This window comes from Salvelinus sp. IW2-2015, linkage group LG14 (assembly GCF_002910315.2).
Source record: "Salvelinus sp. IW2-2015 linkage group LG14, ASM291031v2, whole genome shotgun sequence".
In the NCBI taxonomy this organism is placed as follows: Eukaryota; Metazoa; Chordata; class Actinopteri; order Salmoniformes; family Salmonidae; genus Salvelinus; species Salvelinus sp. IW2-2015.
This window is the reverse complement of record NC_036854.1, coordinates 30,230,279-30,287,067: the sequence shown is the minus strand read 5'-3', so window position 1 is coordinate 30,287,067 and position 56,789 is coordinate 30,230,279. Positions and strand designations below refer to the sequence as shown.

The window sequence follows — 56,789 nt, the reverse complement described above, 5'->3', positions numbered from 1 at the left end:
GTGTTTCATGCCCTCAGCTAGAACCCAGTGTTTCATGCCCTCAGCTAGAACCCAGTGTTTCATGCCCTCAGCTAGAACCCAGTGTTTTTATGACTGACAACATGAGGAAGTCAGGGTTTATCAATGGGGCTAAAACAGGGAAGTGTGTGTGGATGAGCTTTGACCAGTCTCTGCTGAACACCACTGTAAAGACCTGGAGCCACTGGACTTGGCATAAATTATAATTCACAGGGTTAGCTCTGTAGAGTTCTGGTTGGGAATTAGAGGTCGACCGATTAGGATTTTTCAACGCCGATACCGATTATTGGAGGACCAAAAAAAGCAGATACCGATTAATCAGCCTATTTATTTATATTGATGACAATTAAAACAATACTGAATTAACACTTATTTTAACTTCATTTAATACATCAATAAAATCAATTTAGTCTGAAATAAATAATGAAACATGTTCAATTTGGTTTAAATAATGAAAAAACAAAGTGTTGAAGAAAAAGTGCAATATGTGCCATGTAGAAAAGCTAACGTTTAAATTCCTTGCTCAGAACATATTTACATTTGACATTTTAGTCATTTAGCAGACGCTCTTATCCAGAGCGACTTACAGTAGAGTGCATACATTTTATTACATTTTTACATACTGAGACAAGGATATCCCTACCGGCCAAGAGCAGACGCTCTTATCCAGAGCGACTTACAGTAGAGTGCATACATTTTATTACATTTTTTTAACATACTGAGACAAGGATATCCCTACCGGCCAAACCCTCCCTACCGGCCAAACCCTCCCTAACCCGGACGACGCTATGCCAATTGTGCGTCGCCCCACGGATCTCCCGGTTGCGGCCGGCTGCGACAGAGCCTGGGCGCGAACCCAGCCCAGCCTGGGCGCGAACCCAGAGACTCTGGTGGCGCAGCTAGCACTGCGATGCAGTGCTCTAGACCACTGCGCCACCCGGGAGACCCGGGTGGCGCAGATACAAGTGTTTTACATGGAACTTTAGATTAACTTCTCCTTAATGCAACCACTGTGTCAGATTTAAAAAAAAAACTTTACGGAAAAAGCACACCATGCAATAGACACAAAAACAAGCCATACAGGTACCCGCCATGTTGTGGAGTCAACAGAAGTCAGAAATAGCATTATAAATATTCACTTACGTTTGATCTTCATCAGAATGCACTCCCAGGAATCCTAGTTCCACTAAATGTTTGTTTTGCTCGATAAAGTCCATAATTTGTCAATACCTCCTTTTTGTTCGCATTTAGTTCAAAAATCCAAATTCATGATGCGCAGGCCAGACAAAGTTAAAAAAAATCCATTACAATTCGTAGAAACATGTCAAACGATGTATAGAATCAATCTTTAGGATGTTTTTTTAACAAATCTTCAATAATGTTTCTACCGGAGAATTCATTAGTCTTTAGAAACGAAAAGGAACGCAGCTACCTCTCACGGGGGCGCGTCTGAGTGAGCTCATGGCACTCTGCCAGACACCTGGTTGAAACAGCTCTCATTCCCTCATCCTTCACAGTAGAAGACTGAAACAAGGTTCTAAAGACTGTTGATATCTAGTGGAAGCCTTAGGAAGTGCAATATGACCCCATAGACACTGTATATTGGATAGGCCAACCTCAGATTTCCCACTTCCTGTTTGGATTTTTTCTCAGGTTTTTGCCTGCCATATGAGTTGTGTTATACTCACAGACATCATTCAAACCGTTTTAGAAACTTCAGAGTGTTTTCTATCCAAATCTACTAATAATATGCATATCTTAGCTTCTGGGCCTGAGTAGCAGGCAGTTTACTCTGGGCACCTTATTCATCCAAGCTACTCAATACTGCCCCCAGCCATAAGAAGTTAATGAGTTTGAGCCAATCAGTTGTGACGTGACAAGGTAGGGGAGATATACAGAAGATAGCCCTATTTGGTAAAAGACTAAGTCCATATTATGGCAAGAACAGCTCAAATAAGCAAAGAGAAACGACAGTCCATTTACTTTTTAAGACATGAAGGTCAGGCAATATGGAACATTTCAAGAACTTTGAAAGTTTCTTCAAGTGCAGTCGTAAAAACCATCGCATGCTATGATGAAACTGGCTCTCATGAGGACCGCCACAGGAATGGAAGACCCAGAGTTACCTCTGATGCAGAGGATAAGTTCATTAGAGTTACCAGCCTTGGAAATTGCAGCCCAAATAAATGCTTCAGAGTTCATTAACAGACATCTCAACATCAACTGTTCAGAGGAGACTATGTGAATCAGGCCTTCATGGTCGAAGTTGCTTCAAAGAAACCACTACTAAAGGACACCAATAATAAGAAGAGACTTTCTTGGGCCAAGAAACACGAGCAATGGACATTAGACCATCGAGTCCAAATTTGAGCTTTTTGGTTCTAACTGCTGTGTCTTTGTGAGACACAGAGTAGGTGAACAGATCTCTGCATGTATGTTTCCCACCGTGAAGCATGGAGCAGGTGTGGGGGTGCTTTGCTGATGACACTGTCTGTGATTTATTTAGAATTCAAGGCACACTTAACCAGCGTGGCTACCACAGCATTCTGTAGCCATATACCATCCCATCTGGTTTGGGCTTATTGGGACTATCATTTATTTTTCAACAGGACAATGACCCAACACACCTCCAGGCTGTGTAAGGACTATTTGACCAAGAAGGAGAGTGATGGAGTGCTGCATCAGATTACCTGGCCTCCACAATCGCCCGACCTCAACTCAATTAAGATGGTTTGGGAAGAGTTGGACTGCAGATTGAAGGAAAAGCAGCCAACAAGTGCTCAGCATATGTGCTAACTCCTTCAAGACTGTTGGAAAAGCATTCAAGGTGAAGCTGGTTGAGAAAATGTCAAGTGTGTCCAAAGCTGTCATCAAGGCAAAGGGTGGCTACTTTGAAGAATCTCCAAGTAAAACATATTTTTGATTTAACACTTTTCTTTGGTTACCAGATTTCATATGTGCTATTTCATAGTGTGGATGTCTTCACTATTATTCTACAATGTAGAAAATAGTAAAAAATAAACAAATACTTGAATGAGTAGGTGTGTCCAAACTTTTGACCGGTACTGTATGTGTGTATACACCCCTCCCGTCCTTTTTGACATCTGTGTGCTGGGGTTGTGACCTCTAGAGTGGAGGGTAATCCTGCCCGTTGGCTGCTAACTAACGTGATGAGTGACCATACAGGCCAGCTTAGACACCGGCAACAGATGTCAGCCAAAGCTCTGTGTATGTTTTGTGAATGTGTGAGTAAGAAGGTTATATCCACTAGTTTGGGGTCTTTGTGTATGGTTATGCCTGTCTGTGTTTTATCTTTGTGTGTGTTCCTCTGCACATTTAGCTGTGACATTGGTATAGTGACCATACTAGCACACAAAGCCCAAACATCTGCCCAAGCCAATGCCAGCGTTGTGTACAGTATGTTTGTGTTTACAGTGAGGTGGGTTATCGGGGCATGTTACTTTGCCCTAATCCAAAGGTAGTATCAGGCTGCCAGCCTTGTGTTGTGAGTGTGATGCCGTTCTGTATATGCCTGAGTGCCTCGCCCACACACACGGTTGTTATTACTCACACGCTAAGTGGCGGTGCTGTGTGTAAACACAGTGACGTGTTGACAGTAAAATACTGCACCACATTACCTACCGTGACTCAAGCCTGTTTGCCAGGTGGTAAAATATTAGCCTTGGATTGGCTGCCACCGTCATGTTAGCTTAGACTTATAGGGACAGAGGGAGACGGACACACCCAGAGAAAGTGTATGAAAATGTGTGCACTCAATACTAAATTACTAAAATGTAAGTGTGTGTAGGCTTGTAGGAGAACAAACCTGGGAGAATCTCAATTGCATACTCCTTGCAGCCTCGCTCCTTGCTTCCTTCTCAAAACCCATTGGATGAGAGCCAGAGGTCCCTCTCTCTGACCTTCTCCAATAGGTTTGGAGAGGAGTGAGGACACGGAGTATGCAATTGAGATTCTCCCCTCTGATCCTTATCTGTGTTTGTAAGTGGTTAGAGTTATATCTATCATGGTCCAAACACCCCAACACCGTTGTGAAGAGGGCATGACATTGCCTCTTCCCCCTCAGGAGGCTGAAAAGATTTGGCATGGTCCCTCAGATCTTCACATTTCTACAGCTGCACTATCGGGAGCATCTTGATTGTCCGTCACCGCTTGCTATGGAAACTGCTTGGCCTCTGACCGCAAGGCGCTACAGAGGGCCAAGCTCTCTGCCATCCAGGACTTCTATACCAGGCGGTGTCAGAGGAAGGACCAAATAATTGTCTGACTCCAAGACTGTTCTCTCTGCTACTGCACAGCAAGCTGTACCAATGCATTAAGTCTGGAACCAACCACACCCTGAACAGCTTCTACCCCCCCCCCAAGCCATAAGAAGACTGCTAAATAGCTAATCAAATGGCTACCCGGAGTACCTGCATTGACAGTTTATTAAAAAATATATATTTTTAGCACTGATTCTATGCACACACTAGACTCTACCCTTACACTGACACCCCAATACATACACACACTACTGTACATACGCCCACACACATACATACACAATGACGTGATATACACTCCCCACACGCTGCTGCTGTCTATCTATCCTGTTGCCTAGTCACTTTACCCCTACCTATAGCTACCTCGTACCCCTGAACCTCGACTCATTACTGGCACTCCCTGTATATAGCCATGTTATTTTCTACTCCGTGTGTGTGTGTCTCATTCACTGCGTGTTTATTCCTTGTCTATTTTATTTGTTAACTCTGCATTCTATGAAAAAGTACATTTACATTTAAGTCATTTAGCTGACGCTCTTATCCAGAGCGACTTACAATTTGGAAAGTTCATACATATTCATCCTGGTCCCCCCGTGGGGAATGAACCCACAACCCTGGCGTTGCAAACGCCATGCTCTACCAACTGAGCCACACGTAAGTACCTGTAAGCATTTCACTGTTAGTCTACACCTGTTGTCTATGACGCATGTGACAAATAAGATGGTGTGTCACAGTGGTTGGTAAACTGGTCACTATAGCTTTACTACACGACTGTGTTTTCAGATGGGACAATTGACAATAGGACCAGGCCATAACCTGCTTAGACATTTTGTTAATTGTAATGTGTGATTTTTAAGCCTCAATAAATGGATGTTTACACAGCCTCTACACATACTGCATTGTGGGAGAAAAGGGCTTCAAAGTGTTACATTTTTCCTTTTGAGAGAAGAGCCCAGAGGGGATGGGAGAGGAATGGTAAAAATCATGGATACAAATGAGGCTGAGCCGATTGACGTCACCTGTGTGGTCACCTGTGTGGTCACCTGTGTGGGCAGCCTGGTCTCATAGACTAGACGGACATGGTAAATGTAATTCTGGGACCATTTGTATGATCCAATTTTATCTGTCACGTGCGCTGACTACAGCAGGTATAGACCTTACTGTGAAATGTTTACTTATGAGCCCTTAACAACAATGCAGTTCAAGAAATAGTTAAAATAACAATAACGAGGCTATGAGTTGGGTACCTAGTCAATGTGTGGGGGTACAGGTTAGTGAAGGTAATTTGTACATGTAGGTAAAGTGACTGCACAGATAATAAAGAGCGAGTAGCAGCACTGTAAAAACAAAACGGGGGGGGGGATCAATGTAAATAGTCCGGTGGCCATTTGATTAATTGTTCAGCAGTCTTATGGATTAGGGGTAGAAGCAGTAAAGGAGCCTTTTGGACCTAGACTTGGCGCTCCGGTACCGTTTGCTGTACGGTAGCAGAGAGAACAGTTTTGGAGTCTGACAATTATTTGGGCCTTCTACTGCCATGCCTAGTATATAGGTCCTGGATGGCAGGAAGCTTGGCCCCAGTGAGGTACTGGGCCGTACGCACTACCCTCTGTAGTGCCATACCAGGCGGTGATGCAACTGGTCAGGATGCTCTCTATGGTGCAGCTGTAGAACTTATTGAGGATCTGTTGGGGTGGTATGCAAATTAGAGTGGGTCTAGGGTTTCCGGGATGATTGTGTTGATGTGAGACATGACCAGCCTTTCAAAGCACTTCATGGCTACTGATGTGAGTACTACGGGGCAGTAGTCATTTAGGCAGGTTACCTTCACTTTCTTGGGCACAGGGACTATGGTGGTCTACTTGAAACATGTAGGTATTACAGACTCAGTCAAGGAGAGGTTGAAAATGTCAGTGAAGACACTTGCCAGTTGGTCCACGCATGCTTTGAGTACACGTCCTGGTAATCCATCTGGTCCCTCGGCCTTGTGAATGTTGACCCTTTTTTTTAAAGGTCTTGCTCACATCGGCTATGAAAAGCGTGATCACACCGGTGTCCGGAACAGCTGGTGCTCTCATGCATGCTTCAGTGTTGCTTGCCTCGAAGCGAGCATAAAAGGCATTTAGCTCGTATGGTAGGCTTGCGTCACTGGGAAGCTCGAGGCTGGGTTTCCCTTTTGTCGTCCGTAATAGTTAACAAGCCCTGCCACATCCGACGAGCGTCAGAGCCGGTGTAGTGGGATTCAATCTTAGTCCTCTATTGACGCTTTGCCTGTCGGAGGGCATTGCGGGATTTCTTATAAGCGTTCGGATTAGTGTCTCACTCCTTGAAAGCGGCAGCTCCAGCCTTTAGCGCGGTGTGGATGTTGCCTGTAATCCATTGTTTCTGGTTGGGATATGTACGTACGGCCACTGTGGGGACTACGTTGTCGATACACTTATTGATGAAGCCGGTGACTGAGGTGGTATACTCCTCAATGCCATTGGATGAATCCCGGAACATATTCCTTACCAGACGTAGCTGTTCTGTCCTGCCGATGCATGGAAAACCCAGCAAAATGTATATCCGTGTTGTCGTTCAGCCACGACTCTGTGAAATAGAAGATATTACAGTTTTAATGTCCCGTTGGTAGGATAGTCTCGAACGGAGATCACCCAGTTTATTTTCCAGTGATTGCATATTGCCCAATAGAACGGATGGTAGAGCTGGCTTACCCACTCGCTGACAAATTCTTACAGGGTACCCAGATATGTTACATTTGGTATGGTTACTTAAGGGGGGGGGTTGTCTTGTGAGGCTGGTGGGCATCCATGTACGTGTTTGTGAGAGACTCACCTTTCTATAGAGGGGTCATAATAGTTTGTAGGCCAAACCATTCGTACGCTACATACATTTTTGTGAGAAGACTGATTTTCAGGATGCCTCATGGTCCGATAAACACCGCTCTTGCTCTGCCACCTTTCACTGTAAATGCAGAAGGGTGGGGGGGGAGCAGAGAGTGGGGGGAGAGAGAGGGGGGAGCCCCTCTCTGGAGACTAGGTTTGGAGGGGGTTGTGTCGTGCAAGGGGAGGTGAGCCAAGGCCGTGCCCAGGCCTGAGTGTCTGTCTGTGGGTGATAGCTAGGCTGGGGTGACAGGAGGTTGAGGATATCCCTTGGTTAGGTCCTCATGTTACTGCAACCTGCTGAGTAGGGCCAGGCACCAACATACACATACTAGGCCTATACAGTTGAAGTCGGAAGTTTACATACACTCAGGTTGGAGTCATTAAAAATCGTTTTTCAACCACTCCACAAATGTCTTGTTAACAAACTATAGTTTTGGCAAGTCGGTTAGGACATCTACTTTGTGCATGAGACAAGTAATTTTTCCAACAGTTATTTACAGACAGATGATTTCACTTATAATTCACTGTATCACAATTCCAGTGGGTCAGAAGTTTACTTACACTAAGTTGACTGTGCCTTTTAAAAGGCTTGGAAAATTGCAGAAAATGATGTCATGGCTTTAGAAGCTTCTAATAGGCTAATTGACATAATTTGAGTCAATTGGAGGTGTACCTGTGGATGTATTTCAAGGCCTACCTTCAAACTCAGTGCCTCTTTGCTTCACATCCTGGGAAAATCTAAAGAAATCAGCCAAGACCTCAGAAAAAAAATTGTAGACCTCCACAAGTCTGGTTCATCCTTGGGAGCAATTTCCAAATAAACCCAGTTTTCATGCCCTCAGCTAGAACCCAGTGTTCATGCCCTCAGCTAGAACCCAGTGGTTCATGCCCTCAGCTAGAACCCAGTGGTTCATGCCCTCAGCTAGAACCCAGTGGTTTCATCGCCCCAGCAGAACCCAGTGCGTTCATGCCTCAGCTAGAACCCAGTGGTTCATGCCCTCAGCTAGACCCCAGTGGTTCATGCCCTCAGCTAGAACCCAGTGGTTCATGCCCTCAGCTAGAACCCAGGTTTCATGCCCTCAGCTAGAAACCAGTTGTTTCATGCCCTCAGCTAGGAACCCAAGTGTTTCATGCCCTCCTCAGCCTAGAACCAGTGTTTCATGCCCCTCAGCTAAACCCAGTGCTTTCATTGCCTTCAGCTAGAAACCATATTGTATTCATGCAGCTGTCTGACAATCACTTGCTGTGATTCTAAAAGGTCTTGTAGCAGTCAGTCACTCTGTCTCACAAAGTTATTATTTTTCTACATCTGTGCCACATTTCTCCTGAAAAGCATCCCATTAAAATGATTCCCTCTGACCTCCATAGACATTGGTTGTTACATGACGTTTGTTTGTGCATGGTTACAGATCAATGTATAACCTGTGTCGATGAAGAAAAGGATCTTTGCTTACAAACCAAAATCCAACAGCATTACAGTATTTCCAGTTATATGGATGAAACTTTTTATAAGAGTCAACATGCTGAAGGGTTGTTGTCAGTGATGTAATATGCAGTCCAGTTTCTCCATTGAGGCATCAGGTTATATGTTACTCTACAAAGCCAATGACTCCAAATGGTGGGTCCTCGCTTCAAGGCAACAACTAAATCTTTAAATGGGTTGCACATGCACAAACACACAAGGAGCAAGGATTTTGTGTGTGTGTGATGTTTTTTTTGTGTGTGTGTGTACCTGTAGGACTTCTTGATGTCATCTGGTGTACAGGTCTTGTCGAGGCCCAGGACCAGATAGAGGGCCTCTCCTGAGGTGGACAGGGAACGTTGCCTTTGCTCTGACATCTTTTCTCACCATTACCTGCACAACACATCAACCACAATGATTTTCATATGATACCTGATGTTGACTGTGCGGTTGTTCAGCTGATCCCCTGATCTGCCAGTAATTGTATACTGTTCACACAGCATCTCTATTCATTATTGATAGAACTGTTGTAAATATTAATTTAAAAAAATTCCCACAGGGAACCTACAGTTCAATTGTTTCCCAAACTCTCCCTCACTATGTTTTATCTTCAACACTCTATTTGTTCCAAGAGTCACTAAATACATTGTCCAAATTCATCAGAGAACACCAAAATGAGAGAACCTGTCGCCTTACTGTTGAAACATGGACTAAGACCTCAAAAACCAAACAACAGAACTCAAAAGACTTAAGATACATTTTTGCCAAACACATCCTCTGCATTTGTCCACAGTTATTCCTATCTCTGTCTCTGACTTTCCCGTTCCTCTCCTCCTACCTGTTCCTCTGTCCAGGCCGTCAGCTCCAGTGCTTCAGTCGTCCCTGTGAGAGACAGACAGGTCAGTGGAGTCAGGTGTCTGCTCTGTGGAGGACTAGATCAGCAGATGAGATGAATAAAACATACAGGCAGATAGTCATGAGCTCACATTTCAGCAGGCCTCGCCGCCAGTGGCCCTAACATTGTTACCTGGATGTTGGGTTGGGGTTTAAAGGGGACTCGGATGTAGGTCTACTATACTGCAGGATACTGACGTGCTTGGGTGGAATAGTAATGGTGTCAACCGGTTGATGACTGTCTGAGAGGATGGTGAAAGATAAGGTAAAATATTTAACGTAATGTTGTGCTTTTTAGTATACTATCTGTTCAGTAGGCTCGATAGGGTTCCACCATGGTTTTCACAAGACCTCTGTATTCAGTGACACAAGAGCACCACCTACTGGAATATAGAAGAAAGGTAAGATACTTTCCCCCCCCCCTGCATGAATACTCTTCTTCCACAAGATGGCAATACATACATGCAGATTTTACAGATGAACATGACCAGAGGTAAACACGTAACTCCATAAAGGGTTTGCAGGTGGACTCAAAGTTTACCGTAACAATATAAATAGTTTTCACCTCAGCTCAGTGTATATAAAGACTAATGATAGCAATAGTAAAAGGCAAGATGGCGCTGACAGACATGGCAGCTCTGGTTCTAGTTTACTAAGTAACTTTGCAGTATTTTGTTTTTTTGTGTGTTATTTTTTACATTATTAGCCCAGAACGCTTATTGTTTTACAAGCATTTCGCTACATCCGCAATATCATCACCTAATTATGTGTATGTGACCAATGCAATTTGATTTGATATCTAATAATTTAGATCGGGTAAAGTTATCAGACAGTTATTCTTTCAAGGAGTGGTATATCACAGTTGTAATTTATTGTTTATGGTGTTGAAAGTCCATAGAAAACCACAGATTGGCATGAAGGATTGGATTCAAATTTTATTGACGGTTCATTTCCTGATAAAAAACAGTCATGTTTATTGTTCAAGTCTAGACAAATTAAACGTGTGGGCTTATTACATCTGAACATGTTATATAAGGAATGCCACTTTTTGCCAATAGTCAGTCGCTCTTATCTGTATCATCAATTAGCGCTAGCGACTCCTCTGGTTCCCTAAAGGCTGTCACAGACAAAGGAGGGGGTGGGAGGTGTGGGGGAATTGCAACAAGATACTTGTAGCTGCTTGGAGAATCAGCAGGTATGCAGCTAACCTGTCCCTGTACTCCATGCTCTATACTCCGCGCCCCCTGGGCTTGCCGGGTGCCTGATGCAGCTGAGCATATCTGCCTAGGGACCAATATGTGTGTGCTATAAAGGAACTGTTGGAGGAATTAATTAACAAATGTTTTCCTACCCTTTCCCACAGACAGTCACACTCATGGGAGTGTGTACACATACACACACATGCATGCACACACTTATGTAATTTTAGAGTGATCAAGTGGTTTGTTGAAAACATTTAGTAAAAAATATCAAATAAACACCAACCTCAACTACACTTTTTGAAATGTGTATGAAAAATGCAGTTTATTAATCACCACAGCTAGGCCCAGTCATTCTGACCCGTTAGAACGTCACCAGTCGATATCTAGTCTAATTTAATGGGTCTGGATTGGCTTGTCCTTTGCTAAGGTTGATATGGGGTTCTACTATCATGTGCCTAGTCTTCGCTGAGGGTGAGTGACTGGCTGGTGGAGTGATGTGGCACACTGTTGCTTCAGTTGCCTGGAAAAGACGCAGAACCTCCCAAGGAGTGTGATTGTGTGGAATTGCATTGAGAGTGCCGTAGAAGAGAGGGAGGGAGGGATGTAGTGGAGGAGAGGCCAGAGGGGTACTCATTATGCCCCTCAACTGGCATTCAGCCTGACTGTTGCCATGGTACACCTCAGCCACCAGTTCTCCTGCATAAGACAGAAAAAAAGTTGAGTAAGAATGTATGTAGAGGTGGTTCTTAGAACAGTGTTTTCAGGGGAGAATTCTGGAATGGAATGGTTTGTTCCTTGACTTCATGGAAAGAAGGTATTATTTAGGTCTAGCCTACTACTCACACGACATGACAATAGAGACCTACTGGACAATAGCCACTGTCTGCAGGTAATAGGTGTTAGTAATGGATATAGGTCAGCCTGACATTGATGCAGGACAGGCGGAGTATGAGTTCTGTTCTCTCTCTCTCTTGCAGATACATCTGTGGGAAGTTCTCCTTCCTACTGCGTCAGTTGAAATGGCGTGGAAACCATGTCGATTCAACCAGTGTGTGCCCAGCGGGTGGTTGCCAGTCTGTTTAGCTAATATTCCACTCCATTCCTTGTATTCCATGTTATGTCAGTGCTAGAGGCGTAACTAAAGACACGCTGATTCGAATGCAGGCTGTATCACAACCGGATGTGATTGGGGCTACCATAGGGCGGCGCACAATTGGCCCAGCGTAGTCCGGGTTTGGCTGATGTAGGCCGTCATTGTAAATAAGAATGTGTTCTTAATCGACCTGACTAGTTAAATAAAGGTTACATGTGCCAAAGTGTGCATAGCTAGCCAGGCTATCAATGAAGGTAGGGTGGTCAGTAAAGATCGATACAAGTCATTTCAGATGTAAGTAGCCTCTTCTTGACTTGTATTATATTAGTCTGAGCTATCAGACACCCTTTAGCTTTTATAAACAGATCATTAAAAAACATTACTTTTGTATACTGGAAGTGTATTCCACTAAATTCCACCATAGCCTCACATTGAAAACTGGAGTCCCACTTCTCAAGTACGCTACAACTGGATGACTCACGCAAGAAAGGTAATCACATGCAATGATGTGGACTGCTCTAGGGCAAACCCCATTGTGCTGGAATACCCTTGTGGAGATCCGCGCCGTCCGTGAACGACTGCTCAAATCAGTATCGGGGATCGCCCTGGACGTCTAGCCAATAGCGTAGCTTGTTGCAAACGAAGTCTATGCCATTGTCCAATCACTATAGATGTGACATTAGTAGCCATGCTGCAATTGGATAAATTGCACAAGGGCGTTATGCGGTCGCTCGAACGGTTCCATCTCTGGCAGGTGGTGTGTTCGAGAGCAGACTAACGTTTAAAAAAAAAAGGAAGATAGCTAGCTAGGTAGTTAAAGGAGATACATTTACCTTGATTCACATTTTTGCTTTTTCGTTGCACTTAATATTGTTTGCCGGACGCCGACATTTGAGTGAGATTGACGTCGGGTTTCCCCTTGAGCCAGCCACTTTCTGTTGAAATTACACAGTGCTGCATTGAGTGAGACAGAAGTGTGGTCAATTACGGGTACTATTTATACTTGTATTGTGAAAAAAGACCGAATACATATTGATAATGTTTCTTCTGGCACGTTAAATGAATACCACCAAACCACTGTAAAGGCAACTTCTCCAATATTTACCTCGTAGGATTCCTTTCACTTCATCCACCAGTGCTGTATATCGGTAGCTGTCGTGTTTTGAGGGGTCGTTCGTTCCTTTTGTTTAGATTTTGAGACGTATCACGATGGATCACGTCTGAGAGGAGTTTTGGACAAAAAATGAGTACGCGTTTTTATAAAGATGCAGAAAATATAGAGGCCTCGTCTTTTGAGGGCCCAAATCTGTGTGGAATAAGGAGCGAATGAGCAGCATGAAAATAATCCGAATAGAATGGGACCAAATGAGACGAGAAACATAGACAATGTATCAATGACGGCGATTTTGTCAAGTTTAAAGTCGCCTAGAACAAGTAGCCTACCTTACTGCTGAAGCATTACAACTGATCCCCCCACAAAGGAGGGATACCGCTCTGCAATCAACCCTATTCGTTTCCTGCATTTCATTTTCCATTCTATCAATTCATTTCTGTTTATTACATTTTTTAAATTTGAATTTTGATCTGGATCCAGCTCTGACTTTGTTCAATGGAAGTATGTTATCAGCTGCCGGTTTTGCCTCTAGACAGGCCGGTTCCTAAGCATGTCCTCAGCCGGAGAGGAGCCATCAGTTTCAGCTCCAGCTCGTCTCTCTTCGGCGCTCCTGATCCAAGACAGCTGTCTCAGGTACTACCTAATTATTTGACCTGTTTCGGTTTCAAATACACGGTTTCTGCACGCCATATTGACACCACATAATCAAGTTGATGACAAATGTCATGTACTACCTAATAACCAGCTGTTGAATCGCTTCTTTCAGATTCATGAGTCGTATGGGAATCCTGCAGGTGGTATCAATTTGCAATGTCACCCTGAACCTGTACAACATGAACCGTTCTCATTGATCAGTTAATGCAGTCACGTTCCAATTCTGCACATACACATAACTGTACAGTATCGTGAACATTGTCTGTATTGTTATTGTCGCAAGGCTTAGTGTTCGTTGCAACAACTGTCTCCTACCAGTTGTTACAATGTGTGCGCCAAGGAATGTGTTGCCTGTTTACTTTGTAGTGTGTTCCAATCTAGACACGTTAACAGACTCGCGTTAAAATATTGAGCCGCATTGGATAACCTATTCCTTTAGTTCTTATCCTCCAATTGCACAGTAGGCCTATTAATGGCATAGTTGTGCAATGTCGCTTAGGCCTATGAGTTTCAGTATCTTTTGATGCAAAGTTTGGTGCAAGGAAGCCAATAATATATTTGTCATTATAACATTATATTAATATATTTTCAATTTGGTAAGTCCTGGAACTGATAACACATGACTAAAGTAATCAACTAATGATGATGATGATGATGCCAACTTGTATCATGTTTAGTAGTTCATAGTCATCCTACAGAATAGTTATACATTGCACTTTTGTTCAAGTCAGCCCCCTCCCCCAATTTAACTCCCATGGCATTGTAACACATTAACCAGGCAGTGAGACGTGTGTTTTGTGTTCGGGTCCCATCCGTCTTCGGTTGGCGATCCATTAGTCTTTTGTCAAGTCCACTGCTTCACATAACCACCCACGTGTGTCTGCTTTCAAATCACACTCATTGACAGATATACAGCCCCTCTCTGAGCCCACCTTTCTCTGGCTCTCAGGATAAATTATTTTCTGTCAGGTGTTGTGGAATGTGCGCAGGGATAGATCAACCAGACAAGCTACATCCATCCATCACTCCGGGCCCTTTGTGTTCCATCATCCTTGTAGAAGTGGTGTGTGTTAGGGTGCATTGTGGGATAGTAGCGGGTCCGGTTGTGTGGGCTCACATTCTAGTGCACTGGTCTCTGATGGACCGTGCTTCACAGGCCCTCCCCACTGAAGGACCACCGGAGTCCCGACCCCCTAGCATAGAATTTGTTACTAGAACGGATAAAGTCCCGCTCAATTTTCTGATGCGATCATTAGTTAGTTGAATATTCCAAATGGCTGCCATGTTACACCATGTAACGTTGCTTTGAATGGGGGATGTCCCTTCTGCTCATTCTAGTTCTATGCCCCCTGTGAGAAGACCATAGTCAGCAGGGCGCTAGATCAGATGGCCCTGTGTACAAATGCACTGTAGGGTCCATTGTGCTCCTGGGTCGTGTTTGCCCCTTGTTTCTCTGGAGTGGGCCACAGTTCATTTGTAATGGGTGGCTGTGTGCTGTTGGGCTCTTACAACGAGCTACAGGCTCATTGTAGTGTTAAGTGGGGTTACTTGAAATGATGATTTGCATCAGATTTAGGTTTCATGTGAAGAGATCAGCACTACAGAGGGAAGACTCGTCCCAGTAGGGGAGGGAAGACTCGTCCCAGTAGGGGAGGGAAGACTCGTCCCAGTAGGGGAGGGAAGACTCGTCCCAGTAGGGGAGGGAAGACTCGTCCCAGTAGGGGAGGGAAGACTCGTCCCAGTAGGGGAGGGAAGACTCGTCCCAGTAGGGGAGGGAAGACTCGTCCCAGTAGGGGAGGGAAGACTCGTCCCAGTAGGGGAGGGAAGGGAGATGTTTGCTTTTTCAGAACACACACCATCGCTTGCCATGGTGCGACTACTGTCCCTATAAACATTTGTGTTTTTCTCCCACTGTTTGGCCATAAGTTTGAGTCTTTTCCTCTGTGGTCACTGCAGTGTTTTTTCTGTGTGGTTCTGGTACCAGTGTACTTGGTCCTGGTGTTTGTGGAAGCAGGGACATAGGACGGGCTAGAGCTAGCGTTACTGAGGGAGCCGGTTCAACATGTGCCCAGTTGGTTTTAGCTCTCTGTCAAACTCAGATCTCACTCACTCACATTTCCTCTTGTAAACAGACGGGGAAAGTGTAGGGTTCAAGCACAAAAACTAAAGTTTTCTTGGAGTATGGGTGTGAAATATGCTCTAGAAGAGGCGGCGCGGCTCCCATGGCCACAGCATGGGAAGAGAAGGTCTTGTTTGTGTCCATAGGGCTTTTAGTTTGCAGCAATATCGTATCCTCTGTAGACGAGATCCATGCAATGATATTACATTTAAAGGAGAAACACCTTCTAGGGGCCTATGCATGTGTACGTTGAGGTGTAAAAAGAGAAGGCTAAAGTATATTCTGTGGCTTCAAGGTGTTTTACTTAGCGCTGACATCAGGATAATGTCCAAGTAGATTGGAAGCAGAGTGGGCATGTCCACCCTAGGAGTCAAGTAGACATTAGTTTGACGTCGGACACTATGACAAGTCCTGTTGTACAGGACAAGGAGTAGAACACGGTCCTTTAATCATGTGGTCTACATTACACACAGGCAAGATTACCTCATTTGACTCCTGAGTTGGCGTTTACATCGAGAGAGCCAGGCCATTACAGGGAACAATGCAGCTGCCAGTACCATGTGCCACTGTGTCTGGAGCATTGATCGATCACTGAAATACACACCTCTTCACTGATAAGGCCAGGCCACAGAGCCAATTGATATTTCTAATGTGTGTAACCTAGATATACAAATCTGTTGACAGAAACACTGTGTTGGAGCAGTAAGTCACATGCTGATTTATGTCAGGAAAAAGGAGAATTGGCAAATATGATCCAGCGAGGTACACAACAGGACAAGATACCACTAGTTTTTCTGCAGACAGAGGGGATCCCATCAAGAGTTGTTGGCTGTGGGCGTGTTTGGGGGGGGGGTGTAAAAGAGTGCACTTTTTTGTTGCGTTGGCCCGTTGATGTTAACTGAAGTGATACGGTTTTGAGATGGTGGCATGTGTGGCTGGATTGACGTAGTTTCAGGATGTGGTAAGAATTCTGAAGGAGCTGTTCAGAGCCTTGCTGCTGCTCTTTCACAACCACACGGCTTTAACCCCCAACATACCAAACTGACACAACCTTCATGAGAATAGTCTGACTGTTCCCTGAATGGTGTACCCTCTTTAGGAGTAGCACTTTCCCTTATCAAATGTCTGGAGTTTTCTTTACATGACTCAATTAACAGGAGTATTTACTCTCCCTGGAGGAGTTTAGGACTTCAGTTCAGGACCTTATTTACAGTAGGAAACAGGAAGGATCTAAACCAACCATACAATTCTCTCTCTCTCGGGGCCCCTCTCTCACGTTAGCGTTGTTTATGTGCTACTGTGTTGAGTACAATGGGATGTGAGAATGAGGCTGTACACGTCAACACCACAGACAGTTTGTGCTGCATGCTCACTGCTCGGCCTACATGCAAGTCTTCCTTCCTGCTCTTTGTGTTTACTCTGTGAAACATTAGCATTGGAGTGGCGGTTATGAATGACAACATTTTTACCTTGATTCACTTCACATACAACAGGTGTTTCAATACCCTGAGCCACTGCCTGGATGCCTGTGAAATTCCACTGCAGCGAAATCTCCCCGCAACAGCCCGGAGTGGAGTGTGTCCACTCCCTATATAACCCGTGTTAGCAAGCAGATTCAAACTGGATTTGTGTAAGCAATGGCACACATGCGTGCACACATGCAGCAACCTGCGTTGCATTTACGTCCAGGTTTATGGCTTTAGCACTGCCTTACTGGAATGTACCATGATGTATTATAGCATTGCACCGCGAGGGTCCATAACTCAGGAGGAAGCTGTCACTTTATGAAGCTCAGCTGCTTTTTTATCTGTTTAGACACACCATGTGTGTATTATTCCAGAGTTTATGGGAATAGTGATGGCTTCCTCCTTAGCCTGACTTGTGCTGTCTGTCTGTGGGCAGTCCTCAGCTAGAACCCAGTGTTTCATGCCCTCAGCTAGAACCCAGTGTTTCATGCCCTCAGCTAGAACCCAGTGTTTCATGCCCTCAGCTTGTGACAAGCTTCCAAGTACACCCACGCTTGTGTGTGGGACACACACACAACAACACAACACAACACACCCACACACACAACACACACCACACACACACACACACCACACAACACACACACCACACACACACACACACACACACACACACACAACACACACACACACACACTCTTGATATGAACTGAGTACAACGAGGGGTACCATCTGTTCTGTAGTATTAATAAGTTTTATGAAGTCATCATTGACGTTCTCCTCTCCAAACTGCTGTGCCACGTACAGACCGAGGGAGCCATAGCTGTCGTAGATGTTCCTCTTGGAGGCATCTGACAGCACGGAGTGGGCATTGTTGAGCTCCTTGAATTTATCTGTGGCGTTCGGGTTCTCTGGGTTCTTGTCTGGATGATATTTCAAAGCAAGTTTTCTAAATAGTAAAAAATATTACGAAATTGAAAAGATGATGCAATCTGAAAGGTTTAGCTAACAGAAATGTTGTTTTCATTGTTACTGTCTTGTTATTTAATGGTCTTATCTAATGCGTTCAGTAAGAGGCAGCAGTATTATCTCCCATTAGGTGGGGTTAGAAGCCTGCTCCCTCACACCCATCAACACACACATCTGCCAGGCATTGGTATATTAGTTCAATAACCTTCAATAACCCCAAAAAGTTGTAATAGCATGTATAGTACAATTAAAAATCTTAAGTCAGGCTAGAGAATATGTAAATATTTAACCTACGGTATATAACTGAAACACTGAGCTAAATGCTGGTGCCCAGTGCTATACATGGTGTACCAGTTTGCCATTTTGGCTTCAACTGCAGTTGTTCGTTTTTTGGCATTAGGTCCATTGGAACCCTTGGTTGACAGACACCATGAAATAAATATAACTACAGTCACTTTTACATAATTTTTTTTTTTTCTCACTCTCTTTTTTTGCTGTAAATTATAATTTCTCATCAACATTTCATGACGCTCTGAAGCACGTCTGCTTGTTTATTTTTAATGAAGACAAGAGGCTCTGAAAATGCTGCTATGATTACATATTCATTAACCACAAACAAGGGCTGTTCAAACGCTAACCATTTGGATGGTTCCTGAAAGTGTAATTAATTAAGAACTACTAATTGTGATGGCATCTGTATGACTCGAAGTCTGAAGTGAATTTATATTATAAGTCATTCGATTCTGACTTACTACATGTTGGAATGCCTTACTACATAATGGAAATGTATTGGTGAAATGAGAGAGAAGTCAATGTATGAACGAGGGCTTGACAGGCATATTTTGACTGAAATGTAGGTTATAGGATAAAAGAGTTATCTTAAACAAAATCTACATTCAAATGTAGAATTACATTACTAAATATAATTGATAACGGTTTGGGTTAAGACAATTGATTTGGATTAGGTCTAAGCATCAAAGGTTCCTTTCATACTAACATTATTGCACAATAACCATATTAAAGTTGAGTACTGAGACCAGTGAGTTTTATCAGCAGCTCTCCATATTATAGGAAGTCTGTCCTGCTATTTTATTATAAGTTTGAGGTACTACTTGTTGAGTGGGTATATAGCAATTTGTCTGCTGCAATAATGCTAGGGTCATACAATTCCCAACAGGTTGGCAGACCGCAAACAGACCCTGTGTGGAGGACGGACATAGACCATTCACTATTAACACATGAACATAGACTTTCCTTTCACACACACACACACACCAACACACACACACACACACAACACACACACACACACACACACACACACACACACACACACACACACAACACACACACACACACACACACACACAACACACACAACACACACACACACACACACACACACACAAACCCACCTTTGCCCACCAACTGGAGAGCATGAAATAAGCACAGGAGAGGAAGGGACCCACTGTGATGAACTAGTTCTACAGGAGAGGAAGGGACCCACTGTTATTAACTAGTTTTACAGGAGAGGAGGGGACCCACTGTTATTAACTAGTTTTACAGGAGAGGAAGGGACCCACTGTTATTAACTAGTTTTACAGGAGAGGAAGGGACCCACTGTGATTAACTCGTTTTACAGGAGAGGAGGGGAACCACTGTGATAAACTCATTTTACAGGAGAGGAAGGGACCCACTGCGATTAAAGGGACCCACTGCGATTAACTAGTTTTACCGTTTTTCAAGCAAGATGACGTCAGATTCCCATCAGACCAACACCTTGAATGCCTAACAAGTTATCTAAAAAACACTGTTTTGTTAAAAATCTATTTTTTACGCTTTAGTGCGTGTACTTTACTCTGTTTATAGTTGGGATATCGCTGGAGGACATTTTGTATTTGAAGGACTTTGCATTTGCCATTTCTGTCGAATGCATTCAGTTGTACAATTGACTAGGTAACTCCCTTTCCTTTCCCTTTAATGCAAATAAAGACAATATAAAAAAAACAAGAGAAGATTGCTTTACGTTGAGGTTTAATAGAATGAAATCAAAGGAATATTTATGAGTGTTAGAGCACAATGGAAAGGCATGTATCTTACTCATAAAGACAACTCTAAAGCAGCTCATAGAGAAGATTACTCTGAGGTTTACTTGAATGAAATCAAAGCCATAGTTATGATAGTGTTGGAGGACAACTCTTCATACAACAAACGTATTCACACACTAACTATAGCAATTAGTTTATGATACAAGACATATTCACCGCGATTAGAATAAATGGTTGGCCTTTGTGCAACATTTACACAAAATAGTAATGGACAATAATATATACAGTGATATCCAGCAATGTATGTACAGTAATGTAAAAGAATGGACAGTACCTGTGAAATAAATACAAATCAAACGAGTCCAAACCACTTCCATTAATGGAAATAGATTTTCAGCTCCTATTTATTTCTGTGTGTGTGTGTGTCTGTAGAGTCATTCCCCCTTCTTCACCATCCATCTCCACCTTTCAGTCACATAAAAGGCAGTAGATATTTTCCTGCCACTCAAGGCAAGCCGGTATGTGTGTGAGGGCTGTTGGGGCCTTGTTTCAGCGGCTGGTGGCTGCACAGATGTGTACAGGTGGCTGTACAGATGTGTACAGGTGGCTGTACAACCTGTACCGACGGCCGGAGGGATGCTGCTCTAAGGATTTTTTATTTTCTCAGTTCGCCCATTCCTCACTCCTTCCTCTGCATCGAGGCCTCCAGCTCCCATTGAAAGAAGGCAGCCGCAGCAAAATCCTCAAATGGTATACTTGAATTGGTGAGGTTTTCTGCTGTGGAAGTGCAGGTGGAAGGGGATGTGGCATTACGTTACTCTCTGCAATAACATAATGTCACAGCTGTGCGTCTCTAGAGATTCTCTGGGCTGGTGTTAAGAGCACAGCAGATCCACCCACTTCAGGGTCTCTTCCTCCCTGTGGTGCTTGACCAGTAGGACATCACTGGCAGTTCTAATGGGCTCTGTCCATGGGCCGTGGTCCATGATGAAAAGGCAACATCTCTTGATGGGCCCAGTGGAGAAGCTTTCAAGGGCAGTGGCAGAGGTGGGCTTGGCAGATCTGAAAGAGAGGCACAATATTATTTTTAATGACAAAGCCTTTACTATACACTAACCTAAATCAAGTGTGTGTGTGTTAGAATGAGTTAGTGCCTGCACACATAATTATGTGTGTGATTTCATTTGAATTACCTGTATCCAGCAGGAACTCTTCAGAGCAATCCTCTTTTGTTGTGTCAGGAGCTGGTGCCAAAGGGGAGGGGAACAGGACAACCTGTAGGGAGGACCACTGTTAGAGCTGGGCCTGCGCTGCTGGGCCCGGATCGGTCTCAGCAGAGGAGAGCCAGGTCATGCATGTCATCCCTCTCCTGAAATAGAGGCCCAATTACCTTAAATGAGAATAATCATAAAGCTAAACTATGTGAGTGAGTGAGCGTGTAATTGAGAGGCGGAGAGTGAACTGTGTGATCATGTCACTGTGCTGTTTCTTTTTTGTTGCATTCAGTCACTTAATGCACAATATGAGCTTTTCCTGACTGCTCAGTGTACTCGCCATGGCAACCCATGGTGTGTGTGTGTGTGTGTGTGTTCATATGACACAAAAGCTTGTCAAGCTGACCGAGTCCTTGTAGTAGGACATTGAAAGATTAGCTTTGGCATCAACTACTAGTGTACAGTAGAAAGGATATAAAACATTCAGATCTGGATTGACATAGGGTTAATCATGTGAATTTACAAAACCTCTAGGACTTATTCATCACTCGACTTTAACAACAGATGGGGCCTCCCGAGTGGCACAGTGGTCATTAGAGATCCTGGTTCGAGTCCAGGCTCTGTCGCAGCAGACCGGGAGACACATGGAGCGGTGCACAATTGGCCCAGCATCTTCCGGGTTAGGGGAGTGTTTGGCCGGCAGGGATGTCCTTGCTCTAGCGACTCCAGTGGTGGGCCTGGCGCTGACACGGTCGCCAGGTGTACGGTGTTTCCTCCAACACATTGGTGTTTCTGGGTTAAGCGGGCATTGTGTCAAGAAGCAGTGCGGCTTGGTTGGGTCGTTTTTTCAGAGGACGCATGGTTCTTGACCTTTGTCTCTCCCGAGTACGGGAGTTGCAGCGATGAGACAAGACTGTAACTACCAATTGGATACCATGAAATTGGGGGTAAAAAAACATACATTTTTAAAAATGAGTTTAACAACAGATGTAGGTTACATTGCAAGTGTACACACCTCTCAACCCTTGTGATATACATTAATTGGCACAACCGTTGTTGACAAATGCATTACGTATCTGTTGTTCCACCTGAGTGTAGACTAAGCCTGTTCATGTTCCAATTCTTGTCAGTGACTCCAAATCTAAATATCAACTTGAGTGATCTTAATTTTACTCAATTCGAAGTCAGATCTCTGGTCTTTCCTGCTAGGGTCAAGCGGCTTCTCGTTCGGGAATGGAGGACCTAGGATAATGGATAATGAAATATTAACATGAAGTATGCATAACTTATAAAGATATATACGGCACCCACAATGGTGGCAGCTTTTTGTTTGCTGTGTGTTTAAAAACAATAGCACACCATGCTCAATATAATATATGGAAATCATTCTCAATCTAAGTATCATCTGTAAATGAATGACACCAGATGTGTCTCATCTGACTTAGAATTGCTGATACTATCTTTGTCTATTTTTTAAAAGAAAATCTGCCACTGAAGCACACACTTCTATCTAGTGAGAGTGCACAGAATATTTTAGCTTTAATTACCTGGTTGTACCATTGAAGACAACTTTTTCATGGGACACCTGCTGGTATGGATAAAGGCTTGAGTATTTTCACTCTTTAAAGCAGGGAAATAGCTAAACAATTGACACCACCACATCTGCATGAATTGGTGATCTCTCCATATGTTTATCTATCAATTTCTAAGCCCAACTAGCTAGACAGAAGTTTTCAGGCTGCATTGTTGTCAATCAGTAAAGGTGTAACTTAGCTAGCTACTGTAACGTTACTGTACTAGCCTACTGTAGCCTACAACCAAGCTAGATAGCTAGCTACAAAGAAAGCAATCAATTTCATCAACAGTCTTTTTAGCTAAATATATGTAGCTAGTGTGATCGCATGCTAAACAACTTAAGAGATGATTAGAAAGTTCTAAAAGCAAAAGTGACCCCTGTCTTTTTGGGGAGTGCTGCTCTGCTGGCGAACTGGATCTAGACTAGAGAGGCAGCTAAAGTTAGCTAGCTAGCTAGTTAGCTTTGTGGCTAGCTATCTTGGACATAAATGAGAGAAAACAATTGCAGTTGTGTTGTTCCCAGATGCTGAAATGCCAGATCGGTCTGTAATAACAAACTTAAACCTCTACGAGATCAGTGTACCCCCCGCGGGACAGTTGAGCTAATGTAGGCTATTGTGATTAGCAAATATCCCAGGACATATCTGATATGGGCAGAAAGCTTATATTCTTGTTAATCTAACTGCACTGTCCATTGTAGCTATTGCAGTAAAAGAATACCATGCTATTGTTTGAGGAGAGTGCACTTCCGAACGTGAAAATGTATTAATAAACCAATTAGGCACATTTGGGCAGTCTTGATACAACATTTTGAACAGATATGCAATGGTTCATTGGATCAGTGTAAAACTTTGACACATACACTGCTGCCATTTAGTGGACAAAATCTAAATTGCACCTGGGCTGAAATAATACATTATGGCCTTTCTCTTGCATTTTAAAGATGAAGGTACAAAAGATAATCACATGTTTTTTTCTTTGTATTATCTTTTACCAGATCTAATGTGTTATATTCTCCTACATTCATTTCACATTTCCACAAACTTCAAAGTGTTTCCTTTCAAATGGTATCAAGAATATGCATATCCTTGCTTCAGGTCCTGAGCTACAGGCTCAGATTTGGGTATGTCATTTTAGACTACATTTAAAAAAAAAAAAAGGTCTGATCCTTATTAATAAAGTACAAAAGGGAAAATAAATAAACATAAATATGGGTTGTATTTACAATGCTGTTTGTTCTTCACTTGTTGATCTTTTTCTTGTGGCAACAGGTTACAAATCTTGCTGCTGTGATGGCACACTATGTGTCTCTAATATGATCATACATTTGGCAGGAGGTCAGGAAGTGCAGCTCAGTTTCCACCTCATTTTGTGGGCAGTGTGCACATAGTCTATGGTGGCCTTTCTCAATAGCAAGGCTATGCTCTGTACATAGTCAAAGATTTCCTTACATTTGGGTCAATTACAGTGGTCAGGTACTATGCCACTGTGTACTCTCTGTTTCGGGCCAAATAGCATTATAGTTTGCTCAGTTTTTTATTTTTATTCTTTCCAATGTGTCAAGTAATTATCTTTTTGTTTTCTCATGACTTGGTTGGGTAAAATTTTGTTGCTGTCCTTTGGTTCTGTGGGGTCTGTTTGTGTTTGTGAACAGAGCCCCAGGACCAGCTTGCTTAGGGGACTCTTCTCCAGGTTCATCTCTTTGTGTAGGTGATTGCTTTGTTGTGGAAGGTTTGGGAATCGCTTCCTTTTAGGTGGTTGTAGAATTTAAAGGCTATTTTCTGGATTTTGATTATTAGCGGGTATCGCCCTAATTCTGCTCTGCATGCATTATTTGGTGTTTTACGTTGTACACGGAGGATATTTTTGCATAATTCTGCATGCAGTCTCAATTTGGTGTTTGTCCCATTTTGTGAATTCTTGGTTGGTGAGCGGACCCCAGACCTCACAACCATAAAGGGCAATGGGTTCTATAACTGATTCCGGTATTTTTAGCCAGATCCCAATTGGTTTGTCGAATATATTACACCCATAGCGATAAGACTTACCATCGAGATGAATAGGAAAAGTTAAGGAAAGTTAATCTTTACTATATCAGGCTACCGCTATAGCGCGTGGCTGGCCATGCCTGCGCGAAATAATGCCATAAAGTAATTTAAATGTGTACTCACATTAACTTATACATGGCCACGCGCTGGGACGGAAAAAGTTTTGGAGAATGCGGGCATCGATCCCGCTACTTCTCGCATGCTAAGCGAGCGCTCTACCATTTGAGCTAATTCCCCACATAGCTAAACAGGGAGCAGTGGATAAAATGAATACAGCAGGCTATCTCGAGTGCTGTTTTGACTGTAGCTACAATGTTGCTACAGTTCTTTCTCGGCACTGGCACCTATGTGAAACTAGTCACACTAGTGGAATGTTAAGGAAAGTCAATCTTTACTATATCAGGCTACCGCTATAGCGCGTGGCTGGCCATGCCTGCGCGAAATAATGCCATAAAGTAATTTAAATGTGTACTCACATTAACTTATACATGGCCACGCGCTGGGACGGAAAAAGTTTTGGAGAATGCGGGCATCGATCCCGCTACTTCTCGCATGCTAAGCGAGCGCTCTACCATTTGAGCTAATTCCCCACATAGTTATAAAGGGAGCAGTGGATGAAATGAGAAACGGGAAAAGTTTTGGAGAATGCTGGCATGCGGGCATTATTTTGAATGCGAACCGCATTCAAAATAAAAGTCCCTGATTAAAAAAACTTGATATTGCACTGTGAACGTATGACATTTCAGAATTGCATTGGGAGCATAATTATATTTCACTGTACAGACTTACCTATGAATTGTGAATCAGTCTATTCAGTGACACTCACAAAACACAACTGTAAAGCGTTAACACAAATATTAGTGTCATAGCTCTTATTGCTGGACTCTGAAACCATTGTAAAATTAACCACATGAAGCTTACCAGTCAACCTACTATGTGTATTGCACATACATTTTTCACTGAAAATGACACCCACAGAAAACAACTGTGAAGTTTACACAAATATTAGCATTGTAGCTCTTATTGTGCGGTGCCAGGATAAAGTGACTAAGGAAATCGGTGAGGGGCCAGAGGTGGCACAATTTTGGGGGGGTTTTGCATTGGAATTATTTCTGCTTATATACCACAATAAACATAAAGTTAAAATGCAGCGACTTCTACACCATTGATTGAGTGCTTTTGAAGTGACACTGGCGCTAAATCTGTAGCTTAACTCCGCTGCGCTGTATCAGTACAATGGATAGTACCCTACACACTAAAGTACGTTTTGGTAATGAATTTAGGCTACAAGATAGATAGGGTAATTCACCTAGAGTATTACTGACAGCCTATGTGAATGCAGCCGTACACACAGCTGTCTTACCAAAATATTGCAAACTAAATGCTGAAAGTAGTAGCCTAGTTATTAATGCATGCAAACAAAATTACTGGATAATAATTTGGCTTAGAATACTGACACGACTGCGAATGAGAACAAATTAATGCGAACAAAACAAAACAGCTATACCAAGTAGGCCTAGTAAACACAATAACAGATCAATAATGGCATGGAAAAATCTATATTTGGGCTAGTTACATTTACAGTAACAAATGCAGTAAACAAAAGGTGAATGGAGATCAAATAACCAAAACATAGCCTACAGCCTAAAATCATGGGTGATATAGCCATTGGCGTCATTCCATACCCTAGGTTTTTGATGAAATGACGCCAATGGCTAAACCACCCATGATTTTTATAAAAACAAACCAGATGGCCTCCCGAGTGGCACAGCAGTCTAAGGCACTGCATCACAGTGCTTGAGGCGTAAATACAGACCTGGGTTTGATCCCGGGCTGTGTCACAACTGGCCTTGACCTGGAGTCCCATAGGGCAGTGCACAATTGGCCCAGTGTTGTCCGGGTTAGGGGAGGGTTTGGCTCATAGTGCTCTAGTGACTCCTTGTGGTGGCCTGGGTGCCTGCAGGCTGACCTTGTCATCAGTTGAATGGTGTTTCCTCCGGCACATTGGTGTGGGTGGGTGTTAAGGAGCACGGTTTGGTGGGTCATGTTTCAGAGGACGCATGACTTGACCTTCGCCTCTCCCAAGTTGCAGCGATGAGACAACATCTTAATTGGATATGACCAAATATTTTTTTTAACTACTAGATTTTTTTTTTCAGAAGAGTTGCAGCCTCCTTGATGCTCTGTGGAACTTCCTGAGTAATCGATCATTCAATTCTCCCCGAAATCTTCTTGTAAGATCCCCATGCTTCATCTGTGCCGACTGAACACGTTTGTCAAAGTGGAAAATTTGTTCTCGCATGTAGCTGTGGATGCACCAAAAGTCAATCCATGTGTCAGTGCAGTAAGCATGGTCGGCATAGCGGAGAGAGGCCCAGAGAATCGTTGCAGGATATCTAGTGGTGTCCATTTGACCTAATTGAACCAGGTGCGGGCGATTTCAGTCTGCAAAAACTGGCGAGCGACATTAAACTCAGCTTCCAAGCTTCCACCAAATGTGTTTTGCTTTGATCCAGTAGTGCTTTCGCCAACCTTTTTTACATCTAGAAAGTCATGGCTCTCTGGGTCAAGGGCACACAGGGCCTCCACCAGTTGGCTGTTGCATTCGCTGAATCATTCTGACATTTCACCAATGACAGCATCCAAGAACAGTCTTTTACACTCAGTCTCTTCTCCTCTGTCCTCCTGGCCTACTGTACTGTCCACCACGTATTGCTGGATATTTATACATACATAACTTTGTTATTTGCTTGGAACTGGTGGTGCGTCAGTGCCATTGGCACGGAACTGCGCCCAAATGTCTTCTCGGCGCACTCAAATGCACTACGGACAACTTTGACTCCAGTGTAAAGAACTGTTGCTTTTGCCTTGAGCAATTTGTTTGGAGGGTTGAGAAGACTGAGGATTCTGTGCGCCATGGTGGCTTTAAACTTAAAGCCGGGTCTGTCACTGCCTTCAGCAGTCCTGTAGCCTCGAGTTTTACTTCTGTGTAGTACGAACACATGCATTTGGTGTCAGAGAGGAACTTCACAATGCTGTCACAACTTTTAACAACCACTGAGACAGGAGCCAGGCTTTGTTTGGGTACTTTGGAGAAGCCAATTTCTGATATCCATCGTGGCAGTGGCAGATTAGCTGGTTCGAGCTAGCTAAATAGACAAGCCTAATAAGACCAACGCTTTTTACAGCAAGCTAAGAAGCTAATTAAAGTTCGTAGTGGTGGGGTTTGATGCAGAGTTGAGTGAAGCAGCTTCAACGGTAAACTTGACACCGCCCTTATGAATCAAAATAAAATATTACAGGCGAAGGCATATCACATTATTCACTTCTCACAGATGAGAAGCATTTTTTCCTGCTTTTTATGGAAACCCAATGGAATCATACCTAACCGCCACAGTGGCTTTCCATAGCCCCCTACACACATCGTGGCGCCCTCTGTCCATTGGGCTGACACAGCACAGCGGAGATACAGATTTTGCGTCAACCTGTCACTCAATCATTTGAACTTTTTTGCTTTTTTTTTTAATTTTTATTAAATATAAGAACATAAAACCGAGGAGCACAAGTTTCAACTGAGGGGGCTAAGCCCTCTTCTTCCCCGTTATGGAACCGGGCCCGGGAAATCACCTGCAGGGTGCAGCCTTACCTATGGGTTGTGGATCAATGAAATTGGGTATCAGTCTACTTAGTAACACCCACAGAACACAACTGTGAAGAGAATACACAAATATTAGCATCATAGCTCAGGACTCTGAAACCACTGTGAAATGAGCCACATTAAGCTTAACAGTCAACCTACTATATGTGTATTGGACATTCATATTGCACTGTACAGGATTGAGGATCAATTAAGTATCAGTCTTCTCAGAGACACCCAGAGAACACAGCTGTGAAGAGTTTACACAAATATTAGCGCTGTAGCTGTTATTACGGGACTTTGACTGTGGGAAATCACCTCCCCAGTCAGCCTATTGTGCGTATTGACATTCAAATTACACTGCACAGCCTTAAATGTGAATTGTGGATGAATGAAATGGTGTATCAGTCTACTCAGTGACACCCACAGAACACAACTGTGAAGAGATTACGCAAATATTGTGTTGTAGCTCATATTTTACTTTTTTAGTGTGAAATTAACTAATTATTGTCTTTTGTTGCATTTATATAACAACATTCCTATCTTGTTAATGATTATTTAGTCCAAATATGACATGATTCCACTATTTGTAATCAGTGGTGTAAAGTACTCAAGTAAAAATACTTGAAAGTACTACTTGAATGCTTCGCAGGACAGGAAAATGGTCTATTTCACACACTTATCAAGAGAACATCCCTGGTCATCCCTACTGCCTCTGATCTGGCGGAATTACTAAACACATGCTTTGTTTGTAAACTACATAAATAATGTAAATTATGTCTGAGTGTTTCGAACGTGCCCCTGGCTATCTGTCAATTTAAAAAACAAGAAAATGTGCCGTCTGGTTTGCTTAATATAAGGAATTTGAAATTATTTATACTTTTCATTTTGATACATAAATATATTTGAGCAATTCCATTTACTTTTGATATTTAAGTATATTTAAAACCAAATACGTTTAGACTTTTACTGAAGTAGGATTTTACTGGGTGACTTTCACTTTTATTTGAGTAATTTTCTATTGAATTATCTTTACTTTTACTCAAGTATGACAATTGGGTACTTTTTCCACGACTGTTTGTAATAAACTCAGAAAATAAAGAAACCTTTTCCACGACCCTGTCTTTCAAAGATAATTCGTAAAAATCCAAATAACTTCAAAGATCTTCATTGTAAAGGGTTTAAACATTGTTTCCCATGCTTGTTCAATGAACCATAAACAGTTAATGAACATGCACCTGTGGAACGGTCTTTAAGACACTAACAGCTTACAGACGGTAGGCAATTAAGGTCACAGTTATGAAAATTTAGGACACTAAAGAGGCCGTTCTACTGACTCTGAAAAACACCAAAAGAAAGATGCCCAGGGTCCCTGCTCATCTGCGTGAACATGCCTTAGGCATGCTGCAAGGAGGCATGAGGACTGCAGATGTGGCCAGGGCAATAAATTGCAATGTCCGTACTGTGAGACGCCTAAGACAGCGCTACAGGGAGACAGGACGGACAGCTGATCGTCCTCGCAGTGGCAGACCACATGTAACAACACCTGCACAGGATCGGTTCATCCTAACATAACTCCTGCGGGACAGGTACAGGATGGCAACGGATGGCAACAACAACTGCCCGAGTTACACCAGGAACGCACAATCCCTCCATCAGTGCTCAGACTGTCCGCAAGAGGCTGGACTGAGGGCTTGTAGGCCTGTTGTAAGACAGGTCCTCACCAGACATCACCGGCAACAACGTTGCCTATGGGCACAAACCCACCGTCGCTGGACCAGACAGGACTGGGAAAAAGTGCTCTTCACTGACGAGTCGCAGTTTTGTCTCACCAGGGGTGATGGTCGGATTCGCGTTTATCGTCGAAGGAATGAGCGTTACACCAAGGCCTGTACTCTGGAGCAGGATCAATTTGGAGGTGGAGGGTCCGTCATGGTCTGGGGCGGTGAGTCACAGTGTCACCGGACTGAGCTTGTTGTCATTGCAGGAAATCTCAATGCTGTATGTTACAGGGAAGACATCCTCCTCCCTCATGTGGTACCCTTCCTGCAGGCTCATCCTGACATGACCCTCCAGCATGACAATGCCACCAGCCATACTGCTCGTTCTGTGCATGATTTCCTGCAAGACAGGAATGTCAGTGTTCTGCCATGGCCAGCGAAGAGCCCGGATCTCAATCCCATTGAGAACGTCTGGGACCTGTTGGATCGGAGGGTGAGGGCTAGGGCCATTTCCCCCAGAAATGTCCGGGAACTTGCAGGTGCCTTGGTGGAAAAGTGGGGTAACATCTCACAGCAAGAACTGGCGCAGTCCATAAGGAGGAGATGCACTGCAGTACTTAATGCAGCTGGTGGCCACACCAGCTGCATTAACCCCCCTTTGTTCAGGGACACATTATTCCATTTCTGTTAGTCACACGTCTGTGGAACTTGTTCAGTTTATGTCTCAGTTGTTGAATCTTGTTATGTTGATACAAATATTTACACGTGTTAAGTTTGCTTTTTTTGCAGTGTAGTATGCATTTGCATTACTTTCAATAAGGGACTTTTATTTTCAAGGCGAACCGAAAATTCCACTATTGTGGTTAATTCTTATTGTGGCTAGCTTCACATATGTGGCACTAGCAGTCTCCGGCTCACAGAGTAACGGTGTTGCTAGCTAGCTTCTATGGAAAATGTAGGCATTGACAATGGTAAATTATTGTTACAGCTAGCATACTTTTAGGTTACACATGGCCACATTATCTTCGACTTGACTCATGCTAGCTAGCTACAAAGAGAACTCTGTGCAAGCTAGCTAAGTGTGTCGAATGCGTTTGAAAGTCGTTGGCTAGCTAGCTAACAGTTACTGTAACTACCTATGTGCATAGCAAGATAGCTCGTTTGTTTTTATACTTCATTTAAATATGTGACTGCTAAAATTAGGTCAAATAAACAATTTTGTGATTGAAAAATGTAGTCTAATAATATATTTTATTTAACCCAAATTAATTAATGACAGAAAGTAAACTACACAACTTAGCTAGAATGCCAGCCAGAGAAGCATCTTAACGTATAAATTGCCCACTGTGGCGTTTTTGCATGTATCCCCTTCGATAGCTCAGTTGGTAGAGCGGAGGACTGTAGAGGTTAAATAGCGATCCTTAGGTCGCTGGTTCAAATCCGGCTCGAAGGAGGACATTTTTTCTTACCTGATTTATGAAACTCATTTTTACATGTTTGAAAAACTGGCAATGTGGTTTAAAAAATAGATGCTAAAGTAACATTTCAAAAAGGGCAGTCTTTATTTCTCACATGACAAAATACTGACATCTCTCAATTCTTTCACAGCCACACTTTTAAATGCACAATTCTAGAGATACTTTGTATTTTGTTCAGAATAAATAACAAACAAACACAAAACACAATGCACACAAACTAACACTCATTCAGAATTTACAAAGTGTAGTCAAGGGGTGGAATGTAATTGGAACCCTTTTGGGATCTACCAGGTCAAGGAATGAATCCCCTCAGACCTGGGTTCAAATACTATTTAGGGTGTTTAAATTACTTTCAAATACATTTGGAAGTAAGTAGATATGTCTTATTTGAAAAGACAAGTAGTTGAATCTGTTGAAACAACAACAGCAGCAACCTCCTTAATAAGCTCTGCCTACATCACTCTCCTACCGTATCAATACTACTACTATGTATTTGAAAATACTGAAATAAAATGACTGAAATACACTCCCATGCGTTTAACCCAGGTATTTGAAAATTGTTTTTGAAACAAGTTAAATAGTAGGCTATTTATAGGAAATTATTTGAAAACACTTTCAAATACTTAGTTGTAGTTGATTCGGGCCACATTATTTGAAAATACTAAAATACATTGAAAATAAGTATTCAAATAACAAATACTCAAATACACGTATTTAAAGCCAGTTCTGGAATCCCTATGACATCACCAGTCCTCCGATCTTTCTTCTCAGTTGTGTTAGGTATAGGCCCGTCGTCCGTCACCAATCAACCCGGTCCTCTCGCTTGCATTGGTTGGCTGCTGTATTATGGGGACGTCGTCAGCGTCTGGAGAAGGTAAGATCAACTCATCAGTGCATCTGTTTACGTTGTTGCAGTATGTTGCACAGAACTAATAAAATATGTCATATCCTCCAAAATGTTCCTAAAAATAGGCCTAGGACACTATCTATAGTATAGCTGATCCTGTTGAGACTGGGGGATGTCTTGACTGTCCTGTTGTGAGGGGGTGACGGCTACCTGTGTCAAGCCTCTTACCTCCTGCTGCCGGTTGTCCTTTTGGCACCACAGACTGGGCACACTATGTCAGCCTGGCTGGCTTGAAGGGCAGTTTTACAACTTTGGTTGTAAAGTCCCCGTTAATCAGTTCAATTACCATGGGCTATGCCTACAGTAGGAGGTCCTATTCATATTCATAAGCAATGTGTTCTGAAGCCAAACACATGAGTAGGCCTTCTCATCATCCTCCCATGGGGACTGAGACTTTGCAGTGAGTGCCTGAAACCAAGGCCATTGTTTCCCTTTAATCGTGAGATGGGGCTCAAAATAACTGCTATGGAAACACATTTAGAGACGTGACTCAGAGGCAGTAATTATCAGTTGTATCTGAGAACTGCAGAGACATGGGGAAAAACACACACCCCACCTCCCACAGCTAACTGGCACCAGAGCAATTTATCATATCCAAACATCTGGCACAAATATATCAAGTATATTTATTTTCATTAACTGGCTGACTTGGTGTGTTTGAGAAAACATATTTAAAGTTTGTCTGTGCCATTCCACTGTCTTTGTGCCCTAGCATCAAAGTCACTTTGCAGCATCAAATGCTTTTCCATTAATAGATGAGGTAGTATTGATACGGTAGGAGAGTGATGTAGGCAGAGCTTATTAAGGAGGTTGCTGCTGTTGTTGTTTCAACAGATGGATAATAAAACTGCGAGCTATAGGCTAATTCTGAAGCAGTGAGAGATAGTGTGTGAGGCTTGCTCATGGTAGAAGTTGCCTTTAGGCACAGATCTAGGATCAGCTTACCATCCTAGAGTCCTAACCTTAGCCATTAGGAATGTGAAATGCAACACTGACCTCAGATCAGTGTCAACGGGAAACTTCATCCTTCTCAGTGGGGCTCACCTTATCTCTTTGTTACAACACCCTGACCATTGTAACTGTGCTGTGTCACTTTTATCCCTAGCTACATGTACATATTACCTCAATCACCTCAACTACCTCATACCCCAGCACATTGACTTGGTACCGGTGACCCTTTTATTGTGTTACTATTTCCTTTTTTTGTGTGCTAATTTTCTTCCCTTTTAACTTTGCATTGTTGGGAAAGGGCTCGTTTCACAGTAAAGTCTACACCTGTTGTATTCGGCACGTGACAATGTTATTTGATTTGCTCACCTGTCTCCATGTCTGTGCGGATCTGCTCCTCCAGGTCTTCAGGGGACACGTAGGTGTCGGGGTCCTCCTCTCCAGGAGTTTTGGGTTTACACTTCCCACAGCAGCAGTTGAAACAGCAGCACAGGCAGCAGCAGAAGTAGCAGCCTGTTAGCACGCCGAGGAGGGGACCCACTGTTATTCACTAGTTTTAACACACACACACACACACATACATTATGACACCATTCGGTTTAAGGTGCAAATTTAAGTTTGTTCCACCTGAGCGAGTCTGACCACAAGTCAGTGACCACTATAATGACACAACAAATGCATTTGATGGAACCTTTTTGTCTTCTTCTAATGCCTTCTTTGTCTTCTTCTAAATGGAAAGTAATGAGATAACATAACTAAATGTGGATAATCCAAAAGTTCTGTTACTGATAAAAAATTGAGACAGGTTAACTAGTAACTAACGGATGACATTTAGAAAGTAACCTACCCAACCCTGCTTAAAAGCAACGTGTTCATCTGACACTTATTTTACCCGGAGTTAAATATAAACAGTAATCCTTCATGTAAATGCAATGTTTGTGAACTACATACTTCCTTGACTGTATTTAGCGCTAGCTGTTGTCACCGCTGTTTCTTCTGGAGGGAGCCATCTACATGTTAGTAATTTAGCAGACACTACAGAGCAATTAGGGTTAAGTGCCTTGCTCAAGGGCACATTGACAGATTTTTCACCTAGTCGGCTCGGGGATTCAAAGCAGAAACCGTTCAGTTACTGGTCCAACGCTCTTAACCGCTAGGCTACCTGCTGCCTGGTTAAAAACATCACCTGTATCTCATTATTTGTTTATCAACTCTAGTTTAGAAACTACTACTAGTCACGTTCACCAGCCACCATGTGTCTTTACAAGGCAGCCTGGAGGTCTGGTAAACAAGGTGAGAAAAGTAGTCAATATTGAAGAAAACATTCAGTATGAGTGGCACCAGGACTTTTTCCCCTGAGAACAGTTTTAACACGTTTTACGTGTAGGTTGTATGAGTTTTTAATATTTCTATCAGAAGAGAAAATGTCACATTGCTATCATTATGAGTATCTCACTGTTCAATGCCCTAACTGACCTACTTCTAGAATTCCCTGTTCAATGCCCTAACTGAACACCTTTTAGAATTCACTGTTCTGTCTTCTTGTAGGAAATTCAGTGACATATTGGAAGTAGTTTAAAGCCTGGTAATGGAATAAAGGAAGCTAAGGAAATTACACATAGAAATGGATTTTGGCCGAAAGTCACAAAATTGAGTAACTGGATGTCTGTGCTTTCAGTCTGTGGTATAGTAGGATCCTGCAAATTGGACCACTTATGGTAGTGATGATGGTGGTGGTGGTGTCTATCTGAGACGGTGGTTACTTTCTTTAATAATTACGTTTTTAAATGATTACTGTAATACGAACTGTACCGTACCTGTAACAAGCTAGCGAGTACATGGAGCAAATAGTTTCCCCCCAGTTTTCTCATCTGTTCATGCACCTTGGTTGGAAAGCAAAGTCCAGGTACCGGAAGTATTATTTTTCCTTTGGACTCCTATAGTGTACGACTCTTTCACCTGGTGGACTCCTGTTTGAACATGTTGATGATGTTGTCCACCAGCAGGTTCCTCTGGAGCCCGTAGACCGTGTGGTGGTCCAGGACCACCTCGTGCCTGTAGGACCGGCACCGGAAACGGCCACCGGAGGTCACTGACCCCCCTCTGGTTGGGAGGTATGGGTTGGAGGCCTAGACAGGATAGAACAGACGGAGGCATAATACAATGTAGACCAAATGTAACACCTATTATTGCTTATGGGTACTATTTCATGTGAAAACTGCAGTCACATTTGAGGCTACACAAAATTACATGGATGTACAAAGCTGAGATTGAACACTGGAATGGCTCGTGGCAACAAGATAATACAAAGCATAAAATGAGAACAATACAGAGGATCTGCGGTAGGCTACAGTACATACAGATGTGGGATCTTAATTTGACCCTGCAGCAACAGGAAATGTGAATTATTGTGTAGGTTTGATACATTTCTGGTAAAGGCAAATCAAGTCTGAAATTTTTAAGTGGAAATTACAAAATGTAAACGCCTTTAAACATTGAATACACTGCATTTCTTGCTGTGCAGGAAATTCCCTGCAACAAAAGGGTGATCAAATAAGATCTTACACCTGTAGCCTCAGTGCCTAGACAAGAACCAAACAAAAACAACATCCCCCAATACACAGTCAAACTCGTTGTTATAGATATAGAGAAACAAATAATAGTCTATGGATAATGCGTAGACACAGTTTAATCTATAGTTCTATCACATACTAGCCTTCTCTAAAATACTTTCCAATACTCCAATGTAATTGCAGGCCTACTTTACCTTAAAGATATCATTGGCACACTTTGTACAGAGGTTGTGTTGCCACGGTAAAATGCCCACTGTTTTGGTAAATGTTTCCAGGCAGATGGAACAAATCAGCTGCTTCTCCAAGTTATCTTTGACGTTTCTCTTCTGATGCACCCACTCCGTTAAGACGTTAAAATAGTGTCAAAAGCGTCAAATTAATAATAGGCAATGGTTAATCCTGCATCATAACATCCCAAGCCGTTTATTTCGGAGTGAAGTTGAAAGAAGGGCCACAGTAATAGCACTGGTTCAAGCTGTTCCTCATACAGAGTTTCACGTGGCCCCCAATCTGGCAGCTCGAGCGAGTGTCAGGGCTGTTTTTAGAAAGTGTCACGTCAAAGGTTCCTATGTTTACTTGCCCATATATGAAACTGATACTAATTAGTGCATGAGCAGCTGATGTTTCCTTGCAGTAGGACTATAGTCTACAAGCTGACCCTATTTAATGTAAAGCTGTACACATGTCATGAAACTGTTAGCCTATATGCAAATATCAATGTATAACGTGTTTGGGGCCCTAACCTAGTAAACGTAAATCTGGGACACTCCAATTAGTATGTTACATTTCGTATGGTATGTATTAATTTGTGGATGTCCATCATCCATTTCGTTTGATATCTTATGAATTACAATTCATATGATACAGTATGTTACGAATTGCAATAAGTACAATATTTTACGAATTCCAATTTGTTGTTGCTAACTTTAGCTAGGTGGCTAACGCTAAAGTTAGCTAGGTGGCTTACGTTAGCTAGGCTAAGGTTAGGGGTTAAGGTTAGGGCCAGTGCTTAAATTGTAAAATGTGGAGACACATATTGTACAATATGAGGAGGAAATTATAGTCCTAAAAAAGCTTTCACTGACTCAAACAATGAAGCACAGCTCACTCGCTGGCGAACAATGTTTGCTCAATAGACCTATCGGGAAGTTGATCAAATATTTTGGTAGTCAACAGTCATATTACAGTCTTCTCTTTTAAGCAGCAGCCATTTACCTTCCAGTCTGTGTTTTCCCGCCATTCTATTTGAAATATTGCCAAAGGCTTGTTCTGGCTGCATGCTGTTCACTGACAGATCTGCCACATGTTCTATATGCCTTGTGTTTGGGCTACATAAACACAATCCACAGGTAGGCTATTTTAAAAAAAGAAGCTATTGGTCATCTGTGGTTAAATTACAGGCCTACTCCTGGTTTAGTATTCTGAATAATTGTATTTCTTTCTGAACTGACAGCAGTAATTCTATTACTTTGGCAAATGTATTTAAATTAATCAGGGGTGCTGCAGCTCTCCCAGCCCCCTTCCCACGGCTATGATTCTATAAGGAAATAAATGATCAAGTGCAACGCCGGAGAGATGACAGTTGCAGGCTCATGTCTAGCAGAGAGAGGGAGCGAGATCATAGAAAGTGAATCTCAGTCTAGTTCTGAGAGAGATACAGGAGTGCTTCTCTCTCTCACCACAGCAATGGCCATGCATTGGTCTCAAACATAGGCTATAATGTTGAGCAAATCATAATCCCGGGCAGGCCCAAACACAAATGAATTCTTTGAATATCATGCGCGGGCTGAAAATCAGCGTTTTAATATAACTTTATTTTTAAGGGGCAGGAGAATTAATGGGAATGCAACTTGAATGAACTCTGATTGCTTTTATTCAAATGTTTACATTGCAAACACGGCCGGATCCTGCTCCGGCAAATTAAGCACTGGTTAGGGTTAAGGTTAGGAGTTGGGTTAAAGGGTTAAGGCTAGGGACAGGATTAGCTTAAGTAGTTGCAAAGTTGCCCAAAATTCAAACATACAACCTTTGGTTTGCTTGATGTTGGTGTTATACACTTACCCACCCACCTTACTTTTGACTCAAGTAACCTTCTCTCTTATGCAATCATAACCAACAAAACATATCATACTATTTTGAGTATCTCGGATTTACATTTAGTATGTTACGTCTAGTCTATGAAACCAGGCTGGTTGTTCTGGGGCAAAACATGCTATGGTAGGATAGACATATTGGGCTGATAATACAAATGATGTATTGATAAGAAACAGGTACTGGTGGGCATGTCTGTGTTATTATTGGAATAGATGGATGGATGGATAGAGGTTACTTGATGTACTATGGCATTTTAAAATAATGTGTACCTTTATTAAAATGTATCCGATTATGTGATCAGAATCATGAACAGTATCTCGTACAAAAAGTAATATCTCGCGCTGGAAATACCGCAGGTGCAGATCTATAAGAGGCACATTCACGTCTCAAATACATTCTAATCGTTGAGATACATTATAGCCACGCATCTACCCAGCATATTTCCTAAGCATAAAAACCAACCTGTGTGCGGCAGAAGGCCAGTTGTGTAAAGCCCGTCACATGATTTTGAGTTTTTTGAGACATCGATCGATCCCACCCAGGAACACATGATTATTTACAGTAGTTTTTACACTGTACTTAAAACATTAATCGTATGACAACAAAGTTTACTCTGTTTATTAAAATAAACTGCATTGTTGGTTAAGGGCTTGTAAGTAAGCATCTCACCGTAAGGTCTACACCAGTGGAATTTGGCGCATGTGACAAATACAATTGAATTTGATAAACATAAGATAGTTTATTCCCTTAGAACTTGGTACATTGTACTTAAAACAATAATGACAATGACAACAATAATAATAATAATATTGACAACAATAATTACAAGTTTTAATAAAGTTTTTTTGTCTTCCATTCTTTATTATAATAATGTTTATTCCCCCAGACAAAATACGTTTTACAGGAGAGGGGACCCACTGTGATGAACTAGTTTTACAGGAGAGGAAGGGACCCACTGTGATTAACTAGTTTTACAGGAGAGGAAGGGACCCACTGTTATTAACTAGTTTTACAGGAGAGGAAGGGACCCACTGTTATTAACTAGTTTTACAGGACACAGCACACAACAGCACACAATTATTCACACACACACAACACACACACACACACACACACACACACACACACACACACACACACACACACAACACACATGAACCAGGCTATGAGGGGTGGCCAGTCCTCTTCTGGCTGTGCCGGGTGGAGATTATAACAGAACATGGCCAAGATGTTCAAAATGTTCATAAATGACCAGCATGGTCAAATAATAATCAGGAATAAATGTCAGTTGGCTTTTCATAGCCGATCATTAAGAGTTGAAAACAGCAGGTCTGGGACAGGTAGCACGTCCGGTGGACAGGTCAGGGTTCCATAACCGCAGGCAGAACAGTTGAAACTGGAACAGCAGCAAGGCCAGGTGGACTGGGGACAGCAAGGAGTCATCATGCCCGATCGTCCTGACGCATGGTCCTAGGGCTCAGGTCCTCCGAGAGAGAGAAAGAAAGAGAGAAGGAGAGAATTAGAGAGAACATACTTAAATTCACACAGGACACTGGATAAGACAGGAGAAGTACTCCAGATATAACCAACTGACCCTAGCCCCCTGACACATAAACTACTGCAGCATAAATACTGGAGGCTGAGACAGGAGGGGTCAGGAGAAAAGACTGCTTGTTGTCTCTTACAGTAATTGAAAAACCTATACTGTATATATTAAACCTATATATTTTTCTCCCATGTGAAGTCCTAATGTTACTAAATATAATTTTGCTTTATCTTACCACCTGTGCGTTCCTTCATGGAATACTTTTTCATTAAAAACAAAAACATAAAAAGGCAAAAACCATGAAAGTCCTCCGAAGGTTCTTGTTTGAGATGTTCAGCCTATGATATTCTATAACGATGTAGATCAGACGGTGGCATCTTGCCAACTTCATTAAAAAAACAGCACTGCTGCTTAGGCAAAGTGCTACAATGGCAGTCTGAGGGAACACTAAAACGAGCCACATCTCCTTTTGAAAAAACAAAACAAAAACACTGGTAGTACATTCCTTTTTTCTTTAAATAGGTAGACTCAGCCGTGAATTTAATTAAGGCAAAAAAGTTTTCCCAGAGTGAACTTCCTGACTCGAAGTCCTGAAATGCACTCCTATTGGGCAAAAAACATGTCCATATCCAGCTGCATCCAACCACAGACTTGGGAGGAAGTCCCAGGAGAGTTTTGTGGCAGAATGATCAGTCTATCACCTGTGCAGGTATGCTCCAGGTAGTTGGCAATAGGCACTGATCACGGATCAGCTTTCCCTCTCCCACTCCTAACCTTAACCATTAGGGCAGGGATGGATCATCAACTAGATTCAGACGCGGGACAATTTGTTATTGAGCGGATGGTCAGGGGGCTGGAACTTAATTACAAATCATTTGTAGACTGCAAATTGACCGCAAGAAGCCCAAACATATACAATATTTGACAAAAACATAAAACCTTGCTTACATTTGTATACGACCATATATCTCTCTATTATGCGTAGGAATATTTTGGAACAGATTTCCCAAATTAAAATCACATGGAGCTGATTTGCTGGTGTTTTTTTAGTCTTTTATGGAATGATATGATATGGAAGATATGGAAGTGAGGGATGAATGAAGAAAAACAACAGCATCTATGGAAAGCTTAATGTTGCTTTTACCTAGCCTGTTTTCAGATCAATAAAGATGACAGACAGGAAACAAGGAAAGGAAATGACACAAGACAATTTAGATGMACCCCCAATCCCTCTAGGACCTGAGATGTTTGTAATTGAGATGCACCCCCCATCCCTTTAGGACCTGAGATGTTTGTAATTTAGATGCACCCCCAATCCCTCTAGGACCTGAGATGTTGACAATTGAGATGCACCCCCCAATCCCTCTAGGACCTGAGATGTTTGCAATTGAGATGCACCCCCCCATCTTTCTAGGACCTGAGATGTTGACAATTGAGATGCACCCCCTCATCCCTCTAGGACCTGAGAAGTTGACAATGACAGAGCCTCTGTGTGCAGGGGCAGACTTTTATTTATTTTTATTTGACCTTTATTTAACCAGACAAGTTAAGAACAAATTCTTATTTACAATGACGGCCTACCAAAAGGCAAAACGCCTCCTGCGGGGACGGGGGCTGGGATTAAAAAAACAACTACAAAAAGAAAGGAAAAAAAATATAGGACAGAACACACATGACGACAAGAGAGACAACACAACACTACATAAAGAGAGACCTAAGACAACAACATACAGTAGCAAGGCAGCAACACATGACAACACAGCATGGTAGCAACAACATGGTAGCGGCACAAAACATGGTATAAACATTATTGGGCACAGACAACAGCACAAAGGGCAAGAAGGTAGAGACAACAATATATCACTGATTAACATAGAGAGACTCAATGACAAAGCCTCTGTGTGCAGGGGCATACATAGAGAGACTCAATGACAAAGCCTCTGTGTGCAGGGGCATACATAGAGAGACGCAATGACAAAGCCTCTGTGTGCAGGGGCATACATAGAGAGACGCAATGACAAAGCCTCTGTGTGCAGGGGCATACATAGAGAGACTCAATGACAAAGCCTCTGTGTGCAGGGGCATACATAGAGAGACTCAATGACAAAGCCTCTGTGTGCAGGGATACTCAAGAAGAGCTAGAGCTGGGACGATAAACTGGAAATTATCGACACCGATCACACAGATCACTTATTGCAGGCATGTTGCTGATATCGTTCATTATGATAAGTAGCCTATACTAGAGAAATGTGAAGTTTGAAATGAAATGTTTGCTAATGTGGGTGATTGTTATTGGGACAATTGATGGCTACAACTATCAAACTAGTAATAGTAGTTTAAAGGATAATAAATAAATACAACTATGGTGCACATTAATGCTATAAACTTATCGTTCTATTTATCACATCAATTCAGCCAATTTATCACGATATGGATTTTTGTCTATATCGCCCAGCTCTAATAAGACGCTTCACGGCCAACTCTTCCTACCTGAGATGAAGTCGATGTTACCCAGAGCCCTGCCCTCTCTCCAGGAGTTAACGGTGTAGTGATCCATCGCCTCATATCCACGCTCCACCTTATCCAGGTGGGAGGTGCTCGACGCCTCCCCAATCCTGACACACACGGAGAGTCAGGCTTCCCTTATTCTGTGTGGTCTCTATAGATCTGTAAATAATGTGGTACATGAAACACACTTTGTTTGATCAAGAATTAGTGTTAGGCAGCAAATGTACTCACTTTTTAATGAGGTCTTTTGCAGTGTGAAACTTAAATCAGGATTCAAGCCTGAATGTTGAGGAAGTGTGTTTGTGTCAGTCACCTGTAAGAAGACGGCCATCTCTGGTTCCTCCATGGTCTGTATGCCTGTCTCTACGGTCCTACAGCTCCGCTCCAGGTGCTCTCTGTACTTCTTAAACCACGGATGTAGTTAAGCTTCTCTTCCTGCTCGGCCTCCAACTTCAAACTTAAGTCCCTCTTCCTCTCCTCCAAGATGGCGTACAGATGGTCCAACTTCTCACACACCTGGGACTTCTGCCTCCTGCCGTTCTCCTGTACACAGGCAACCACACACACATGGACAGACAGATGGACACACGCAAGTGTTTTCTCCAGTTCCGTGCCTGGTGGACACGACCCAGTTCTGAACACGACCCAGCTCTACATGGCAATCCTGGGTAACACCACCACGAGTGACACAGAGGGGACTGGAGCCGCTCCAGCTTCCTCCCCAGTACAGCTACTAGCTAGCTCATCAACTCCAGTGTGTGTGTGTGTGTGTGTGTTGTGCGTGTGCACATCAGGGGTGTCCACTCTCTCCCCATCAGTTCTCCTCCTGGTTTCTCAGTGTGAGCGAGTGGGAAGGCAGTAACATTTCTGTGTGTTTCTTGGTATGTGTGAGGGAGGAGAAGGAATCTCTGGAAATGTATGTGTTTATTCGTGTGAGGCAGTACAACACAGGCAGTAGAACACCTAGTAATTTTTCTAAGTGTATGTGTGTATTTGGGGAATGGGGTGGGGGGGCTGATTACAGTAACATTTCAGTTGTCTGGCTGTGTGAGAGACACACAGACAGACAGAGACAGAAAGACAGGTGCTGCCACACTGGGCCAGTCACCTCTATGGTCTGGCAGGTCTCCTTTAACTGACTGATGATGCCCTGGATCCTGTCGTTGTTCCCCACCATCATCGCTATCCCGTCAGTCAACTCCGTCTGTGGCCGCCGCAGCACATGCACCAGCACACACAACCACACACACACACACACACACACAACCACACAAAACCACAGGAACGAGAAGCCAAGAAGCATCAGTCACTGAGTGAGTTGCAATGCACTGACATATACACAGGAGGCAACTTTCCCATTTCACCTACTGTACTGTAAATGTCTTGAAGAAGATGTTTTCCTACATCAGCCAGTCCTCACCTTCTGTGTCTGGTACATGCTTTTGAGCGGCGCCACCTCACAGTCCTGGTGGGCTCCAAACACCTTGCACATGGAGCAGGTGGGCACGCTGTGGGTCACACAGTAGATGTTGACCTCCTCCTCGTGCTCTTGGCACATGGCCTGCTCCTCCGTTCCTCTCTGGGGCCGCTGGCCTAGGGCTGCTGGAGGGGGAAGGAGACATGCTGAGACTCACAACACTAGGGGTGCATCTTACTGTAATAGTATAGTGGCTTCCTCTCCTGATCAGTTGAGGTTAGATTCAGGCTGCCTGCCCATGGTAACTGAACACCCCACCATGCAGTCAGAAGGTCATCATAGGTAACATCACATCCTGAGCCATGAGCATCTGTACAGACCATATCTAAATGGAGTGTTGTGTGTGTCGTACACTTCCTCCAAATACACACCACACACACACCACAGACCACACACACCCCACACACACACCAAGTCCGTTGGAAGTATATCATTGTGTGACTGACTTGTACCGGAAACCTCTTGCCAACTGAATCACCCCTCTGACTCACTGTGGGGCTATGGGTTCATATGGGCACCAGTGCTGAGTGACAGACACAATGCCTCCATCTCCCAACACAACACAAGGAGACACACAACATGACCCTCTTCTACTCCTCTCTCTCCCTTTTTCTGTTGCCCTAGAGGGTCCCTACTCCACTTCTATCTACAGTATACACACGCGCTCTCTTTCCGACTAGCAAGCACTCAAAAACACACAGTAAGTATCCCTCTTCTTCTCTCTTTTGTTCTCTCTGTCGAGCTAGTGAGTGTCCTCAAACACACAGAGCACCCCTCCATTCCATCCCTCTCTCTCTCTCTCTCTGTGTCAAGCGGAAGAGAGTTTTGTCTCAGAAATAAAGTCTGAAGCACTAAGCGTGATGTTGGATACAGGACAGTAGAGAGCTAGATTACATTGCCTCTGGGCTCCTATTCTTAAAAGCATGTAATCAGTTACATATAATCTGATTACAAAAAACTGTAACTGTAATCGGTTACGTTACCAGCAAAAATATTGTAATCCGATTATAGATTATTTTGGAAAACTAGATGACTACTTATTGGATTACATTTCAATTCAGAAGGATGTTTGTGGGAAAAAATACACAGTAAGGCATTAGTCACACTTCTTCCAAATACACACCACACCACACACACACACACAACCACACACAACACACACACACACACACACACACACACACACACACACACACACACACACACACACACACACACACACCAACACACACACACCCAACACACACACACCACACACACACACACACACACACACACACACACACACACACACACACACACACACACACCCATCCACTCAGATGGAAGGAGGTATATGGATCGCACAACAAGCTCCCTGACATCGTTAGCAGAACTGAGGCAGTGAGACGTGTGAACTAACTCCTGTTTACTGCTAAGGAGGGGAGGTGTAAGAGAAAGACCCATGAAGAATGGTGTTGGAGGCCAACGGAAACGACTTTGCCCTACATGCCATAATGGTCTATATACTCTGCCGGAGACAAGGTTTCTACAGGGAGGAGGTAGTGGTGCATTCAGATGTTAAGGAAGAAGGACACCTGACCCAAAAAAGTTTTATGCACACACTTTTTTATGCAACGTAATATAACTGTGACAATATGCAGGCAAAATATCATCTTAAAAACGTTTTTTTCTTACTTTTTTCAAATGAGAAAATCAAATCAAATCAAGTTTATTTTATATAGCCCTTCGTACATCAGCTAATATCTCGAAGTGCTGTACAGAAACCCAGCCTAAAACCCCAAACAGCAAGAAATGCAGGTGTAGAAGCACGGTGGCTGGGGAAAAACTCCCTAGAAAGGCCAAAACCTAGGAAGAAACCTAGAGAAGGAAGAGAGAGAGAGAGAGAGAGAGAGAGAGAGAGAGAGAGAGAGAGAGAGAGAGAGAGAGAGATGAAAACAGTGAGTCTGTGATCTCTATGGAGCCGATTGGGATTCTAATGGCGGTCAGTGTGAAACTTGGATCAACCACTCCATCTTGAGAGCGTCACTTGAGGCCCGGGCACTTGTCTGGGTGAGGTGGCGGCCTGGCAGGGCTGGCGGGGGGAGAAGACAGGAGTAACACAGCTAGTGACGTACATGTGTGCAGCAGTAATGAATCATTGAGAAACGCTGCTGCTGCCAGTGGTGGTGAACGCCCCTCACTCTGTCACACACTGAGATGTTTGCTGGTTCCCCTCCAGAATACAACGCAGGTCATCTGGAGTGGTTAGGAGAATGTTAACAAACAGTAATGTCATTGCTTAGTTGAGATTGGTGAGTGTTGCTCGAGAGTGCAGTATGTACAGTATGTATACTATTTCTGCCCATGGCAAAGTATGGAGGAGACTTTGAGAGGAACCAGGTCAAAGGGGAAGAAAGGGTCCCTTGCTTACATTGTGCAGTGCACATCTATGTTGTTTAAGAAAAGTTGAGAAGCTGTAATCCACAGACAGTGCTTCAAAATGGCCATATGCATTCTTAAAGTTGAGCTCTAGTAAGCTCCTATAGCATTCTTAACATCTGTTTAAGACATTTTAAGGGATTACCATATTGCCAGGAAATGTTGGGCAGGTGCATTTCGGGCCCATCTGTGCTTCTTGAAGTTAATTAGTACAATTATGTTAATTTAGAATTTACTCTGAGGTCATCTGTTATAAATATTAATCAAGGCTCAGCACTATTTTATTTCCAATTTATAATTCAGGGCACAAAGTCTGGCATTTGATTGTCTGACTGAAATTCATTATGAGAAGTGCCCCACCAAAATTACAATTCTGTCCATTTTCTGAACACGTCTTGTGCATAGCATTATTATACAGGCTCTTCATGTAGAATAGACCAGCCACTGAGATAAAGAGCAATTACCCACGGGAAAAAACTGGTTAAATCAACGTTGTTTCCACGTCATTTCTACCAAAAAAATGATCTATGATGACGTTGAATCAACGCGGAAAAGGAATTGGATTTGCAAAAAGTCCTCAACATGAGGGCATTTAATCTTTTTTTCTTTTAACCTAAATTCAATGACATCGTGAAATGTTTTGTTTATTTCACGTTTGACAACTAATTGAAAAATAAATTATAACTAGATGTTCAACTGTGTGTGCCTAGTGGGTATGGACAAACAATTATGTCCACATCCAAGCCTGTCTGTGCTGAAAGCACACACACACACACAAACATTATGACTCATCTCATTCAAACTATCCCAGACTTTCACAGATGCATTCCTTCAAGTTACACACATGCGCAGACGCAATCTCTGAGCTCAGAGCGTAACACTTGTCGCGGGTCTTGGCTATATAAATCCAAACTGCCGTCCTTTCTTTGAAGAACATCTTATACCAATTTCTTGAACAACACTACTGGAAGAGGAAGGCAGCTCTCGACAAATACCTTAAATCTTCCAGGACACACAACGGCTCAACTGAAGGTATGAGACCTTTTCTGTTGGCAACAAGTCCATTCATATATCATACTTAATTTTAAACTTTTATTTACATTTGTCTGTCGGCAGGTGACATTACATGTCCTTTTTTCCTCAACATGAAGAGCTGTTCATAGTTTTTCATATTAACTTGATGGATACTGAAAGATCATAAATCATATAGTCTCTCTCTCTGTTAGCTCTCCTTGTGATTTTGTGGACATTTCATCAACCCCTGGATTTATGGACCACTAAATGGATTACTTTGAATTTACATATTCTATTTTATTTATTACTAGCTGTAAATTCCTAGTCCGATAATGCTAGACGACCAGAGTTTAAAATTCTAGACAGTGTATTCTCATCACAATTGAAAACTTTTACATAAAAGTCATGCACATTTATTTTATATTACCCAGCAACTCGCCTCTCCATTTTACGCACAAATTACGCATCAACGTATTGTACAGAAATAATCATCATTGAGAAGAGACGTGAAGTTAATTGGCTCCTTTCTTTTTTAGATTCCTGTTGATCCCCTGACATGAAGCTCAATTTACTTGTCACCACCGTGGTTCTGCTGGTTGCCTTCTTACCGCGCTATGAATGTAGGGCTGTCGAGAGCCCTGACGATGTCCAGCGCTCCACCGCTCCACAGCTCGACGCGCAGCAACAGTCTCTTCCCCTCCTGACGCGACTCGGAGAGGAATACTACATCAGACTGGGCAACGGGAACCGCAACTCTGCCGCGTCCGCACCGAAAGTCATGCACCCGGAGGGCTCCCCAGCGGTCTACAACAGAGCCTTGCAGCTCCAGCTGACGCAGCGCCTTCTACAAGGCAAAGTTGGGGACATCAATAGGTTCATCAGCGGCTTCGCGAACCAGCTCGACGACTCGATGGAGAGGGGGAGGAGGTCCGACGACCCGCCGATTTCTCTAGATCTCACGTTCCACATGCTTCGACAGATGATGGAGATGTCCAGAGCTGAACAGTTACAGCAACAAGCCCATAGCAACAGAAAAATGATGGAGATCTTCGGGAAATGAAAACTGCATCAATCCATCCGCCAAAGATTTGTTTTTCCGTTTAGCTCAAAACACAATTATCTATACCATAGTGCAGCTTTTCCTTCTTTGTTTATAATGATTTATTTTATAGCTTTAACTTCCAACGATGTAGACTAAATGGGCTTGTACATGACTTGTGTAATTATCAGATTGTAGCCTATATCATGCAAGATAAACTATGTTCTGTTAATTTATATTAGGCTACTGTTGTTAAAGTGCTCAATCCAAACTGTAGCATATACAATATTTTTTCTTTAAGATATGAACATATTTTTTGGTAGACCTTATAGGCTTTGGAAATGAAGTTTTATTGTATGTTATGTTATTTAAGTTTGTTAATAAACTTATGATCAACCAGTCAATTTTTGTTGTGCAAGAGAATGTCTTATATTTATATTTTTCAATAAAATCTGAAAAGTTAAGTTTGCACTTTCCTGTGGATATTTTAAAATTCAACAGTTTATTGCCCATAATAGTTATAGCCTTGAAAACATTTGAATCTAAATTTGGTTTTGTTTAAATACTGCACACAAACCTTTCACTGATCTGAAGTGATCGGCAAAAAAACCTGAACAGGATTGTCTGTATAACCTATTGTCTGTATTCAATAAAACAGATCACATTTTCATAAAAAAAAAAAACATAGAACATACAAACAATTAAAATCATGAGAGTCCCTAGATGTCCGTACAACAGAAGAAAGTGCGAGGACAGGGCGAGAGCTTTCTTAGATTCCTGTATATGTCTAATTGTATGAGCATCGAACAGCAGCACCTGTCCTTTTCAAACCAACGGCAATAGTTGATATACCATTTGCAATGTGTTGAGAAATAAATCCAAAAAGTAAGATTCAAAAAGGAAGATTACTCTGAATAATACAGATCTAACAAAACACGTTAACAGTTTTTCCGGTCCTTTGAACTGATTTAGGATCAGCTCTCTGCCTGGTGTGTGTGCTCTGATCCTGGACCCGGGCCGTGGGGTCAAAATACACAAAACAATTGATGTGTGTCTGAGAGTCAAGGTCCATTGTCTGCCATACATAGTAACAGGGGGCTTATTACAGCACAGAGCCTAAGTTGGAAAGGTTGCAGTGAACTATGCTGCAAACGTGATTGGAATGGAAGCGTAAATGATGGATCTGGATCCGGTTTCGATACCTGCTGGTTAAATCACCTCAGAGACCACGGGAGGTCTGTGGGGAGGGGGAGCACTATGACTGGCTAGTAGATGGACAGTTGAAACAGGTTAATAAAACTGAAGAGATGACATGAAATGTACAAAAGGAAAATAGTACATCAGTTGTCTATATGTACATTGAAACAATCCTAACACCACTCAAGATATCTGGAGAAACTGAACTGATTAACCAGACTATCAGGTCTGATATCTGCATCAGATTTATCTCCACATGGATCCGTGTGTGTGAGACACGTTAAAGCACCACCTCAAGATCCACCTCTCTCTCTCTCACACACACACACACACACACACACACACACACACACACACACACACACACACACACACACACACACACACACACTCAAGACTTTCCTTACTACCGCATCGCAAGCCGTACCGGAGGCCAATCTAGGACAAAAAGAGAGTACACCCCCCCAAGCCCATAGACTGCACTGAACAGGTAATCAAACTGGCTACCACGACTATTTGCAGTTGTGTCCCCCCAGCCCCCCCCAACCCTAATTTTTACGATGCTCACTCTCGTCGTTTATCATATATGCAGTAGTCACTTTACTATACAGTTAATGTACATTACTACTCAATTGGGCCAGCCAACCAGGCTCCCCGCACAGGTTACCGGCGCTTATCTGCATGTGTCCCCCACCCACCCACCCCCACCCCGCCAAACCCGTCTTTACGCTTACCTGCTACTCTCGTCAATCATATATGCACTAGTCACTTGCTTAACCATATCTAACATGTAACATAAACTAACCGCTCAATCAGCCTGATAACCGGGTCGAGTGTGTGTAGCCTCGCTACTTTTATAGCCTCCCGCTACGTAATATAACCTGTCTTTTTACTGCTTTTTTATTTCTTTACTTTTTCCATTGTTTTCACCTAACACCTTTTGCACTATGGTTCAGAGCCTGTAAGTAACGCATTTTCACTGTAAGTATTTCTTCACCTGTTGTATTCAGCGCACTGACAAAATAAACTTTGATATGATTTGATCATAAAACACTTCTCCAACACCCACCGCTATACACCCTACAACACCACCGCCCTATAACAACCAGCCTTATAGACACCGCCTGATAGACACCGCCGTATTAACCACCGCTAACAACACGACACCGCTACACACCACCGCATATAACACCGCTACAACACCGCTATAACTACCGCTACAACACACCGCTATAAAACACCGCTATGAACACCGCTGCTATAACACCCGCTATGACAACCGCTACAAACACCACCACCTATAACACCGCTAACACCGCTATAAACACCCTACAACACCGCCGCTATAAAACCTATGAACACACCGCTACTAACCGCTACAGCACCTCCGCTATATACAACACGCGTACAACACACGCTATAAACCACCGCTACAACACCACCGCGCTCGATAACACCTACGCTATAACACCAACCCGCTAAACACGCTATAACACCGCTTACACACCCTTCACTAATCACCCACTAAACACCGCTATAACACCGCTATAACACCAACTTATAACACCGCTATAAACACCGCTACAAACACCGACCGCTTATAACACCACCGACAACACCACCGCTATAAACACCGGCACACCACCGCAACAATACCACTGCTTAAACACCGCTATAACACCGCTATAACACGCTACAACACCGCTACAACCCCATTCCCATAACACCGCTACAACACCCCGCTATAAACACCGCTACAAACACCACCGCAACACCACGCGCTATAACACCACCGGTATACACCCGCTTTTTTAAACACGCTATAACACCGCATACAAATACACCCTAAACACCCCACGCCTCCAACACCGCCGCTCATAACACCGCACAACACCGTTACAACAACCACTGCTATAACACCCGCTACAACACTGCACACACACCGCTATAACAACACCGACTAAACACCGCTAAAACCACTACACACCACCGCTATAACACCTATAACACATAAACACGCATACCACCCCTACAACACCGCTTAACAAAACCCGTATAACACCGCTATAACACCGCTATACTACAGACACCGCTACATCACAAGCTACCTACACCGCTTAAACACCGCTATAACACCGCTATAAACCACCCATCAACACCACCGCTACACACCACCGGCTACAACACCACCACTACAACACCGCTACACCACCGCTATAACACCGCTACAACACCACCGCTACAACACCGCTACAACACCACCACTACAACACCACGTCTTACAACACCGCTACACACCAACGCTACAACACCGCTATAACACCGCTATAACACCGCTATAAACACCGCTATAACACCGCATAACACCGCACCAACAACCACCCCTACAGAACAACACCTAAGCTACAACACCCTTATAACACCACCTCACACGCTATAACACCGCATACACACCACCGCTACAACACCACCGCTACAACACCGCTATAACACCACTGCTACACACCGCTTACACCGCTACAACACCACCAGCTACAAACACAGCTACAACACACCACAACACAGCATAAACACAGCTCAACACACCTAGAAACACTGCTACAAACCGCTATAACCCACCGCACTAACACTGCTATAACACCGCTACAACACCGCTAATAACACTGCTATAACACCGCTATACACACCGCTATAACACCGCTACAACCATCGCTATAACCACCGCTACAACATACACGCTACAACACGCTATAAACGGTAACACCGCTACAACCACCCTTATAACACCTGCTATACACCCTAAACACCGCTAAACACCGCTAAACACCGCCTATAACACCCCTACAACACGCTATAAACGCCCGCTATAACACTGCTAAACACCGCTACAAACACCGCTATACAGAGCTATACAACCTGCCTACAACACCGCTACAACACCCAGCAACACCATCGCTATAAACACCGCTACAACACCGCTACAACACCCTACAAACACCGCTATAACACCCGGCTATAACACCGCCTACAACACCACGCTATAACACCGCTACAACACCGCTACAACACCGCTTAACACCGCTACAACACCGCTACAAACCACCTATAACGCAACACCGCTATAACACGCTATACATCCGCTTCAAACACGCTATAACACGCTATAACACCGCATATAACACTCTATAACACCGCTAAAACACCTCGCTACAAACTCCTAACACTCGCGTATAACACCGCTACAACACCGCAAAACACCTATAACACCGCTACACGACCACCGCCTATATACACCTATACACGACCGCAAACACGCTATAACACCGCTACAAACACCGCTATAACACCGCTACAACACCGCCTTATAACACCGCCTAAACACGCTAAACACGCCTATAACACCGCTACAACACCGCTATAACACCGCTACACACACGCATATTAACACCGCTTATAACACCGACTATAACACAGCTACACACACACCGCTATAACTCCACTACAACACTGTCTAACACCGATACAATACCCACGCTATAACACCATCTAACACCGCTACACCGTCTAACACTGTCTAACACTGCTGCAACACCGCTACAACCGCTAACACCGCTACACACTGCTACCACACCGCTACAACACTGCTACAACCACCTATACATGCACACCACCGCTACAAACACTGCTACAACCACCGCCTATAACACTGCTACAACCCCTACAACACTGCACACCACGCTATAACACCGCAACACCCTTACAACACTTTATTCAGCTCATCATGGTCAAATGCAATTATGTTCGCGGAACTGGAAATCCTCACTTGTCCCATTTTCTACAGTTTCCTGTCAGACCGTCACCTTATCAGAAGATGGATGCTGTTATCAATGTAAATCGTTAAGCTATTCCGGAAAAACCACTTTCATGTTATTTTATGCATTAGTCCCTAAGGTTCTTTGTAAACCACAGATGGGAAATATTGTTTTCTCTGCTTCATACCACGTTGACTAAATGACGTGACAGAGAAAGACATGGCAAAATGTGGGGGTCTAGGGACTAGACATCTAGATTTTAGGGACAATGCACAAACGTATATTTTAAACTACAATTTTAAAAAATATATTACGTGTATGTGAAGCAGAATGGCAGAGAAATAGAAGAAGAGAAAGAGAGCTACAACACCGTCTAACACCGCTACAACACCGCTACAACACAGCTACAACAGAGCTACAACACTGCTACAACACCACCGTCTATCACCGCTACAACACCACTGTAACACCGCTACAAAAGAGCTACAACGCCGCTACAACACAGCTACAACACTGCTACAACACTACTACAACACCGTCTAACACCGCTACAACAGAGCTAAAACACAGCTACAACAGAGCTACAACGCCGCTACAACACCGCTACAACAGAGCTAAAACACAGCTACAACACCGTCTAACACCGCTACAACAGAGCTAAAACACAGCTACAACACAGCTACAACAGTGCTAAAACACAGCTACAACACAGCTACAACAGAGCTAAAACACAGCTACAACACCGCTACAACAAAGCTAAAAAATGGCGCCGGGAGAAATGGCTGCAGTTTTACGGGCGCCCAACCAATTGTGCTATGTGTTTTTTTCACGTAATTTCTTACTTATTTTGTACATAATGTTTCTGCAACCACATCTTATGGCAAAAAATTGCTTTTGGATATCAGGACAGCGATCACTCACCTCGGATTAGACAAAGATTTTATCTACAACAAAGACGACGCACAAGACATTCTCCAAACACCCCACAGGACCGACATCCCTGTTATTTGCAAGAGAAAACGACGCAGGTACAGAGGACAAAGAGCCGGATGCCTGGTCAGGACCCGGCGAAGGAGACTGGGAAAGCTGCCATTACCGTCAATACTACTCGCCAACGTGCAATCATTGGACAATAAATTAGACGAGGTACGATCACGAATATCCTACCAACGGGACATCAAAAACTGTAATATCCTATGTTTCATGGAATCGTGACTGAATGACGACATGGATATTCAGCTAGTGGGATATACGCTACAACGGCAAGATAGAACAGCACACTCCGGTAAGACGAGGGGGGGGGGCGGTCTGTGCATATTTGTAAACAACAGCTGGTGCACGAAATCTAAGGAAGTCTCTAGATTTTGCTCGCCTGAAGTAGAGTATATAGTGATAAATTGCAGGCCACTACTTTCCTAGAGAGTTTTCAGCTATACTTTTCGTGGCTGTTTATTTACCACCACAGACAGATGCTGGCACTAAGACCGCACTCAGTCAGCTGTATGAGGAAATAAGCAAACAGGAAACCACTCACCCACAGGTGGTGCTCCTAGTAGCCGGAGACTTTAATGCAGGGAAACTTAAATCAGTTCTACCAAATTTCTATCAACATGTTAAATGTGCAACCAGAGGGAAATAAATTCTAGATCACCTGTACTCCACACACAGAGACGCGTACAAAGCTCTCCCTCGCCCTCCATTTGGTAAATCCGACCACAACTCTATCCTCCTGATTCCTGCTTACAAGCAAAAATTAAAGCAGGAAGCACCAGTGACTCGGTCTATAAAAAAGTGGTCAGATGAAGCAGATGCTAAACTACAGGACTGCTTTGCTATCACAGACTGGAACATGTTCCGGGATTCTTCCGATGGCATTGAGGAGTACACCACATCAGTCACTGGCTTCATCAATAAGTGCATTGAGGACATCGTCCCCACAGTGACTGTACGTACATACCCCAACCAGAAGCCATGGATTACAGACAACATTCGCACTGAGCTAAAGGATAGAGCTGCCGCTTTCAAGATGCGGGACTCTAACCCGGAAGCTTACAAGAAATCCTGCTATGCTCTGCGACGAACCATCAAATAGGCAAAGCGTCAATACAGGGATAAGATTGAATCATACTACACCGGCTCCGACGCTCGTCTTATGTGGCAGGGCTTGCAAACTATTACAGACTACAAAGGGAAGCACAGCTGTGAGCTGCCCAGTGACATGAGCCTACAAGGCGAGCTAAATCACTTCTATGCTCGCTTCGAGGGAAGCAACACTGAGGGATGCATGAGAGCATCAGCTGTTCCGGACGACTGTGTGATCACGCTCTCCATAGCAGACATGAGTAAGACCTTTAAACAGGTCAACATACACAAGGCTGCGGGGCCAGACGGATTACCAGGACGTGTGCTGCGGGCATGTGCTGACCAACTGGCAGGTGTCTCCACTGACATTTTCAACATGTCCCTGATTGAGTCTGTAATACCAACATGTTTCAAGCAGACCACCATAGTCCCTGTGCCCAAGAACACAAAGGCAACCTGCCTAAATGACTACAGACCCGTAGCACTCACGTCCGTAGCCATGAAGTGCTTTGAAATGGCTCACATCAACACCATTATCCCAGAAATCCTAGACCCACTCCAATCCTGGACTTCCTGACGGGCCGCCCCGAGATGGTGAGGGTAGGTAGCAACACATCTGCCACGCTGATCCTCAACACTGGAGCTCCACAGGGGTGCGTGCTCAGTCCCCTCCTGTACTCCCTGTTCACCCATGACTGCATTGCCAGGCACGACTCCAACACCATCATTAAGTTTGCAGAAGACGCAACAGTGGTAGGCCTGATCACAGACAACGACGAGACAGCCTATAGGAAGGAGGTCAGAGACCTGGCCGGGTGGTGCCAGAATAACGACCTATCCCTCAACGTAGCCAAGACTAAGGAGATGATTGTGGACTACAGGAAAAGGAGGCCCGAGCACGCCACCATTCTCATCGACGGAGCTGTAGTGGAGCAGGTTGAGAGCTTCAAGTTTCTCGGTGTCCACATCAACAACAAACTAGAATGGTCCAAACACACCAAACCAGTCGTTAAGAGGGTACGACAAAGCCTATTCCCCCTCAGGAGACTAAAAAGATTTGGCATGGGTCCTCAGATCCTCAAAAGGTTCTACAGCTGCAACATCGAGAGCATCCTGACTGGTTGCATCACTGCCTGGTACGGCAATTGTTCGGCCTCTGACCGCAAGGCACTACAGAGGGTAGTGCGTACGATCCAGTACATCACTGGGGCTAAGCTGCCTGCCATCCAGGACCTCTACACCAGGCGGTGTCAGAGGACGGCCCTAAAAATTGTCAAAGACCCCAGCCATCCCA

The 56,789-nt window shown here is 43.4% G+C and overlaps 1 protein-coding gene, 2 long non-coding RNA genes, 1 other non-coding gene and 1 pseudogene across 8 annotated transcripts; 2 read left to right on the top strand and 3 right to left on the bottom strand.

Moving 5' to 3' along the window:
* Positions 1-8,921: 8,921 nt before the first annotated feature.
* Positions 8,922-13,902, bottom strand: LOC111973600 (uncharacterized). Of its 3 annotated transcripts, XR_011480899.1 has the most exons (5): positions 13,278-13,901; positions 12,940-13,054; positions 12,668-12,788; positions 9,484-11,437; positions 8,922-9,038 (listed from the first exon to the last, which is right to left on the bottom strand). It is a non-coding gene; the product is annotated as an uncharacterized lncRNA (long non-coding RNA). The 3 variants fall into 3 exon arrangements; XR_002878594.2 differs by having other exon boundaries at positions 12,668-12,769; positions 12,940-13,902; XR_002878592.2 differs by having other exon boundaries at positions 12,940-13,901.
* Positions 13,903-20,055: 6,153 nt separating this feature from the next.
* Positions 20,056-25,707, bottom strand: LOC111972556 (uncharacterized). 3 transcript variants are annotated; one of them, XR_011480898.1, is made up of 4 exons: positions 25,165-25,707; positions 22,966-23,003; positions 21,398-22,660; positions 20,056-21,266 (listed from the first exon to the last, which is right to left on the bottom strand). It is a non-coding gene; the product is annotated as an uncharacterized lncRNA (long non-coding RNA). The 3 variants fall into 3 exon arrangements; XR_002878477.2 differs by having other exon boundaries at positions 20,080-21,266; positions 21,398-21,573; XR_002878476.2 differs by lacking the exon at positions 22,966-23,003 and having other exon boundaries at positions 20,083-21,266; positions 21,398-21,573.
* Positions 25,708-31,766: 6,059 nt separating this feature from the next.
* On the top strand, positions 31,767-31,852 carry trnay-gua (transfer RNA tyrosine (anticodon GUA)). Its single transcript is given in 2 exon segments — positions 31,767-31,803; positions 31,817-31,852. It is a non-coding gene; the product is annotated as a tRNA-Tyr (tRNA).
* A 9,301-nt stretch (positions 31,853-41,153) lies between these two features.
* On the bottom strand, positions 41,154-44,883 carry LOC111972634 (tripartite motif-containing protein 55-like; annotated as a pseudogene).
* Positions 44,884-47,279: 2,396 nt separating this feature from the next.
* On the top strand, positions 47,280-48,519 carry LOC111973230 (corticoliberin-1). The gene is made up of 2 exons (XM_024000521.2): positions 47,280-47,383; positions 47,902-48,519. The coding sequence occupies exon 2, from the start codon at positions 47,922-47,924 to the stop codon at positions 48,423-48,425; it is 504 nt and encodes a 167-aa protein (XP_023856289.1). The 5' UTR covers positions 47,280-47,383; positions 47,902-47,921; the 3' UTR covers positions 48,426-48,519.
* Positions 48,520-56,789: the final 8,270 nt, after the last annotated feature.

Coding starts and splice junctions, on each gene's coding strand:
- LOC111973230 (XM_024000521.2), top strand. CDS start 47,922: ATGAAGCTCAATTTACTTGTCACCACCGTGGTTCTGCTGGTTGCCTTC.